We start from the raw sequence: 72,089 nt of genomic DNA on the forward strand, positions 1-72,089 counted from the left end.
TCAAACATTCCAAAAGCCATTAGCTATTACAAAAATGATTTCAAAATAGTTTAATATCAGAATATCCCAGGAACCATAAGTCCAATACACGAGGATGTGTACGATCACGCATTCGCCTTGCCGAAACATCTGGAGCACCGGAAACAATAAACTAAAACCGTAAGCACACAGCTTAGTGAGTTCCCCCAAGATACCGATACATAACAACAGTACACATAATAATAGCATGTAATGGGTCTACAGCTCTACAGTCTGGATTACCCCCTGGGCTCAAAGTGTGAGTCTGGCTTGCCTTCTGGGCCCACAGCTCACATCTGGCTTGCCTCCGAGCCCACAGCATAAGTCTGGTTTGCTCTCGAGCCCACAGCTTATGACTGGCTTGCCCCCTGCTGTCCTAAGACTGAAATATAACTGATCAGCCCTCAGTGCGAGTCTGGCATGCTCCCCTGGCCCTCAGCTCGCAACTGGAATGCTCTAATACCCTTAAGCCCTCAGTACGAGTCTGGTATACCACTCGGTCCTCAGCTCGTATCTGGTATGCTAATGAGTCCTTAGTATGAGTGTGGTATGCCTTCCCAGCCCTTAGCTCATATCTGGCATACTCCAGGGTTTCTTGTTCACCGCACGAAGCAGTGCAACCTCAACCCTACCCACACAACATGTCTACATATACAGCTAATGGCACATACAGATAATCAAGCAGTAACACTGGTAGTCCTACAGATCTACCTAACTGGCATAGCAAACTAGCATGCATAATCATCTCATATTCAACACATAATCAACTACTGGGATATCAAATCCAATGGGTCGGCCTTGGTGCCTTAGACCCCTTAGTATTGTGAGGATAACTCACCTGGCACTGCTGAAGTCCCGCAGATAACACTCCAGCTGCTGGTTGACAGATTCCCGAACTGTCAACACCAAACAACACCCAATTAATAATTGGGTTCCAAGTCCAAGGTCCAACTCACACTCCAAAGGCCCAAAAGTCAAGTAATGGGCCAAAGCCCAACATATGGCCCAATTTTCCAAATTGGGCCCATACCTCTACATGGTCTATCCTTAAGGCCCTTCCAATTATTCTAGTCCAAACTCTTGGCATTCCCATGGCCCAATATCACATAATCATAAAGGCCCAATTATGGCCCATCTATGGCCCAATTTTCCAAATTTGGCCCAATTCTCTCACATGGGCCTTATCCTAAAGCCCATCCAATTATTTTAGTCCATTTACTTGTTCTTGGAAAGCCCATCAATAGTCCAATCACCAAAGCCTAATAGAAAGGCAAAACTCAAGGCCCAAGTGAAATTAGGGTTTCCACATGAAATGACGATTAGGGTTAAGTCTTCCTACTTAACCCATTAAGGACTTAATCCATTAAGTCCAATATTGACTTAGGTTAATTTGCAAATGATTATTAATTAATCTTTTTAAGTTTATTAAATAATTCCAGTGCGGGTCCCGATCATTCCCCAAATTTAGGGTTTCATGACATTAAGGTTTTCCAAACCCTAATTAGAGTTTCCAACCCAATACTCACCCATTAGTCACATGGTTGGGCTTTTAGGTCCATTAGGGCTTCATTGGGCCCATTAGGGTTTTGCTAGTCGGGCACCACCCACTACCACCTTGGGTAGTGGTGGTCAACGGCGGCTCACGGCGGCGGCCACCACTTAACGGTGGTGGTGACAGATTTTCTTTACTATTCCGATTGATTACAATGTTACAACACGATATTCAAATAAAAACACACACACACAAGGACACATACACACACACCCAGCCAGCCTTGTGGCGGTAGGCGGTGGTTGGAGGTGGCAGCCACCATGGCTAGAGGCCATGGTGGTCCCTTTACATTTCCATCCAACAATAACGAGCCTAAAAAGGATTAGCAACAGCAACACTCGACGGAATACGTCAAACGAACGTAGCCACTCACCTAGTGGCGTGCAATGGTCTGAGGTCATCAGCCAAGGCGAAGTAGCCGCATGGCAGCAGCGGCGGCAGTCGAGGAGTCCCAACAGTAGCGATGAAGAAAATGAACGGAGGGTTGTGTCATCGGTGGAGAGGGGCTAACGGTTGTTAGACGTGTTCGACTAGTCTCCCCACGACCACAAGGTTGGACTCGAACACTGGCTTCGCCGACGATGAGAACAACGGCGGCACTAAGACGACTTCAATGTAACAGTGAAAGGATCCAGCCGTTCACGGCCCACACGTCGGTGTCCGGCTTCCACTTGGTCTTCGACGTTCTCGGCTTCTCCTGCGGCAGGAGCTACAGCAGCGACAGCATGAATGACGACGCCCCGCCTTAGACGACGCCCTAATGGTGGTGTTCGCCCTTAGCCACAGCAGGAACGACGAAGGCTGATACAACCCGGTGGTCCTCGTCGACAACTTCGTTCTTAACGGCAATGGCACGGAGTCGGTTTGCGACTCGACGGAATGGGGGTTAGCGGCACCGGAGGTCGGAGGAATAAGGGGTGGTGGCGGCCGGAGGGAGGTGAGGTGAAGTCGGCGACTGAAACCGAATAGGGTTAGGGTTTAGAGGTTCGATGGCTTATATATCCCGCTCCATTCGGTAAAATATTGGATCAAAAAGGATTTTAAGGAGCCAGGGGCTAAATGGTATTTTTAGGACTTAATATGAAGGGAAAAGGAGAAGGAGGGACCGGTTTTGTCATTATGGGCCAAATTTTGAATGGAGCGGGATATATAAGCCATCGACCCTCTAAACCCTAACCCTAATCGGTTTCAGTCGCCAACTTCACCTCACCTCCCACCAGCCGCCACCACCCCTTATTCCTCTGACCGCCGATGCCGCTAACCCCCCTTCCGTTGAGTCGCAAACCAACGCCATGCCACCCCTTCATATTAAGTCCTAATTTTACCAAACACCCCTTGACTACTAAAAATCTTTACAAAATAAGTCTCAAAATTACACTTTAACCCCCGAAACTCGAAATCATGTCATTTGGCTTCCCGAAACCAACACCCTGTTAATTATTGAATTTTTGGCTATAATAATAAAAATTACTTCTCAGGGTTACGAGTTTATTATTTAATTATTTTATTTTAAACGGGATGTTACATAGTGATAGTACACTAATAAATTTGGATGAACCTAACAGCTACAAGGAAGCCATGGCAGGCTCGGAGTCTGCAAAATGGAAAGAGGCTATGGATAGTGAGATTCAGTCCATGTATGACAACCAAGTTTGGAATTTGGTTGACAATGTGCCAGGTCGTAAGACGGACGGGTGCATATGGATCTTCAAGAAGAAGACCGACATGGATGGGAAGGTACACACTTATAATGCGTGATTGGTTGCGAAGGGATTTACTCAAACTCCTGGAGTTGACTATGATGAGACCTTCTCACCAGTTGTGAAGAAAAAGTCTATTAGGGTAATGCTAGCCATTGCTGCATTTCATGACTATGAAATATGGCAAATGGATGTCAAAACCGCTTTCCTTAATGGGAAGTTGGCTGAGGATGTTTACATGAGTCAGCCAGAGGGTTTTGTCGATGCAGAGCATCCTAATAGAGCGTGTAAGCTTGAGAAATCCATTTATGGATTGAAACAAGCATCTCGCAGATGGAATCTTTGTTTCGATGAGAAAGTCAAAGAGTTTGGCTTCCTGCGAAGTGAGGATGAGTCATGTGTATATGTCAAAGCCAGTGGGAGTATAGTTAGATTCCTCGTATTGTATGTCGATAACATACTGCTCATAGGAAACAACATCCCAACCCTGCAGGAGGTTAAGTCCTGGCTTGGGAAGTGTTTCGCTATGAAGGACCTCAGAGAGGTTGCCTATATTCTGGGAATAAGGATAGTGAGAAACAGGAGTAAAAGGCTAATAGGACTTAGTCAAAATACTTACTTGGAAAAAGTACTAAAACGTTTGAGTATGGAGAATTCCAAGAAGGGGGAGTTGCCGATCCAAAGCAATACCAAGTTGAGTAAGACTCAAAGTCCGAGGACTGAAGCCGAGATAGCAGAGATGAGTCGAGTACCTTATGCTTCTGCAGTTGGCTCGATCATGTATGCTATGACTTGTACTCGCCCTGAAGTGGCCTTCACTTTGAGCATGGTCAGCAAATATCAAGGGAACCCTGGTAGAGCGCATTGGACCGCAGTCAAGAATATTCTTAAGTACCTTCGAAGGACCAAGGAATGGTTTCTCATCCTCGGTGGGAGTGATGACTTAAGGGTGCGAGGGTATAGTGATGCCAGTTTTCAGACCGACTGAGACAACTTCCGATCTCAGTCAGGCTGGGTCTTTACCCTGAATGGAGGAGCAGTGACTTGGAAAAGTTCCAAGCAAGAGAACGTGGCTGATTCAACATGCGAATTAGAGTACATAGCAATGAGCGAAGCGTCGAAGGAGGAAATATGATTGAAGAACTTCATCGGAGACCTTGGAGTTGTACCATCCATAAAGGAGCCAATGGAAATTTTCTGTGATAACGAAGGCGCGGTTGCCTTAACCAAGGAACCGAGGGATCATGGCAGATCCAGGCATATCGACAGGAAATATCACTTTATTAGACATCGGGTAGAAGAGGGACTCCTCGTAGTAAAGAGGGTATCGTCAGGAGAAAACCCAGCAGATCTCCTTACGAAGGGACTGAGTAGGGTTAAGCACTTGCAGCACGCTGGGAGCATTGGGCTGAAGGACAATATAAGTTTTAGTGATTAGATAGTTTTGAAACGTGTAATAGATAAATTGTAATTAACATTTGATGATTAAACAAAAGGAGTATTACTTATAAGTAAAGTTACTGTCTTGTGTTGATTATTTACCTATTGTTTCACTTTGCATGTTTTGACTTCCTGAATAATAAGATTATTCGAACAGTCCACATTCGTTCATTTGTTCAAAGTAGATATGAAAGAAGACTGTCGTGAATTGGTTTGTAGACTGTCTAAAGTGTATTAGACATAGCAAAATTTTGTTGCAACATTCATGAGTGCTTATGAATAAGATTTGAGCATTGGATTAAACCCACGTTTACTTGTATCACTTCATGGAATTTATCACGAGTGATCGTAAGATGATAATATCATATAACATTTAAACCTATATATATGGTTTATTGTTTACGAGTTGGTTGTGCATTGATAATGCGTAAACGCATCAGTAACTTGATGTTATAAAACGCATTGTTGTGCATAATTTGATGAGTGAATAGTAAATGCATATAAGTCGAAGTTTATCTGTTCCTTTTATCCTAAGAGGGTAAAAACGATATCTGGGCCCCTCAATGATTTGGTTTGACTTATGTGTTGGGCACGCTCAGGACTGAATTGATGTGTTTAATTAAGTTCTATTTCAGACAAATCAGAGATCGAGAAACAAACTGCTGGACAATAAGTATGACTACGTTCCATGTGATTGTCCACACGATATCTTGAGAACGGAGGATTATACGATCCCTTATCTAAAGGACGAGTCAGAGTTCGACAACGGCTTTTGAGAGCTACGATTGCTAATCGGATTTTGAAGTCATACTTGCATCTACAGTTATTAGACTTATCCAATTGGGAGACTGTTGGATTAGTGTCTAAGTCCATAACTATATTTGGTATGTACTTGACCTGGTTGTAGCATGGTCCTTTTGGGTTGCCTTCACCGGAGCAACTTGACTGGATGATTAGTGGAGAAAGAGGATATTATGGTTTATTAATATATTATATGAATAATATATTAAAAGAGAAATCATATTGATTAATTAATATTGGTCAAGAATTAATTAGGAAATTAATTTTGTGATAAAAAAGATATTAATTAAACTTAGGGGACTAGAAATGTAATTATAAGATAATTGGATTTTGGGTTGTGGATCATATGGATAAAGGGGCGGATGAAATTAGGGTGGAAGCCCACCTTGAAATCGTCCAAGGCCTTATTCCAGAAGGTTCTAATTGGACTGCTTAAGGCCTAAGCTATCCAATTAGGGTTTTGACTGAAACCCTAGCAGCTCCACTATATAACGACCCCTAAGGCTTCAGAAATCGGCACCCAGAAACCCTAAGAAGTCTTAGAGTCGATTTTGAGCCTCTCATCCCGTCTCTCCAAGATCATCCAACTTGCTTTCGTATTTGTGATCCATTAGAGGCATCACATTTGAGGTGCTAGGTTCTCATAAGCTAAAGATCTTCAAGTAACAATCAAGATAACATTCTTATTGGTTATTTATGTTAATTTTAAGTTTTGTTGTATGCTAGATTAGGGTTTGTAAGCTTTGGATAATTTGCATGTACAATAGAGAAACCTAGATCCAAGGCTTTAGGGTTTTGCATGTGCACCATAGGATTGCTGATTTGCTCAAAACCCATCAGGATTGGTACGGTACCAATAATTGTTTCACTAAATCATGTATCGTACCAATTATAGTTGATATAAAATTTTTGCTACGACTGTCGTACCAAGTATAGTTGGTACCAACTTGTTTGACTACCAATACGTTTCGTTGGTACATGTTGGTAATACCAACATGTATGGGGGGTTTTGTGAATGACGATTCCGAGTTCTTGAACATTGTGAAACGAGAATGAAGGTTTTCTAAATTAGAGGTTTGTAATGGTTGAGATTGAAAACTTGATCCAAAAATATTTTATTAATTTATACCATGAGTTTATAAGTTAAAATAGTAGATGAAAATTGGACACGTCAACATGAGTTTAAAACTTTATACTTTATTAATACGATAAATGCTAATATAAAAGCTCTTAAATCTTAAACACCAAACATACATAAATTTTAAATATACAATATATATATATATATATATATATATATATATATATATATATATATATATATATATATAATGAGATGATTAAAATGATAACACCAAATAAAATGAGAATGCGAGAACAAAATTAAGTCATTTTACTTTGCTAATCTAATTAAAAAAATGTTTAATTAGCTACTCAAATAAATGGTAAAAGTGAATTACATAAACAAGAAAAGTGATATTTTAGTATATTGTAGAATGTTTAATTTATATTTTTAGAAAGTTTAAAATTTTAAAAATACGGATTTTATTTTAAGCTTTCTAAAATAAAATTTTTACAAACATTGTGTAGATTCATGGTAAAATGTTTAAAACATCGTGTCTTTTTTCAAAGAATTTATGCGAATATCCAAAATATTATATTTATTTGAAGTATAATTTAAGAATATTGTGTGATTAGTCATGAAAATTCATCTTAGAGTAATATCATTTACAAATTTATCTTAAGAGCGTATCCATAATAAAATAGGAAAATTTACAGTAAAGTTTCAATATTTTGGGAAACTTTTAAAATAGCCCTAATTTTTTTATTTTATTTTTGAATAGAAAAGCCCAGAAAACCGGATAATTCCTTCATCAATTTAGTCCGTTTTAATCTGTTATGTAGGTCAGTGTTGCTCTTGAAGATGAAAAAATCAATTGTTTTGAGGAAAAGTAGAATATGAGATTCGAACCTACAACCTCCCAAACACAAACCAAACAAATTTCCACAAAACTCAAAGACACTTTATGCATTTACTCCTCAAAGTTTGGTATATAATGTTTTAAAAGCATAAACATTAAATACTTTTATTACTATTATTATTATTATTATTATTATTATTATTATTAAAAATGTAAATTATTTTAATATTTCGTAAAAAAATATATTAAATATATAAACTTATTTTTTTACGTATTTATATGTATTTTTACGTATTATATATATATATATATATATATATATATATATATATATATATATATATATATATTTTACGTATTTATGTATTTTTTAAGTGTTTTTATATATTGTGTTACATATTTTATGTATTTTAAATGTATAAATATATTTTGTACGTAAATATATGTATTTGTCTATATTTTTGTATATTTTTTTTACGTATGTATGTATTTTTAAGTATTATTAAATATCATTTTATGTATTTTTATATATTTTAAATGTATAACCATATTTTTTACGTATTTATATATGATGTTTACATATTTTTATATATTTTAAATGTATAAACATAATTTTTTATGAATTATTTTTATATTTTTACGTATTTTAAAAGTATAAACATATTTTTATATGTATTTATATATATTTTGTATGTATTTATGTATTTATGTATATTATTAATCATGTTTACATTTTTTACATAAACATATCTATAAACACATAACTATGCATTTTTTTACATAAACATATTTTAAAAATAATATTTAAAAATACTCAAAAATACATAAATATGTAAAAAAATATATAAAATTATATAAAAATACATATAACTACATACAAAACATATCTATACATTGAAAATACATAAAATATGTAAAACAATATATAAGAATACTTAAAAAAATACATAAATATGTAAAACAATATAGAAAAAAGTGTAAAAATACATATAAATACGTAAAAAATAAGTTTATGTATTTAATATATTTTTTACGAAATTCTAAAGTTATTTAAATTTTTAAATATAATAATAATAATAATAGAAATAATAATAATAATAATAATAATAATAATAATAAAAGAAGAAGAAGAAGAACAATAATAATAATAATAACAATAATAATAATAATAAATGTATTTAAGGCTTATGCTTTTAAAACATTATATACCAACTTTGAGGAGTAAATGAATGAAGTGTCTTCGAGCCTAGTAAAATAGTGTCTGGTTTGTGTTTAGGAGGTTGTCGGTTCGAATCCCACTTCCTCCTTTTCCTCAACAAATCCAATTTTTTTCATCTTTAAGAGCAACTCGCTGACGTGGCATGCGACGTTGGCACCCTACATCAACACCAGGCCAGTTGACATGACATGTGGCATAGGTGACCTGTTGAAAATGTTAAAAATGACTAAATTGAAGGAATTGTCCAGTTGACATGACATGTGGCATAGGTGACCTGTTGAAAATGTTAAAAATGACTAAATTGAAGGAATTATCAGGTTTTCTGGGCTTTTTCTATTTTAAAATATTTTTTTGGGACTTTTTTAAAACTTTTCACAAAATAATGAGACTTTACTGTAGATTTCCCTAAAAAAAATATTCACATACATTTTTTATGACAATTAGTACATCAATATTCATGATAGAATATAAACACATAATTTAGATAGCGACTCTTTATTTAAGAATTCACATACACAAAAAGATCAATTTATAGAAAAATGTATGCATACAAGAAAATAAATTTACATAAGTTCTGCCGATTCAAATAATTTTATGTTGTTCTTTTGTTCTCTTGAGGATGATGTATATATTGTTGTTGACTATATTTTTTACGTTGAGTTCTTAGATATATATAAACAAAAAATAACATATAAATAGTAGGATGTATGTAAAATTTCATAGCAAAATTACAATAAACAAATATTATATATATATAGAAATTCATAACAAAATACTAACATAAACCAATAAGATGTATAAAAATAAAAATGTTCATATTAAAATATCCAAATATGAATATGTAATACTCGTTTTTCATAACATGTATTATTTCGAGTGGTATAACTTGTTTACGAGAGAAGTAAGAGAAATAAAGCATGAAGTTTTCATTAAGTTATCTATAGAAAGTGTATGGGTGTTAAGTTGTGAAGTAGAGGGAGAAAGTTATAAATTATAAAGTAGATTGCTATTATTGGAAAAGCGCGACGCATTTATATACTTGTGCGGCGTGTAAGTCAAAGTCGAGTCAACTATATTCAACGGTCATTGTCGCGACACGAATATTATGGATGCAACACAATGAGTTTCCGGTGTTGGACAGGTGTTGTGAGATCGAGACACGTGGGAAGAAGTTGTTACATGTGGTAACGAATGAGAACTGTGTCATTGGTCGCGACATGGTTTCCATAAATTTTTGATGTATATAAAAGTTTTATTATGTTCATTTTGAGGGTTTTTGACACAATTAAATTAGACAGATACAGAGGGAGAGATCCATATAGAGATGGTTCTCTGGATTATGATCAGAGAGTCGATACTAGAATGTGAGGGTATGAGTTATCGACCGAGATGAGCTGTTGGTAAATTGGCAAGCAGAGAAGCAGCGGAAGCCATAGACTGAAGTAGAAGTTAGCCTTACTAATTAGTTGGGTGAGTAACTCTACTCTAACACCTTATGTTGTTTATGTGTGTTGTTACACAATGTTTGGATTAAATATATTGTGATTGTAACAACCGGAAAATCGTAACCTTGTTAGCAAGAAATCAAATTTAAAGTGAAAAGGTGTTAACAGAAAACTAATGGAGGGAAGTTGTAGAGATTCTAGAGACGATCGCGTGTATATAAAGACTCGAAAATGGAGTTCGTATGAAGAAGTTACGACCATTTTAAAATAGGGATGGCAATTGATGACACGACATGACAAAAATACATGACACACAATGAAATTGGGACGAAACTGAAATTCGAATCCGTGTTCATGTCAAGTGTATAAAACACATGCCGTGTTGTGTTGTGTACGTGTTCAAAATTCGACACGAAATTGACACGATTTAACATTTATTTGTCATGTTTTCTTTTTTGTCGTGTTTTTCGTGTGGTGTATGATTAAATATTAATTAAATAAACTAATTGTTATTTTTATGTTATCATTTTTGTGTCGTGTCGTGTTTGTCGTTTTTTAATTGGTTCGTTTTTGTGTAAGTTAAAAAAAACATGACATTGTGTCGTGTCGTGTCGTGTCGTGTTCGTGGTACATAAAACCTTCTCATGTCATGTCGTGTCAGACAAAAACTCAAAACGATGGCCCGATTTGCCACCCTTATTTTAAAGTACATTGTTAATCTAGAAAATTTGACAGAAAATTCAAAAGGTGTGGGCGCCACTTTTAAAAGCGCGACACGCCTATGTTGAGTCACGAAAACACACGTCGATCGGAAATTACACACGGCACGAGAGACATGTGTCCGCCCTAGAACAGACACCTGGCTAGGGTGCGACGTGCCTCCATGCCTATATATAGATTATTCTGTCACTTGTTATACATGTTGCCGATGAGAGGTCTGAGCGTTTACGTAGCGACGTGTAGTTTACAGAAGTGCGTACTAACGTCAATGTATAGGAATCAACACTATATCATTTTGGTCTGTCATTGTAAAAGTATTGCATTTTGGTCCTTGAGCTAGTACGCGAGGTGTAGAGGGTGGTACACTTAGTGTACTAGCCCGGATTTGGATCGCGACCTTGGACCACGTACATTGGGTGTACGTGGAGTACGCACGGCGTACGCATGGATTAATGAAACCCTAATTTTAGGGTGTTGCACCCTATTAAACATTGTGATAGCCTCACTAGGTTATGTTTAGACAGACCCCCCTCCCTCTTGTCCAGAAAATCGAACCCGAAGTGAGATCTTGAGAGTTTGAGCCTTAAAGTGTGATTTTTGGGTGCTTGTGAAGGAGAAGAAGAAGTGCACCATTTGGAGTTGTGCTTGGAGCTTGTAGATTTGCGATTTATTCTTCATTTTCTTTCCTTATGAGGTAAAAAGCTTCCACCTTTCTAATCCATGATTCTAGATCTAGTTTGGTGCCATTTGTGTGCTTTTTGAGTCCATGGTTTGGTTGTTGAGCCTCTTGATTCACTCCAGAAGTGATTAATGGTAGATATAGGGTCCTTTAGGTCCCTTTACCCATAAAAATGCAAGCTTTATGGTATTTGTGGTCTCATGCATGTGTTAAGTCATCTATTAAGCTATTTTCAGCTCTAGAGCCCCATTAAGCCATGCATGCACGTAAAGTTGGCAACTATACGTGATAAACCACCTTAAGGAAGTCTGATCTAAGTGTTAGAGTAAAGTCTTAACCATTTAAGAGCTGAATGAGAAAGATGGCTAAGTTGGTGGAGTACGTTGGGCGTACAAGCAGGTACGCTTAGCGTACAAGCCCCAAAAGCGAGTACGTTGCGCGTACGAGTTAAGTACGTCCCGCGTACTCAGCAGATGGGCTTTGGAGTGTGGGATCCTCGGTGTTGGGCCATATTTGGACACTAGATAATTAGGTCCTTGTTGGGCCATCATAATATTATTTTAGGCTAAGGATATTTTATTGGATCTTTGATTAAAGGCCCATGAGGGGGTTTGGGCCCAATTTGGAAAATTGGGCCATATTTGGGCCTTGGATGATTATTTTGGAATTTGGGTTTTTTGGACATTTGGATTGGGCCTTGGCCTTGGGCCAAGTTAGGGAAAGGGTAAAAAGGTCTTGTATGTAGGCCGAGCTTACCCTAGTTTGGACTCTTAGTGTGAGTCGGGATCCAATTATTAATTGGAGGTTATTTTATGATATCGCAGGGATTTTAGCGGGCCAGCAGCCAGAGATCTTTCTGTGAGATACACTGTAAATAATCAAATCGAATTTTTAGAATGTTAAAATATTCTAATATTCTACTAAAATTGATAAATATGTTAAAATATTCTAATATTCTACTTGAATTCTTAGATTTATTAGAATATTTTAATATTCTATTAGAATTTTTTGAATATTTATAGTTTAATATTTTAGTAGAATATTCTAACATTCTAAAAATTCGAATTGAATATTTATAGTATAATATTCTATTAGAATATTTCACGTATATTTTGAAAAAAAACGGTAATTTTTTTATTTTTGTAATTTAAAAAAAAAGTTGGATAAAATAAATGACGAAAATAATATTTTTTAAAAAAATTCAAAAATTTTCATTTATTTTGCAATTTAAGAATAATTTTTTTATCTCTAAAATGAATGGCTAGGATTGCGTCCCCATATCTCACAAATTATGATAGTCTCACATGAACTTAACCATATATATATATATATATATATATATATATATATATATATATATATATATATATATATATATAGAGAGAGAGAGAGAGAGAGAGAGAGAAAGAAAGAAAGAGAGAGAGAGAGAGAGAGAGAGAGGAAGGATCATTTGAGAACTCATATATATTCCCGAGAACCTGAGAACCAAACGATGATCGTTAGATCAAAATAAACGATGGTTAGGATGCTTTGTGGCATTTTTCTAAATACATGGAAAAGAAAAGGCACGGGGTCATGTTTTTTTAAAAAGAATCAGGGCATTTTAGGAATGGAAAAAAGAATAACATAATTCATACCCACTAATCGGATTGAATCACGTCAGCCTATACCCTATCTCTCTCTCTCACTCTCTTCATCCCGCCTCCCTTTGATCTTCATTCCACCTCCTGCAATGAACACTTCAGCCCACATCATCCCCTCTCCGTCGGCCGCCTCCCTCCGCCCTCCAACAACCAACCTACCTCTGTCAACAACCACCGCCTTCGACGGCTTACCAGTACTTCCTTCATCGACCACCACTACGACAACCTAATATCTCCGCTGTCTCTATCTCTCAATCATTGATTTCCTCCCTAATTACCACCGCCTAACACCGCCACCAAAGATCCATTTCGTCGATCCATTGTATCAGAAACCGATCTTCATTGGAGCTCCCCGATGATTGATAGATTGAATAGTGTGGTGTCTGCGTCCTTCTTCCCGCTCGGATTTCTGTGCCCTAATAAATCAATCGTAGCTCTGAACGACGAATCCTGCGATTGGATCGATTTTGTAATCGTTTGAAAAATGGATGTTGCTTTTCAGTTTAGCTCTTTTGTGACTTGAATTATTTGCTTGCATTGACAGACAGAATGGGCTATCAAGCTCCGACATTAGTTCAAGCGCAAGCTATTACAGTTATTCTCTCAGGAAGACATGTGTAATTTCCTTCCCAATCTGTGTCTGTCTAAATCTCTCATTTCTTCGTTTTTTTGTCCATCTCTTTAATCCGTTGATTGTTTCGCTTCTTAATGAACAATTATAGGCTCGTTAATGCTGCTACAGGCACATGCAAAACTGTTAAATACCTTGCTCCTGTCATTCATCAGTTGCAAAAGTGTGATCCTAGGATTCAACGATCTGATGGTACTTTTGGTATGTGCTCTTGGTCTCCATATGAATTATTGTTACATCCATTCATTTCCTTATCCTTTTAGTTGTTAGGATGAGAATATATAGTTCTAATATGATCCATCATTATCTTCCTAAACAGAAACATTGAAATTCATGTTTCAATAGGTGCTAACTTAAATTAAACTCTGATAACAGCATTGGTGTAACGCCCGTGTTTCTAGGCTTGGCATTAATGATGATATAATAGTCTAGGCCAACCTTTGTAATTTGTTTTGAAATAATAAGATGTATTATTTGAGTATTATGTGATTATTGCTTAATTATTATGATTTAATGAATTAAGAATAAAAATAAGCGTCGAAAATAAATTTTAGATAAACCCGATATCTATGAAGAAAGTGGTAGTGGTTGAAATAAGGATTTCGGAGATATAAAAAATACCAAAATCCGAGTTATAACGAAGAAGTTATGACATGTCGAAGTTTCACGACAGAACCGACACGACGCTATGTGACGTAAAAAGTGAATTTACGATAAAGTGCTTTTTAGCCTTAGCAATCTAAATGAAAGTCGTAGTGTTCATTAAACTGAGAATGTGCATAAAAAGAACGCCCAAATCTGACTTCGTATGAGGAAGTTATGATTTTTTTAATTTCGGCTTAGCAGTATGCAGCCCGAAACTCGAATTTTAGATCGAGTGATTTTTAGCCGAAACAGCCTAAACGAGAATCGAAGATCTTGTTGATAGTAGTTCAACGGTAAAAGACAAACGAAAACGGACGTCAGATGAAGAAGTTATGAATTTTTCACGGACTTTTCCTGTCCCGGCCTGTTAAAAATATAACTTTAAAAATAAATTCAAAATTAGCCGACGGATCCTAAACGAAAGTTGTAGGGCATGGTCTCACCTACGCATGGATATAAAGAACATCGAAAACGGAGCTCGTATGCGAAAGTTACGAGTTTTTGAAGTTTGAAAATTCGGAGTACGCCCAGCGTACTCGTGCTCACGGTCCGAGCTTGGCCACGTAGCCCTACTTCTTCGCATGAGAGACACGTATCATAGCCTTGACGCGTCTGATATGATCTCTTCGTACGCCCAGCGTACGCTATGTACGCCCAACGTACTGGCTGAAGAAGGCGTACGCCCAACATACTCTAAAGTTACGCCCAACGTAACTCGAGTATTCAGCCCCTATAAATAGTGAACGATGCCATCCGATTTTAGGTTACAATTTTCATCCTCTCACCCCTATACTTTATTCTATACTGCAAAAATTACCCCCAAGCCTATTATATCATCCTAGCATCATAAGCAAGTCCCAGAGAGCTCGAAGATCCCGAGAAAAAGAGTTTTCGAGCCGAAACTCTGTCCGCGTAAAGTCCGGTTTTTGGGAAAACATCCCGGCTTTTATCGGAAATGATCGTTTTAAGAAACGAAGTGTTGCCCGATTATCGTTAAATAAGGTGAGTGTATAGTCACTTTCATCTTACACATAGATATGAAGTATTTTCTATAAAATACGTGATATGTGTTATTATATTGTTTGTTTATTTGAAATGAGTGTTGAATAGATGTTTTATACAAGTTTTAAACTGTATATGTATTTTTATCTACAAATATGTTGGGTAAAACATGGGTAGATGAAATAGTTGATGTGTGTTAAAATGATGAGAGGTCTCGATGTTGTTGTTGTTGTTGTTGTTGTTGTTGTTGTTGTAGTCATCTAGCGGAGTATAGATGAGGATCACGGACCTTTCTAGACAGTCCAGTGGAACGCTAGCAGGATCGCAACCTGTAGGTGTTGGTGAACTATATGTTCGCTGGTGTACTCCGTCCCCCTCATGGTTGCTTTTTTGACATGAATTGCTGAGGAATCCCTAAATCAGTGTTGTCACCCCGATGAAAATCCTTAGACTAGGTCCCTTATGATAGGTGTTTAGGGACGTAAAGTGAGGATAACGGGAATAGGTAATCAGGGTTATTGTTGGTTGATGAAATTAATAAATTTATTTTTGGTTGATAAATTTAATAAATTTATTATTAATTGTGGGTTGAAAACCCTATATGCTCACCAGGCTCCCAAGCCTGACCCACTCAGCTTTTTATAGTATAGGTAGTGGACCCAGAGCATAGTTTGGATGATGACGAGGGATTTTTGGATTATAAGCCAATAGTTGTAAATAACTGTTGTAAGACTTATGATGTACTGTTTAATGCTAAGTGATGATTGTGAGATGAGTGTCTACCATATTTTAGACACGAGCACTAGTATATTTTAGGAAAGATGCCTAACATACTTTTATGTGCTAAATGTTATATGTTTGCCATATAAGCCATTACTTGTTCGGATCTATGGTCTGTTGCCGACCGGATCTGGAAACCTTATGTGTTTAGGATTCTAAGTGTACGACTACGATATTAGAACTAGCATGTAACGTTTCGGAGTGATAAGGAGAATTTAAATATCTATCGTGAATGAAGAACTAAATTCGCCTTATTTGGTGTATAGATTATAATGGCAAGAACTCGAAGTGGAGCTGGAAATGCAAACAGAAATCAGCAACCTCAACCCCAAGTGATGGAACATGTGCCTATAGCAGGAGCTGAACCAGAACCCATCACCATGGCTGGAGTACAAGCCATGATTCAGACAATGATGGTTGAACAAAGGGAGGAAATAAGGCAAATATTGCTGAACAACAGGAGTGAACCTTCAATTCCTATTGAACAACCGGAATTAAATGACGATCAATATGAGGAAGGAAATTATAGTAGATCTGTTGGTCAAACTGAACCACTTGTGGTTAGGAGAAATAACCACGAAGATGGAGTGGAGAGAAATGGATGCAAGTATAAAGACTTTATGACTTGCAAGCCATCAACTTTTACTGGAAAAGAAGATCCCGTCGGAGTAATGGATTGGATCTCGGAAATGGAATTGGCCTTCATGACATGTGGTTGTCAAGGCAAGTTATAAACCATATTTGCAATGCGTCAGTTCAGAGGTGGTGATGTTCGCTGGTGGAACACTTTGGGGAAGACTCTAAGCCCTAATGAGCCACTGCAACTGACTTGGGCAGAGTTCTTGGTGCAATTCAAGCGCAAGTACTGCTCGGCCCAAAATGTACTTGAGCTAGAAAACCAATTTCTGGAACTGAAGAAGGGAAGTATGACCATTGATGAATATACCAATAACTTCACAGACAAAATGGAGTTTGCTTTGCGTATTGTCCCAGATGAGCTCACGAAAATAGACAGGTACGCAAAGGGACTTCCATGGGAGTATGCAGTGCTAGTGCGTCAGGCACTTACTTTGGAGGTAGCTATCCAGGCTGCCAAGTCTGTTGAAGATTTTATTAAAGGGAGAGCCGCCAATAAGGTTGAAGTTGGCGAAAAGAGAAAATTTGAAGGAACTTCAGGTTCCAACAAGAGGAACAAATTCTCGAAGTCGGGTTCGAGGAAATTCAAAGGAGGAGCCGAAGCGAAGTGGTGTGACAAGTGTAAGATGAAACATGTTGGGAAATGTAGCGAGGAAGTCACTTGTTACAAATGTGGAAAGCATGGGCATTATGCCAATGAATGCACATTCAATAAGAAAGTATGCTATGGGTGCAACGAAGAAGGGGCACATTTTGAAGGATTGCCCGAAGAAGAAGGATGCAGCAAAGCCCAATCTCCCACCAAAGCCAAAAGCCAGAGCTTTCCAGAGGACACTGGAAGCTGCAAAGGATGCAGTGGATGTCGCTTCAGGTACTTTTCTTGTAAATAGATTGTCTGCCAATTTATTGTTTGATTCCGGAGCGAATTACTCCTTTATATCACATAAATTTGGTGAAAGACTAGCATTGCCTATAAAAAAAACTTGATGATGCCCTAATTGTAGAAGTTGCTAGTGGCAAATTCATACTTGTTAGCGATTGTATTAGGACTATCGTCATCGACCTGAACGGAAACGAATTCTGTGAGAAGCTGTTACCCATTGAGTTGAATGGTTTCGACATCATTCTAGGAATGGATTGGCTTAGCGTCAATGATGCCGAAATACTGTGCAAGAAAAAGATAGTAAGGGTAAACCCGCCTGGAAAAGAGTCGTTTATGGTATACGGAGATAAGCGCAGAGTAAATTCTGGAATCATTTCCCTAATGAAAGCCAGAAAATGTTTATCTAAAGGATGCACCTCATACTTGGCATTCGTGATCGATGCTAAGAAGGAGAAAAAGGATATGCAAAGTACACCAGTGGTGTGTGACTATCCGGAAGTTTTTCCCGAAAATCTTCCTGGATTGCCCTCTGATAGAGAAGTGGAGTTTAGAATAGACTTGTTACCAGGAACAACACCGATAGCAAAGGCCTCATATCGATTAGCACCGAAAGAGATGAAGGAGCTTATGACGGAACTTCAGGAGTTGTTGGACAACGGTTTCATTAAACCTAGTTCATCACCCTGGGGAGCTCCGGTGTTATTCGTGAAGAAGAAAGATGGGAGCATGAGAATGTGCATAGATTACAGAGAGCTGAACAAGGCAACAATAAAGAATAAGTACCCGTTGCCAAGGATTGATGACCTGTTCGATCAGTTGCAAGGTTAGAGCTATTTCTCGAAGATCGATCTTAGGTCAGGATATCATCAGCTAAAGGTAAGAGAGCAGGATATTGAGAAGACTGCATTCAAAACAAGATATGGACACTATGAGTTTTTGGTTATGTCGTTTGGACTAACCAATGCTCCAGCAGCATTCATGGATTTGATGAATAGGGTTTGTAAACCATTTCTCGATAAATTTGTGATAGTGTTCATAGATGATATTTTGATTTATTCAAAAAGCAAGCAGGAGCATGACAAGCATCTGCATGAAGTGCTAGAAGTTTTGAAAAAGGAGAAGTTGTATGCAAAGTTCTCCAAATGTGATTTTTGGATTCAAGAAGTCCAATTTTTGGGTCATGTGATTAACCAAGAAGGGATTATGGTTGACCCAGCTAAGATTGAAGCTATAACAAAGTGGGAACAACCAAAGAGTCCTACGGAGATCCGAAGCTTTCTAGGATTAGTTGGATATTATCGAAGATTTATCCATGGCTTTTCTTCGATAGCTGCTCCATTGACAGCTTTGACCCACAAGGGAGCTACTTATGCTTGGAGTGAGAAGCATAAGGAAGCATTCGAGAAGCTAAAGAACAAATTATGTGAAGCACCGATTCTTTCTCTACCCGATGAAGTTGAAGACTTTGCAGTGTATAGCGATGCGTCGGGAGTCGGGTTGGGATGTGTTCTAACTCAAAGAGAAAAGGTGATAGCATATGCATCTCGACAATTTAAAGAACATGAAAAGAACTATCCCACTCATGATTTAGAGTTGGCAGCGGTAGTATTCGCCCTAAAGATATGGAGGCATTATCTTTATGGCACAAAATGCAAACATTTCACTGATCATAAGAGTCTTCAATATCTCTTTAATCAGAAGGAATTGAACATGAGGCAACGACGCTGGCTAGAGTTACTCAAGGACTACGACTGTGAGATACTTTACCACCCTGGTAAAGCAAATGTAGTCGCCGATGCTCTCAGTCGGAAGGTAAACCTTGAAAAGAAAAGGGCAAGAGCGTTGAGAATTGAAGTTGTCTCGACAATTGTGGAAAGTATAAAGAAAGCTCAGGAGGAAGCTTCAGAGAAAAATGACCGAAAGGAAGAACGTTTGGGCAAAACGTTAGTGTTTGGTACAAAAAACCAAGGGTTGAAGGTATTCAAGACAGGATTTGGGTACCTAAGACGGGAGGATTAAGAGATCTTCTGATGGAAGAAGCTCACAAGACCATGTACTCGATTCATCCCGGCAGCACGAAAATGTATAGGGATCTGAAACCATACTATTAGTGGCTGACGATGAAGCTCAATGTTGCAAAGTATGTGGCCGAGTGTGTGACATGTGCGAGGGTTAAGGCACAACATCAGAAACCGTATGGGAGTTTAGAACCTTTACCTGTACCCATGGGTAAATAGGAAGACATCACTATGGATTTCGTAACTAAACTGCCCAGAACAAAAAGCGGTCACGACATGATTTGGGTGGTCGTTGATCGATTCACAAAAAGTGCACATTTCATAGCAACCAATGAGAAGTGGTCTATGGAAAAGCTTGCAAAGGTTTACGTGAAAGAGATAGTGAAAGCACATAGTGCTCCCCTTACGACTGTGTCAGATCGCGATAGTCGTTTCACATCGAGGTTTTGGAAAAGTCTACAAGAGGAATTGGGTACAAAGTTGTGTCTAAGTACAGCTTACCATCCGCAAACCGATGGTCAGAGCAAACGACCAATTCAAACATTGGAGGATATGCTGAGAGCATGTACCCTAGAATTTCAAGGTAACTGGGATGAGCATTTACCTTTAGTAGAATTTTCCTATAATAATAGTTTCCACTCAAGCATCAAGATGTCACCTTACCAAGCTTTGTATGGAGAAAAGTGTCGAACGCCGTCGTGTTGGCTGGAAGGTGGGGAAAAGCAGTTTATGGGACCTGAAATAGTCCATCAGACTGCTGAAAAGTTGAAAGTGATTAGGGAAAGGATGTTAGCAGCTCAAGATCGTCAAAAGAGATATGCTGACAAGAAAAGACAACCGATAATATTCGAAGTTGGAGATTCGGTTTTACTTAAAGTCTCGCCGTGGAAGGGACTTATAAGATTTGGTAAAAGGGGAAAGTTGAGTCCAAGGTTTATTGGACCAATTAAAGTTCTTCAGAGGATTGGGAACCAAGCTTACAAGCTAAAATTACAAGAAGAACTAGATGGTATTCATAACACTTTCCATGTGTGTTATTTGAGGAAGTTCACGGGAGATGTTTCCGATATAATTCCAATTTCTGAATTAACGTTTGATGAAAGCAATAGGTTAATTGAAGAACCGGAGGCAATCGTTGACCGTAAGACTAAGAAGTTATGATGCAAGATGGTCGATTTAGTACTTGTGCGATGGAAACATACGAATGGGCCAAATCTCACCTGGGAAACGGAGAGTGACATGATGAGTAACTATCCGCATTTATTTGCTGATGTGTGATTCCGGGGACGAAATCATCCTAAGGGGGAGAGAATTGTAACGCCCGTGTTTCTAGCCTAGGCATTAATGACGATGTAATAGTCTAGGCCAACATTTGTAATTTGTTTTGAAATAATAAGATGTATTATTTGAGTATTATGTGCTTATTGCTTAATTATTATGATTTAATGAATTAAGAATAAAAATAAGCGTCGAAAATAAATTTTAGATAAACCCGATATATATGAAGAAAGTGGTAGTGGTTGAAATAAGGATTCCGGAGATATAAAGAATACCGAAATCCGAGTTATAACGAAGAAGCTATGACATGTCGAAGTTTCACGACAGAACCGACACGACGTTGTGTGACGTAAAAAGTGAATTTATGATAAAGTGCTTTTTAGCCTTAGCAATCTAAACGAAAGTCGTAGTATTCGATAAACCGAGAATGTGCATAAAAAGAATGCCCAAATCTGACTTCGAATGAGGAAGTTATGATTTTTCTAAGTTTCGGCTTAGTAGTATGTAGCCCAAAACTCGAATTTTAGATCGAGTGATTTTTAGCCGAAACAACCTAAACGAGAATAGAAGATCTTGTTGATAGTAGTTCAACGGTAAAAAGAAAAACGAAAACGGACGTCGGATGAAGAAGTTATGAATTTTTAACGGACTTTTCCTGTCCCGGCCTGTTAAAAATATAACTTTAAAAATAAAGTCAAAATTAGCCGACGGAGCCTAAACGAAAGTCGTAGGGCATGGTCTCACCTACGCGTGGATATAAAGAAACTCGAAAACGGAGCTCGTATGCTGAAAGTTACCAATTTTTGAAGTTTGAAAATTCGGAGTACGCCCAGCGTACTCGTGTTCACGGTCCGAGCTTGGCCACGTAGCCCTACTTCTTCACAAGAGAGACACGTGTCATAGCCTTGACGCGTCTGATATGATCTCTTCGTACGCCCATCATACGCTATGTACGCCCAGCGTACACTATGTACGCCCAACGTACTCTAAAGTTACGCCGATCGTAACTCGAGTATTCAGGCCCTATAAATAGTGAACGATGCCATCCAATTTTAGGTTACAACTTCCATCCTCTCACCCCTATACTTTATTCTATACTGAAAAAATTACCCCCAAGCCTATTATATCATCCTAGCATCATAAGCAAGTCCTGGAGAGCCCGAAGATCCCAAGAAAAAGAGTTTTCGAGCCGAAACTTTATCCGCGTAAAGCCCAGTTTTTGGGAAAACATCCCGGTTTTTATTGGAAACGGTCGTTTTAAGAAACGAAGTGCTTTCAATTATCGTTAAATAAGGTGAGTGTATAGTCACGTTCATCTTACACATAGATATGAAGTATTTTCTATAAAATACGTGCTATGTGTAATTATATTGTTTGTTTATTTGAAATGAGTGTTGAATAGGTGTTTTATACAAGTTTTAAACTGTATATGTATTTTTATCTACAAATATGTTGGGTAAAACATGGGTAGATGAAATAGTTGATGTGTGTTAAAATGATGAGAGACCTCGATGTTGTTGTTGTTGTTGTACTTGTAAATAATTGTTGGAAGACTTATGATGTACTGTTTATGCTTTTGGTCTGTATCGGAACTTGACATCCCGAGGTTTTGTTATATGATGAAAATACATATTTCTTTAAGAAATGTTTTGATAAATTTTTATCATGTTTTGTTTTGGGGACAAATTCTGCAACATCTTTTAAAAGATTACTCTAATTTTATTTTAAAAGCATTAATTAAATCGGTCTTTTCTGGCCGAGAAATTTGGGGATGTCACAATTTGTGATTGTACCAACACACGAGCTATGCATGTAGGTGTATGAAAATCTACAGAAGTTATTGCACCGATTCCATTGGATTGTTCCAGGTTATATAATGGGTGGTGAAAACAGGTCAAAAGAGAAAGCCAGGTTGCGTAAAGGTAACAAGTTTTTCACTACCTATTTCATCAAGATTTTAATAAAATCAAAGTATTTCCCTTTCAATTTTTACTGTAAATAACAATTATAACATACATGTGACCATTTATGTACAGGAATATCTATTCTTGTTGCTGTTGGATTAGTGTCTAAGTCCATAACTATAATTGGTATGTACTTGACCCGATTGGCATGGTCAATTTGGGTTGCATGGCATCAGAACAATTTGGATAGACTTTTGTGAGAAAAGGATATATATGATTTGTTAATATATTATAAGTTTTAATATATTAATATGAAATCATATTATTTAATTAGTATTGATCAAGAATTAATTCGGAATTAATTTTGTGATCAAAAGGAGACTAATTAAATATATGGGGATTGATTGTGTAAAATCATTCATTCTTATATATGTGGGCTTATGATCCATAGTTCTTCATGTTGGGCTAAACCCATGGAGTAACCCATGGATACTCCATGGAGGTTTTAACCCATGGAGCATGAAGAATATGGAAAGACATGAGTTACATGGTGTAACTGTAATAGCCACCATATATAAGGACCACATGGCTCAAGAAATTGGCACTAGTGTGTGTACACATGAGGGCTAGCCGATTTGAGCATAGGAACCTTTTCTCTCAAGTTATTCCAAGATGTTGGTGATGTTGTGTGAACCATTTGAGGTGTCACACTTGAGGCACTAGGCTCTTAAGCTCCATGGAATCAAGCTACAACAAAGAGGTATGTAATTCTACTAGAATTTATATTATATGTACTTCATATTAAGCTAGTTAGAACAATACCTTGGAAAATTGATATTTGCATGTATAATAGAGAAACATAGATCCAAGGTATTTGGGGTTGCATGTACACCTTAGGAGTGTTAGAATGCTCAAAACCCATCAGTGGTATCAGAGCCTAGGCTTGTTTTCAAGTTATAGTTTCTGAAACATCTTAAAAATCGAAAATTTTGGCTTCCTGGGCACTGGACTCGCCGAGTCCACTGATGGACTCACCGAGTCCATGAAGAAATTCATCCTACTCGTCGAGTAGGTTCATACACTCGACGAGTAGAAGCCCCTCACAACATATTTTCGACTTTTAAGGCTGGAATTGGAGTAGGAACATTACCCTAAGCTGTTTTTGAACTTATAAACCTGTTTTTGATGTGGTAATGTTCATGCTAATCCAATTTCAAAGATAATTGTCATAATTTCAAGATTTGTATTAGTTTTATGTTCATGCTAATTTCTTGAAGATTGATGATTTGAATTATCTTGTTCTTATGAGTTATCTTAGATTAATAGAAAAGTTATGAGATAATGTGTTTTCAATCCATATTGATCTAAAAGTTATTCATAAAATGTGTTTTTGTAACTTGTCCTCAAGTTATATGAAAAGTCACATTTATGATTTTTAAACACTCATAAGATTTCCATAAGTTATGAAAGTGAAGAGTCTCATTTTTAAATGCTTTAAAGTCTTCCATAACTTGTCCTCAAGTTATGGAACTTGAAGAGTTTTTTCATTAAAACTACTTTAAACACATAAGTTATGGAATTGAAAAGTTTTGTAGTGTTCAAAACTTGCCCTCAAGTTTTGGAATTTGTAAAGTTTACCCATAAATACTTTAATTCCAAGTTAAGCCCTTAGAGTTTTAAAAGTTAAAATTCAACCCTTATACTATTATAATATTAATAGTTAATAGTTATACATATGTATAAGAACAGAGTCAGTCTTACCGTTAGTAGGCCTCATTCACGAAGCTAGTCTATAAGGGGGGTATAAGGTTACTGCCTATAAAATGGAAATTTAATGGATGTCCACTCTCACCCACCGCTTCCTTGATTGGTGGAGGGTCGTTAGCCGAACGGGTAGGAAAAGGACTATAATTCTCCCTTCATTAAAAGTATTAATGATAAATACTAAGTAACTAAACCTTTTATAAATTTCCAATCTTAGTTACTTAGGAAAATGTGAATTTGGTGCTAACCCATGAAATTACACTTTGCACTTTGCTTAAGTCGTTAGTGGAGCGCGTGTGGTTAACCGGCACACTAACCTGGATTTAACAAGGTAGGCAAAGGGTAACTTAATGTTTATCATATTATTGGTGGAGCACGTGTGGTTAACCGGCACATTGATTGAGTGGTAAATATTAAGGGTACCAAGTATATTTGCATGGTTATTCACACCTTGTTTTGTGATCCTCGACATCCAAGTCACAAAACTTGAGAGGGCACAGTCGAGATTGAAACATGCCATTGAAAAGTTCAATGAATCTCAAAAGATCTAGGAGTTTCAAATCCAATTAAAATCTAATAAATTATTTCGTTTTCCATGGTGGAAATTGGTGAATCGTTATTCGCCTACCTTCAAATATTCTATAGCTTGGATTACGGCATCCCTCTTCCAAGTTATAAAATATTGTGTTGGGTCCTAGCCTTAATATTTCATATTGGGTGTTATATTAAGGACTTTAAACAAACTATCTTGAATATCTCCCAAAAGATGTTTGGTTCAGACAATTATGATCTTCCCAAAACTATTGGAACAAGCTTTCCTAATGAAGATGATGTCCTGGAAATCATACTTCTCTTCGTCCACCTCCTCCAATTATTCTCCCTAACCCACAAGTTCTTGAATAGTTCAAGGTCACTCAAGCCCTATTGGCAAGTAAAGTCTATGTGTGCTCACATCTTGGAGATAAAGTCACATATTGACAAGCCGGGAGAGTTGGGTGTAAAAGTCTTGAGGAAGTTGGATGTTCAATCACTTCCTAAGTCACATAGTGAGTTCTTTAAGGACTACTAGGTAACATACTATGACATGACCCTTAATGATCTTATCTATTTGCTAGGTGCTACTGAATCAGCAATGATTTGGAGCACTGGTAAAGCAAATTTGATTAGAAGATCAACTTCCCAAACTTCCATGGACATTGACAATGGTAACATTGAAAATCCAGAAAAGCTTTCTCTTCCCAACGGAAAGGGATCGACCATAGTCAACTCGGTTGACCAAATGGTAAAGAGAAAGGCTAAGTCTGAGAGAGTCCCGTGTACCATTCCCAAAGGGTCCATATGTTTCTATTGTCAAAGGAAGGGGCATTGGTTGCGAAGCTGCCCTAACTACCTGAAAGATCTGAGAGAAGGTCAAGTCAAAAAGTTTGACTCTGCTTCAGGTAAGTCCACTATCTAACTCTCTTAAGTTCCTATTTGAATATTCTTAATACATTTTGATGTATGGTAGGATCAAGCAAAGGGAAGGAAACTTAAAGGAAGAGTAAGCTGAATCTGATCGCGAAGATGGATTTCGATCACATGGTTCGGTGATCAGAATTTTTGAGCTGCTGCTTCAGAGTTGTGATAGATTGCTTAGGAATAGATAACAACATTGTTTTCATATGCATTTGCATTGTAAGGATAAGTTTTTCCGCAAGTTTTAAAATAAAAGAAATTTTTTGATTATTTTAAGTATCCTTACAATGACATTTGTGAAAAATTGTTGTTTATATGATTCCATTGATAGCAACATTGGAAAATGGATTTGATTCTGTCGTTTGTGGTAGTGTCATAATTTACCAAACAAGGAAGGATTCTCATCAACCAAGTTTCAGTTAGATAGAAACTTAGAATCATGCAAGTTGTATGATGAATGAGAATTTTCATCTTTGGAAAATTTAGACTAGTTCCTTGTTCACATGGATATGTGAGTCAAGTGAAGGACTAAGGGATCTAGTACACATTCTTGTGCACTGGTCAAGTCCACCACAAAAGATCAATAAGACTATTCTTCATGATTTACTAAAGTTTAGTAAATATGGTTATACTTACAAGTTTAAGTATAATTCTGAAACATTGGAAAAGTTTCGATGTATGGCAGAACGAATAAGAAGAATCAAATTAGGCAGAAAGATAAAAGTTTCTCAAATCTAAAAAGATGGGAGATTACTTTAGTATCATGTTTTGTGATCATCTTAATGATTAAGAAACCATATCACAATTGGTCCTCTAAGGACATCTTAGTGCATTTTTTGTGGCTAAGAAGAGGAGTCATGAATTGTTGAAGTGGTTAAATCAAGAAGATGAGTCATACTTTGCTCCAAAACAAGTCTTAGAGTCGTACTCCAAGATTGTAACTTGAGTGACACATCTTAAAGAAGGTTAATTAACACTTGTCAAATGTAAGAGTAAAATGTGTTCTGCTCTTGTACATTTGAAATTTGTAAGTTGTGATGTTTTGGATAAAAGGAAGACCAACTAAGGCCAATTGTGTGAAGTGTTTGTCTTGATAAAGAATCCGCACTATCTCTTGAATAATTGTCCAGAGAGTCTTATATGTCAAGAGGACAGTGGGAGTCTAAAAGATCTTGAAAAAGTCTAATCAATAATAAAAAGTTGTAGTTTATCACTAGCACACGACTTGAGGTTTATAACCTATCGTGTTGACATATTCCATTTTTGTGCCCATTCCAGTTAAAGTTGGCTTTGCGTATGAGTTCTGAGTGTTCTCAGTTGGTTGCATAACAACTTGGAAGCAATGGCAGGCCCTTGTGCTGCCAAGCGACAAGAAGTTAAGATTGCACAAGTTCAATCCATATGAGTTTGGATTTGTGACAAACCTTGTCTTGTGATTATGGTTTTGACAAATTCACATGGATAGGAAACACATACACCATAAAATCTAATTGTCATAAGGTTTTCTCTCCGATTCATGAAAATGATGGTGAGGAAACACTTTCACTAAGTAGATTTTAAATAGATAGAAATTGTGATATTTGCATTCTTAAAGTCGTTAGTGGAGCGTGTGTGGTTAACCGGCACACTAACATGGACTTGTGAGGAACGACAAAGGTCTAAACAATTGAGACTATGATTACGACATCCCTTTTCATAGTTCTGAAATTTTTTAGACACACATGTGTGCTATCTAAGGAAAGGTGTATGATTTTGATAAAGTCTTATCAAAGCATCTCGTATCAGAATTCTGAACTTTGGTAAGAAAGTCAATAAAGTATTGAGTTCTAGAAGTCCAGCTGATTTCTGAGCACATGTCAAAGCTAGTGGGAGCATAAGTGTTATGCTAATAATCATCATGTTAGTGGGAGCATGATAATTATAATCAGTGTTGCAAGTTAATTATAGAAAACAAAAGTTTCAATTGGGAAAAGTTGTTTTGCTATAATTAAGGGAGAGGAAATTATACTTCATTTCAAATCTAAAAGCTTAGATCGTGAGATTTTAATCAAATTTAGTCAAGTATATATATGAATGTTATGTTGGAATGGTTCAACATAAGGAAATTCTATATATGGGAACATTATTTGCGTTATAAAGTTCGATTATGATTACGGTATCCCTTTCATAATCTGAATTGTGAGAACATGGCAAATAGAAATAGAAATATAATAGCAAAACACTGGTCTAGTATCATGTCTTTATGTGAGACATCATGAATCGTGTCCCATATGCTTCGGATATAGGATCGATTGCATGTGCTATAATATTCATCTGTTCTAAATTTTTCCAAATGCCTATGGCATTAAGAAGGAAAAAGTACTAGAACTGGATGTGACTAAAGTGATTAAGCAATTGTCGAGGACAATCTAAGGTTTACCAAAGATTGGTTGCTCAGGTACAGTTGGAAGTATGGTGTAAATCTTTGGAAGGACCATATTGACATATTCTGAAAAGAGGCAACTCTTGTTCAGAAGTGATAGTCAAAATGGGAATATGGATATGTCTCCATAAGTGGAAGTTATTCATTAAATCTGTGTAAGATTAGGTAACTTAATGCAAGAAGGATGTTCAAAGCAATGTACTTTGAATTTAAGACTTCGGTTCCATGGAACTGATCTCCATTGGAATACTCTATAATGTCTGTTGACAAGTCTCTGTGACTTTGTGCATAATCATTACAAAAGGATCAGTGCATATAAGTTTAAAATCTAACAAGATTTCGGTAAAAGGCAGGAATTTGGAATTCTTGCATTTGCGGTAAGGAGTTGGGATTGTGAAATGAGAATCATTGGAATTATGTTCAGTCGATCTATTTCACAAAGTAAAAGATCATAGACAAACTTAGTGTGCATACTTGGTGTATGGCATGACTAGTGTTTAGAAAACATAGTGTATATGCTTGGAGCATGGGACAACTATTGTTTTAATTCAAGTATAAAGTTGATAATCTGAAACAATATGCAATAAATAATGTGTGATCAATATGGTGATAAATAAAAGGTGTTCTATTTATATTCATAAGTTCTGAGACCATATTGGATTCGATTATTCTTGTGTTTCACTTTGCATGTTTTGACTTCTAGAATAACTAGGTCGTTCTTCCTGAATGATAAAGTTATTCAAACCATCCACAGTCGGTCATATGTTGGAAGTAGATATGAATCAAGATTGTCATGAAGCTGGTTTCTAGATGTCCAAGGTAGTGGACATAGCAAGAGTTGCTACAACATTCATGAGTGCTCATAAGTTCTGAGTATTGGGTTAAAGCCACGCTCATTTGACTCACTTCATGGATTCTATCACGAGTGATCATGAGACGATAATATCTTATATTCTTCAAACCTAGAGATACGAGTTGTTGCCTATGAGTTGCTTATACATTGATTGTACGAAAACGCATTGGTAACTCGATGTTATAAAACGTGCCTTTGTATATGATTCAACAAGTAGTAGAACAAGCATATGAGTCGAAGTTTATCCATTCCTTTTACCTTTAAAGGGATAAAAGCGATATCTGTGGGCCCCTCGATGATTTAGTGATGACACCCAGAAGTGCTTGGCCAAGCCCGGACTGATTTGATTTGTTCAATTAGTCGGTCGTCATAAATCGAAAATCGGGAAACAACTAATGGACAGAGAGAATGATTATAATCCATGTCTCAGTCCATATGATATCTAGAATGGAGGAATATATGATCCCTTATCTAATGGACATGCCATTGATTTGTTCAGAGTTCGACAACAGCTTTTAAGAGCTACGATTGCTAGTCGGGTTTTGGAGTCATACGCAATAATAGTTTTAGACTTATCCAAGTGGGAGACTGTTGGATTAATGTCTAAGTCCATAAATATAATTGTTATCTACTTGACCCGATTTGGCATGGTCTATTTGGGTTGCATGGCATCGGAACAATTTGGATAGACTTTTATGAGAAAAGGATACTTATGATTTGTTAATATATTATAAGTTCTAATATATTAATATGAAATCATATTATTTAATTAGTATTGATCAAGAATTAATTTGGAATTAATTTTGTGGTCAAAAGGAGACTAATTAAATATATGGGGATTGATTGTGTAAATTATTCATTCTTATATATGTGGGCTTATGATCCATAGTTCTTCATGATTGGGCTAAACCCATGGAGTAACCCATGGATCCTCCATGGAGGTTTTAACCCATGGAGCATGAATGAACTGACTCTGGTGTAATTCCTTCATATTGATGTATTAGTATCTCTTCATATTGATGTATTAGTATAGACTCATGAATGAACTGACTCTGGTGTAATTCCTTGTAGTAGGAATAATGTTTTGTATCCCCTAAACTATACCTATAATAGTTTACTGGAATGTAAGTTGAGTGCCCAAGTAGGTTTATACACCCTTGCTACCCAAGAGTGTTGGAACTGAATGAAGAATGAAAGCTCTCATATCAATACATATGTACATGAAACATAAGGGTATAGATATGGTTTTAACAATAAGTTGAAGGAGGTTTTGTAAAACATTTAAGAGTTTTGAACAATAATAATGATGACTTGATGTCATTTTATAAAACATTTCAAAAGTAATTCATTTGATAACAAAGTATAACAGGACTGAAAACCATTGTGTTTATCACATTTTGAAGTATGTGAAATCAGTCGGTTGAAAACACAGTTATAAATCACATGTGATTGATTCTATAACATGCTGTTTTCTACTTGTATTCCCCCCCCCCCATTAAAGCATTTAAAATCATTTAAAAGATTGATTAAGGGGTATGAACTCACCTGTAGTGGGTGGTTGTGGATGAACTGAATGAAGTAGGATCCTAAGTGTCAAGTGAAGACTTGTACACACACAATGATCCTAGTTAACATATAATCACATATATGTATCCAATTAGTCATAAAACAACTAATTATCCAAGTTTAAGACATCCTAAGACATGTAAAACACTCGATTTAAGTGTTATAAGTCATAAGGATTGCATCTAAGGGTGGTAGGACATTGCTATTGAGTTTGGGGTTCAAGGGTAAACTTCCTTGGACTTTACGGTTTTGTGACCATAACTCCTTGAGTTTATGGTCATAAACCCATGAGTTTACGGCCGTAAACTCATGTTTCTTTGACCATTTTTTGTTTTGAAGCTCTACAAGTCCTTAGAAGCATTTCCACTTGAAGTATAAGCCTATGGAAGTGATTAGGGCACCATTTCAATCCTAAATGGAGTTTACGGTCCTTGGACCATTTCCCTTTGGGTTTACGGCCGTAAACCCAAATGGTTTGTGGTCTTTTGATGTTTTCAAGACCTAAACACATTAAGGAAGGGATCTAGGCTAGTTTCCAAGGCTTAGAAGGGACTAGGGCACACTTTGGCACCCTTTTTAGGGTTTACGGTCCAAGAACACCTTGGACCGTAAACACCTTGATATTGTGTTTCCTTGGTAATTTCTTGATATTTAGAAATGTAACAAGCCTTATACTACTCTAGGATAGAAGTACTTACTAGTTAGAAGCTTGAAAAGGTGCTAAAAGTCCAAGAACACTAGTGTGTGTTCTTGGTGTTCTTGGTGAAACTTGAAGATCTACACTTTCGGAATGATTTCACGGATGGAATCATGTTAGATCACTAGATTAAGGTAGATATCAACTTATTAGGGCTAGAAACACTTACAAGTTGAAGATCTAGAAGGAAAACTCGGATGCTACTTGAGAGGATTTGAGTTTTGTTCTTGAAAAGTGAAAAAGTGAATAAAATGGCTAAGTGCCATATATATACTCTTGGGGTTTACGGCCGTAAACACCAAGTTTAGGCCGTAAACTCCAAACTTTTGAAGTTTTGGGACTTTATTGTTGCACAATAAACCCTAATGCATCCTCTCTCCTATTATCTTCTAAAGTACTAATCTATAAACCCTCAAACTTATTCCTAAAAACTTGAAAGTTAGCAGAAACAGTTTTGACTTCTATTGAAGTGAATGGTTGTACAGAATAGAAATTTCGGGTTGTCACATCATCCTCCCGTTAGAAGGAATTTCGTCCCGAAATTAGAGTTTAAGCAAATAAGTAGTTACAAATAACTAAGTAAAAAGAAGAGGATATTTCAGTTTCATCTGATTTGAATTCAGGTCCTCGCTTGGCGTTCCAGCGAACCTTCACTATCGGGATACGGCTTTGTTTCGTTAGCTTGAACTCCCGGTCCATGATCTCTACTGGTTCTTCCACGAAGTTGAGGCTCTCGTTGATCTCGATCTCGTCGAGTGGGATTACAAGAGTCTCGTCGGACAGACACTTTTTCAAGTTCGAGACGTGGAAAGTAGAATGTACGTTACTGAGTTTGTGCGGTAGATTGAGTTTGTAAGCTATAGGGCCGATTTTGGAAAGAATCTCGAAAGGCCCAATGTACCTTGGATTTAGCTTTCCACGCTTTCCGAAGCGTATCAAGCCCTTCCAGGGTGAGACCTTCAGTAGAACGCGGTCGCCCACCTGGAATTCCAACGGTTTCCTTCGTTTATCAACGTAGCTTTTCTGTCGGTCTCTAGAGGCTTTCAACCGTTCACGAATCTGAACGATCTTCTCTGTCGTTTCCTGAATGATCTTCGGACCTGTGAGAGTGCTTTCAGGAACTCGTCCTTTAGCTAACTGGGTATCACCCACTTCAGCCCAGCACAGAGGGGATCTGCACTTTCGGCCATAGAGGGCTTCGAATGGAGCAGCCTTTATGCTCGTGTGATAACTATTGTTGTAGGAAAATTCGACAAGGGGTAAATGAGTATCCCAAGCTTTCCCAAAGTCAATCACACAGGCTCGTAACATATCTTCCAAGGTTTGGATAGTTCTCTCACTTTGTCCGTCAGTCTGTGGATGGTAGGCTGTACTCATGTCCAGCCTTGTTCCTAGGGAACTTTGTAACGACTGCCAGAACCTCGCAACTATCATCTGACTTTAAGTCAAATGACTCCAAGACTCCAGCCTTCTGGAGTTGGCCTATGCGCTTCTTGTTGATATGCCTAAGACGACAATGCCACAAGGATGCCTTATCCAAACTAGTGGAAGAATCAATATGCAATACATTATTTCCTAAGTTATCTACAACATTCACAGCTTCATATACACCATTGCAAGGTAATGCTTTAAAATAAAACACATCATTATAAAAAACATTAATAGCACCACATTCATTATCAAATGAAAAACTATAACCTTGTTTGTACAAGCCATGAAAATAAATAATATTTCTTGCCATTTTAGATGAGTAACAACATTTACTCAAATCTAATGTTAACCCACTACTTAGCAATAAAGAGTAAACTCCAATCTTTGTGATAGGTGATGCTTTCCTATTCCCCATGATTAAGTTTATCTTCCTATGCTCCACTTCCTCACTTATTCTTAGTCCCTGCAAATCAGAACAAATGTGAATTCCACACCCTGTATCAAGGACCCAAGAATTAGTATGTGGTGAGTTATTAGACAATATAGTGTAAATACCTGCAAAGGAGGGCTTGATCTTCCCATCCTTTATATCCTGCAAGTACTTGGGGCAGCTTCGCTTCCAGTTCCCCTTTTCCTGACAATAGAAGCATTGTGCTTCTTTTGGGTTGGAAGTGGGAGTAGCAGAACCACCTTTGGTTCCACTTGAAGAGGAGCCTTCAAGAGACTTTCCCTTAGTACCCTTCGAAGGGGTCTTCCTATTTTCCCGTTTCCATGCTCGATTGCCAGAACAGGGGAATTGGTAGGACTAGAAATAACATTTTTCCCTTTGAGCTTGCTTTCAACAGTCATCAAAAGTCCCTAAAGCTTGCTCAAGATGACCTCCTCCTTCTTCATGTGATAGGTCATGCGAAACTGATCATAACAGGGAGGTAAGGAGTGCAGTATGATGTCAATAGCCGACTCCTCATCAAAGTTCACATTCAATTTGAGCAGATGGTGTTGGATTAATGTCTAAGTCCATAACTATAATTGGTATGTACTTGACCCGATTTGGCATGGTCCATTTGGGTTGCATGGCATCGGAACAATTTGGATAGACTTTTGTGAGAAAAGGATACTTATGATTTGTTAATATATTATAAGTTCTAATATATTAATATGAAATCATATTATTTAATTAGTATTGATCAAGAATTAATTTGGAATTAATTTTGTGGTCAAAAGGAGACTAATTAAATATATGGGGATTGATTGTGTAAATTATTCATTCTTATATATGTGGGCTTATGATCCATAGTTCTTCATGATTGGGCTAAACCCATGGAGTAACCCATGGATACTCCATGGAGGTTTTAACCCATGGAGCATGGAGAATATGGAAAGACATGAGTTACATGGTGTAACCCTAATAGCCACAATATATAAGGACCCCATGGCTCAAGAAATTGGCACTAGTGTGTTTACACATGAGGGCTAGCCGATTTGAGCATAAGAACCTTTTCTCTCAAGTTATTCCAAGATGTTGGTGATGTTGTGTGAACCATTTGATGTGTCACATTTGAGGCACTAGGCTCTTAAGCTCCATGGAATCAAGCTACAACAAAGAGGTATGTAATTCTACTAGAATTTATATTATATGTACTTCATATTATGCTAGTTAGAACAATACCTTGGAAAATTGATATTCGCATGTATAATAGAGAAAACATAGATCCAAGGTATTTAGGGTTGCATGTACACCATAGGAGTGTTAGAGTGCTCAAAACCCATCAGTGGTATCAGAGCCTAGGCTTGTTTTCAATTATACTTGATGCAAATTGCTGAAAAAAAGCTGAAAAAATCGATTTTCTGGCTGTATGGGCAATGGACTCGCCGAGTCCACTGATGGACTTGCCGAGTCCATGAAGAAATTCATCCTACTCGTCGAGTAGGTTCATACACTCGACGAGTAGAAGCCCCTGATAGCATATTTTCGACTTTTAAGGCTGGAATTGGACTAGGAACATTACCCTAAGCTGTTTTTGAACTTATAAACCTGTTTTTGATGTGGTAATGTTCATGCTAATCCAATTTCAAAGATAATTGTCATAATTTCAAGATTTGTATTAGTTTTATGTTCATGCTAATTTCTTGAAGATTGATGATTTGAATTATCTTGTTCTTATGAGTTAGCTTAGATTAATAGAAAAGTTATGAGATAATGTGTTTTCAATCCATATTGATCTAAAAGTTATTCATAAAATGTGTTTTTGTAACTTGTCCTCAAGTTATATGAAAAGTCACATTTATGATTTTTAAACACTCATAAGATTTCCATATGTTATGAAAGTGAAGAGTCTCATTTTTAAATGCTTTAAAGTCTTCCATAACTTGTCCTCAAGTTATGGAACTTGAATAGTTTTTTCATTAAAACTACTTTAAACACATAAGTTATGGAATTGAAAAGTTTTGTAGTGTTCAAAACTTGCCCTCAAGTTTTGGAATTTGTAAAGTTTCCCCATGAATACTTTAATTCCAAGTTAAGCCCTTAGAGTTTTAAAAGTTAAAATTCAACCCTTATACTATTAAAATATTAATAGTTAATAGTTATATATATGTATAAGAACAAAGTCAGTCTTACCGTTAGTAGGCCTCATTCACGAAGTCGGTCTATAAGGGGGTATAAGGTTGTTTCCTATAAAATGGCAACTTAATGGGTGTCCACTCTCACCCACCGCTTCCTTGACTGGTGGAGGGTCGTTAGCCGAACGGGTAGGACAAGGACTGTAATTCTCCCTTCATTAAAAGTATTAATGATAAATACTAAGTAACTAAACCTTTTATAAATTCCCAATCTTAGTTACTTAGGAAAATGTGAATTTGGTGCTAACCCATGAAATTACACTTTGCACTTTGCTTAAAGTCGTTAGTTGAGCGTGTGTGGTTAACCGGCACACTAACCTGGATTTAACAAGGTAGGCAAATGGTAACTTAATGTTTATCATAGTATCGATGGAGCGCGTGTGGTTAACCGGCACATCGATTGAGTGGTAAATATTAAGGGTACCAAGTATATTTGCATGGTTATTCACACCTTGTTTTGTGATCCTCGGCATCCCAGTCACAAAATTTGAGAGGGCAGAATCCAGATTGAAACATGCAATTGAAAAGTTCAATGAATCTCAAATGATCTAGGAGTTTCAAATCCAATTAAAACCTAATAAATTATTTCGTTTTTCATGGTGGAAATTGGTGAATCGTCATTCGCCTACCTTCAAATATTCTATAGCTTGGATTACGGCATCCCTCTTCCAAGTTATAAAATATTGTGTTGGGTCCTAGCCTTAATATTTCATATGAGGTGTTATATTAAGGACTTTAAATCAACTATCTTGAATATCTCCCAAAAGATGTCTGGTTCAGACAATTATGATCTTCCCAAAACTCTTGGAACAAGATTTCCTAATGAAGATGATGTCCCGAAAATGATTCTTCACTCCCTCCACCTCCTCCAATTATTCTCCCTAACCCACAAGTTCTTGAATAGTTCAAGGTCACTCAAGCCCTATTGGCAAGCAAGGTATATGTGTGTTCACATCTTGGAGATGAAGCCACATATTGACAAGCCGGGAGAGTTGGGTGTCAAAGTCTTGAGAAATTTGGTTGTTCAATCACTTCCTAAGTCACATAGTGAGTTCTTTAAGGACTACTAGGTAACATACTATGACATGACCCTTAATGATCTTATCTATTTGCTAGGTGCTACTGAATCAGCAATGATTTGGAGCACTGGTAAGGCAAATTTGATTAGAAGATCAACTTCCCAAACTTCCATGGACATTGACAATGGTAACATTGAAAATCCAGAAAAGCTTTCTCTTCCCAATGGAAAGGGATCGGCCATGGTCAACTCGGTTGAGCAAATGGTAAAGAGAAAGGCTAAGTCTGAGAGAGTCTCGTGTACCATTCCCAAAGGGTCCATATGTTTCTATTGTCAAAGGAAGGGGCATTGGTTGTGAAGCTGCCCTAACTACCTAAAAGATCTGAGAGAAGGTCAAGTCAGAAAGTTTGACTCTACTTCAGGTAAGTCCACTATCTAACTCTCTTAAGTTCCTATTTGAAGATTCTTAATACATTTTGATGTATGGTAGGATCAAGAAAATGGAAGGAAACTTAAAAGAGGAGTAACCTGAATCTGATCGCGAAGATGGATTTCGATCGCATGGTTCGGTGATCAGAATTTTTGAGCTGCTGCTTAAGAGTTGTGATAGATTGCTTAGGAATAGATAACAACATTGTTTTCATATGCATTTGCATTGTAAGGATAAGTTTTTCCGCAAGTTTTAAAATAAAAGAAAATTTTTTGATTTTTTTTATTCTAAGTATCCTTACAATGGCATTTGTGAAAAATTGTTGTTTATATGATTCCATTGATAGCAACATTGGAAAATGGATTTGATTATGTCGTTTGCGGTAGTGTCATAATTTACAAAAAAATGAAGGATTCTCATCAACCAAGTTTCAGTTGGATAGAAACTTAGAATCATGCAAGTTGTATGATGAATGAGAATTTCATCTTTGGAAAATTAAGACTAGTTCCTTGTTCACATGGATATGTGATTCAAGTGAACGACTAAGGGATCGAGTACACATTCTTGTTCACTGGTCAAGTCCACAACAAAAGATCAATAAGACTATTCGTCATGATTTACTAAAGTTTAGTAAATATGGTTATACTTACAAGTTTAAGTATAATTCTTAAACATTGGAAAAGTTTCGATATATGGCAGAACGAATGAGAAGAATCAAATTAGGCAGAAAGATAAAAGTTTCTCAAATCTGAAAAGATGGGAGAGTACTTTAGTATCATGTTTTATGATCATCTTAATGATTGTGAGACCATATCACAATTCATCCCCTAAAGGACATCTTAGTGCATTCTTATGGCTAAGAAGAGGAGTCATGAATTGTTGGAATGGTTAAATCAAGAAGATGAGTCATACTTAGTTCCAAAACAATTCTTAGAGTCATACTCCAAGATTGTAACTTGAGTGACATATCTTAAAGAAGGTTTATAACACTTGTCAAATGTAAGAGTAAAATGTGTTCTACTCCTGTACATTTGAAATTGGGAAAGTTGTGATGTTTTGGATAAAACAGAGACCAACTAAGGCCAATTGTGTGAAGTGTTTGTCTTGATAAAAATCTGCACTATCTCTTGAATATTTGTTTGACAAGGCATGGTACTTGGCAAGAGAGTCTTATATGTCAAGAGGACAGTGGGAGTCTAAAAGATCTTGAAAGAGTCTAATCAAGAATAAAACATGTAGTTTATCACTAGCACACGACTTGAGGTTTATAACCTATCGTGTTGACATATTCCTATTTCTATGCCCATTCCAGTTAAAGTTGGCTTTGCATATGAGTTCTGATAGTTCTCAATTGGTTGCATAACAACTTGGAAACAATGGCAGGCCCTTGTGCTGCCAGGTGGCAAGAATTTAAGATTGCACAAGTTCAATCCATATGAGTTTGGATTTGTCACTAACCTTGTCTTGTGATAATGGTTTTGACAAATTCACATGGATAGGAACACATACACCATAAAATCTAAGTGTCATAAGGTTTCTCTCCGATTCATGAAAATGACGGTGAGGAAACGCTTTCACTAAGTAGATTTTAAGTAGATAGCAATTGTGATATTTGCATTCTCAAAGTCGTTAGTGGAGCGTGTGTGGTTAACCGGCACACTAACATGGACTTGTGAGGAATGACAAAGGTATAAACAATTGAGACTATGATTACGGTATCCCTTTTCATAGTTTTGAAATTGTTTAGACACACAGGTGTGCTATCTAAGGAAAGGTGTATGATTTTGATAAAGTTTTATCAAAGCATCTCGTATCAGAAGTCTGAACTTTGGTAAGAAAGTCAATAAAGTATTGATTTCTAGAAGTCCAACTGATTTCTGAGTACATGTCAAAGCTAGTGGGAGCATAAGTGTTATGCTGATATTTCTCATGTTAGTGGGAGCATGATAATTATGATAAGTGTTGCAAGTTAGCAATATTAATTATAGAAAACAAACGTTTCAATTGGGACAAGTTGTTTTGCTATAATTAAGGGAGAGGAAAATATACTTCATTTCAAATCTAAAAGCTTAGATCGTGAGATTTTAATCTAATTTAGTCAAGTATATATATGAATGTTATGTTGGAATGGTTCAACATAAGGAAATTCTATATATGGGAACATTATTTGTGTTCTAAAATTCGAATCCGTAATCATAATCTGAATTACGAGAACTTGGCAAATAGAAATAGAAATATTATAGCAAAAGACTGATCTATTATCATGTCTTTATGTGAGACATCATGAATCGTGTCCCATATGCTTCAAATATAGGATCGATTGCATGTGCTATAATATTCATTTGTTCTACATTTTTCCAAATGCCTAGAGCATTAAGAGGGAAAAAGTACTAGAACTGGATATGACTAATTTGATTAAGCAATTGTCAAGAACAATCTAAGGTTTACCAAAGATTGGTTGCTCAAGGACAGTTGGAAGTATAGGGTTAATTTAGGAAGGACCATGTTGACATATTCTGAAAAGAGGCAACTCTTGTTCAGGAGTGATAGTCAAAATGGGAATATGGAAATGTTCCCATAGGTGGAAGTTATTCAATCTGTGTAAGATTAGAAAACTTAATGCAAGAAGGATGTTCAAAGCAATGTACTTTGAATTTGAGACTTCGGTTCCATAGAATGATTTCCATTGGAATAATCTGTAATGACTGTTGACAAGTCTTTGTGATTTTGTAAATAATCATTACATGAGGATCAGTGCATATACGTTTAAAATCTAACAAAATTTCGGTAAATGGCAGGAATTTGGAATTCTTGCATTTGCGGTAAGGATTTGGGATTGTGAAATGAGAATTTTTGGAATTATGTTCAATCGATCTATTTCACAAAGTAAAGATCATAGACAAACTTAGTGTGCATACTTGGTGTATGGCATAACTAATGTTTGGAAAAACATAGTGTACATATTTGGTGTATGGCATGACTATTGTTTGGATAAACATAGTGTGCATGCTTGGAGCATGGCATGACTATTGTTTTGATTCAAGTATAAAGTTGATAATTTGAAACAATATGCAATGAATAATGTGTAATCAATATGGTGATAAATAAAAGGTGTTCTATTTATATTCATAAATTCTGAGACCATATTCGATTCGATTTTTCTTGTGTTTCACTTTGCATGTTTTGACTTCCAGAATAACTAGGTCGTTCTTCCCAAATGACTAAGTTATTAAAACCATCCACAGTCGATAATATGTTGGAAGTAGGTATTAAGGCAAGACTGTCATGAAGCTGGTTTGTAGATGTCCAAGGTAGTGGACATAGCAAGAGTTGCTACAACATTCATGAGTGCTCATAAGTTCTGAATATTGGATTAAACCCACGCTCATTTGACTCGCCTCATGGATTTTATCACGAGTGATCATGAGACGATAATATCTTATATTCTTTAAACCTAGATATATGAGTTGTTGCCTATGAGTTGGTTATACATTGATTGTACGAAAACACATTGGTAACTCGATGTTATAAAACGTGCCTTTGTGTATGATTCAACAAGTAGTAGAACAAGCATATGAGTTGAAGTTTATCCATTCCTTTTACTCTTAAAGGGATAAAAGCGATATTTATGGGCCCCTCGATGATTTAGTGATGACATCCCGAAGTGCTTGGCCAAGCCTGGACTGATTTGATTTGTTCAATTAGTCGGTCGTCATAAATCGGAAATCGGGAAACAACTAATGGACAGAGAGAATGATTATAATCCATGTCTCAGTCCATATGATATCTAGAATGGAAGAATATATATGATCCCTTATCTAATGGACGCGTCATTGATTTGTTCAGAGTTCGACAGCAGCTTTTAAGAGCTACGATTGCTAGTCGGGTTTTGAAGTCATACGCAATAATAGTTGTAGACTTATCCAAGTATGAGACTGTTGGATTAGTGTCTAATTCTATAACTATAATTGCTATGTACTTGACCCGATTGGCATGGTCCATTTGGGTTGCATGGCATCAAAACAATTTGGATAGACTTTTGTGAGAAAAGGATATTTATGATTTGTTAATATATTATAAGTTCTAATATGTTAATATGAAATCATATTATTTAATTAGTATTGATCAAGAATTAATTTGGAATTAATTTCGTGATCAGAAGGAGACTAATTAAATATATGGGGATTGATTATGTAAATCATTCATTCTTATATATGTGGGCTTATTATCCATAGTTCTTCATGTTGGGCTAAACCCATGGAGTAACCCATGGATACTCCATGGAGGTTTTAACCCATGGAGCATGAAGAATATGGAAAGACATGAGTTACATGGTGTAACCCTAATAGCCACCATATATAAGGACCCCATGGCTCAAGAAATTGGCACTAGTGTGTGTACACGTGAGGGCTAGCCGATTTGAGCATAGGAACCTTTTCTCTCTAGTTATTCCAAGATGTTGGTGATGTTGTGTGAACCATTTGAGGTGTCACACTTGAGGCACTAGGTTCTTAAGCTCCATGGAATCAAGCTACAACAAAGAGGTATGTAATTCTACTCGAATTTATATTATATGTACTTCATATTAAGCTAGTTAGAACAATACCTTGGAAAATTGATATTTGCATGTATAATAGAGAAAACATAGATCCAAGGTATTTAGGGTTGCATGTACACTTTAGGAGTGTTAGAATGCTCAAAACCCATCAGTTGCAACTCCAGGACGTTTACTAGATCATTTAAAGCACACAACATCATTTGTTCATAAGAATTTGCGTTGGATAATATTCGATGAGGCAGACATGTTTGATTTCTTAAATCCCATTTAGGAAATTGTATTTCATTTCTACATGTTTGATCTTTTACACAAGACATACATGATTCTTGAACTAGGATTTGGTAAAGAGATAGAAGAGATACTTGATATTTTGGGTTCAAAAGGCAATGATACTGAAGTTGTGAGACAAAATTTGCTCTTGTCAGCCACCTTAAATGAAAAAGTCAACCATCTTGCAAACATCAGTTTGAAAGATCCAGTTATGATTGGTCTTGATGAAAAAAAGATTCAACCATCTAGTAAGCAAGCTACATCATTGATTTCTGATGCGATTGAAAGATTAGAGAATTCTGGGAAAGTATTAGTTGCTTCAAATGAGGAATATAATCTTCTAGCTCAACTGAATCAGAGATATGTCAAAGGTAATTCAATAGAAAAAAAGAAAGAAATACATTCATAGTTTCATAAGCTTCAATTGCATTGTTCTTATAGTTTTCTCATACTCCGGTACCTTGTGGCTCTCGTCTTGTGGTGCTTCTTTCCATTATAAAGAATTTATTCACTGGAGAACCTTCTCAAAAGGTAAAGCCATCCTTAAAAAGGTAATGATGTTTGTCTGGATTAAGTGTTGTATACATAAAGACTCTTTCTTTTGTGATTTCAGATTGTGGTATTCTTCTCAACATGTGATGCAGTCGATTTCCATTATGCACTTTTAAGTCAATTTCACGGACTATCAAATTCAGAAATAGAAACAGAAAAGAAAGATCTATTTATGCAATGTAACATTTTAAGATTACATGGAAACATGAAGCATGAAGATCGAGTCAAAACATTCAATTCTTTCAAAACAGAAAAATCGGCTCTTTTATTATCAACAAATGTTTCAGCAAGAGGTCTAGATTTTCTAAAAGTCTGTTGCATTATTCAGTATGATTCCACTGGTGAAGCAACTGAATATGTTCATAGAGTTGGAAGAATTGCTTGACTATGTGAAAAAGGAGATTCCTTGTTGTTTCTTCAACCAATTGAAGTTGATTATCTACAAGAGCTTTACAAACATGGTGTAATGTTAACAGAATATCCTCTTCCCAAACTTTTAGAAGGTTTTCCTTTACATGGTTTAAATTTAAAACATCATCACCATGTGAAAAAGTTTGTCTCAATCGAGATGCATCCATGGATGGTTTCTGTACAGAGGTCTCTTGAATCCTTCATCTTTAAGGAGGTATGATTTCATTTCAACAATCTTGTTTTAATTCTTTGTTTAATTACATTTTTGATCCTTGAGTGTAATTTTTTTTTGGGGTAATTAATGCAGGCAAAGATGAAGAAATTAGGGCAGAATGCATTTTGTTCATGGGTTTCATTTTGTGCTGTGTTATTGCATCTCTCACTCTGAATCTGTTCACCTTCTACGAATTGACTAAGTTCTGTAGTTACTGGTCATGAAAATTAATTTGGAAGCTAATAACTATGCGTTTTCAGGCATTCTGTTTGCTGATGGACAAACAAGTAGTGGAAAAACGTTTACAATCAATGGGTTTGAGAATGATCCGGGAATTATTCACAGAGTCGTCAAAGATATTTTTGCCAAGATTGATATGGTATATGACTATATTCTTATAATTTCACTAGTATATATTTTTTTTTGGAAATTACAATATGATTTTGTTGATTTTGGTTTAGATATATTTTCAATTGTTAAAAATAGATGATGTCACATGTGAATTAATGTGGATGTGATTCACATGTAAATCACATGTGATTCACATGTAAATCACATGTGATTCACATATTAATCACATGTAAATCATATATGAATAATATATGAATAATATGTTATTCACATTTAAATCACAAGTGAATTACATATGAATTACGTATATATGTACACATTCATATGTTAATCACATGAAAATCACATGTAATTCACATATTAATCACATTTGATTCACATGTAAATCACATCTGATTTACATGTAAATCACATGTGATTCACATGTGAATCACATGTCATTCACATGTGAATCACATATGATTCATATGTGAATCGCATGTGATTTACATATGATGTCATATGTAAATGTGATTCATATGTGAATTTGTCACACCCCCGAACCAGACGGCGGAAACATCCGAGGGCTCGCGTGACTTAAATTGAAATATCATCACAATGAATATACATGAAACATAACACATTCATCACCAAACATTACATAGTACAACTGGAATTGTTTACATCAAGTACATGGTTTACATTACATGATCCTAAAATATAAAGTGTTTGGTGATTAGCAACTACAAAAGAAACTTTCAACACATTGGATGCTTCCTCGTTCTAACGATTACCTGAGAATACAAGTTATTTTGAAAACGGTCAACATATATAATGTTGGTGAGTTCATAAGTATGTTTGATGTAAAATAGTTTATGTCGTTCGTAAAACCCAGAAAATCTGATATTTTCTGTAATAAGACTTTTCATGAAAATGTTGTGATGATCCTGTAAGTATATGCGTGAATGATTTCAAAACGTGTATAAATGAGAAGTTTTGCATTATAGTTTTTGAAAGTACAAGTGAGTAAGATTGGTTTCCTCGGAAAACCCAATGTTTTCCGATAAAATATTATGATTGATTTGTATTATTGTATCGTCACATCGAATGAATATGATTTCCCCTTATTACTTAGATGGTATTGGATCTCTATGTGAGTCGTTATAACCATGCATGATAATGACTAGTTCGTCTGTCTTGGCATTCTAATGAACACCGGAATTGATCTTAAGATTTTGTCACCCTAGACTGTCCGAGTCTAACTGTAGCGAACAGCTTAGGTGTGGGGGAGTCACCCCCGTATAGATCTATACACAAACTCTCGCTCTCCCTCCAGGAGACTTTGATTACAACTACAGACTACGACTGACACTTATTGGTGTCGCCCGTTATTACTCACTTAATCCAAATGAATTTGATTAACCTTGATTAATGACCTGATTTTAGTTTCCTTGAAGAGAAGGTAAGCCTAACAGACGATGAGAAGAGGACTACTAGGCCCTACTAATTACGTATGTTATTTAAGGCTGTCGAGTATACGAAATGCGCGTTGGCCCATTTCGCATAAGATTTATTTGGACCTTACTAGCAATGCTAATGGGCACTGAGGCCCAATAGCATGTAAAAGCCATTGAGGGTCCCTTAAGCATGTAATTGGGTCACAGGAGGCCCAATAACATGTATTATTTATGTTGGGCCCAAAAGTCATGTTAATGGGTCACGAAGGCCCAATAAGCATGATTAGAATCTTTCAAGCCCAACAATTAGAATGTTTACTTGTTTTGTATAGTATTAGTGTTGCGAAGTTGTTTAATCGATATGTCATAATCATCACCAATTTGTTTTATAACAATTCATAGATTTATAAAAATAGTTATTTTTTCTATTTAAAACTCATAAGTTATAAAGTTTTGTATATTTTGACCCAATTATTTTATTATTAACATAATTGACTAAAAATATTAGTTTGACCAATTCAGCCCCTTATTTTGGTAAAGTTGGCAATTTTTAGCCCTTTTTATGAAAAATGACATATTAGGTCCTTGAACTATTTTTCTTGACATTTTTGACCTAAACACTTAATTAAATGATGTTTTAAGCCCAAAATTTTATTTAGGACAGTTTCAGCCCCTTAATTGCATTTAAATCCACACTTTTCGCAATTTTTACAATTTTTACCCAAAATCCAAAATCTTTGCATTTTTAGTCCCTTTTGATAAATAAGGCCATTTTAACCCCTAAAAAATGTTTATATACGTTTATAGCCCCTGTTTTGAGAAAACTTTCCATTTCAGCCCCTTAAATTTGATATTTCGCATTTTTGGGCCTAAATAGCCGAAAAGCCCAAATTTTAGCCCATTAGGCTAAAATTTACATTTTTAGTCCTTTAAAAATCCTATTATTTATAAAAACTCTTATTTTAGCTGTTTTGACCTTTTGATCCTTGTAGAAACCGTGAATGACATCTTTTTCCCCATCTGTTGTTTATTTATCAAAAATGGTCCAAGAACAAATTTTATGTTGTAGTGTGTTTATTTTAAAGCTTGTATAGTAGTTTTTCTTGACATGTTAAGTGAAATATGACCTAGATCACATATTTTCCTTCTTGAACTATAGATCTCTAAATATCTTTCATTTTTAGCACATATTTACCACAAAAACACAAGAAATCACACATAACATACAAATACACATAGATCTTCACATTTTACTTGTATTCTCCCCCATAAATCATATGAAAACCGAAAATAGAGGGGTATGAACTCACCGTAGGTTTGTGGGTTCGGTATTGAAGAAAGAAATTGAAGAGTTTGGTCCTAGCAACTTCTTTGTGTAAAAGAATGATCTAACAAGAGAGTGAAGTTATGAAGCTTGGATGTGTAAAGACTTACCAAAGATTGACAACACTTGATGAATACTCTTGAATCCAAGCCAAATTTTCAAGAATTCCTTGAAGGAAGGAAGGAGATGGCCTTAGAGAGAAATGGAGAGAATTTTTGGGTAGTGTGTGTGTGTTGTGTGTCTTCGGCCGAAACAAGAAGAGGGGAGAGGGGAGAGAGTGAGATGAGTTGAAATGCATGGAAACATGAGAATGGTGCATGGATACCCTATGTATATTTATGAGGTGGCACTACAATTGTCAACCCTCATTTATCCATTCTTTTTTATTTTTTTTTTGTTTTACTTGGGCTGAAATGGGCTAAGGAAGGAGGAAGGAATCACTTTGGCCCATTCTTGCCTTGGCTCGAGTTCATGAGGCCCATAAGGAAAACTTACGACCCTTTGGGCCCTTAGGGTAGCTCACGACCCAATTTTTGTATAAGAGAATGGATTTGAGTCCATTAAAGCTAATTGGATTAGTTATGGCCCAATAAGGCCCATTAAAGATAAGCTAGTCCATTTTAGGCTTATAAGGCCCAAAAAGGTTAAGTCTTATGAGAGTGGGTCCAATAAGAGCTCATTTAAGAGTTCTAAGCCCAAAATAGTCAAATTGGAAGCTTATTGGCCCATTAGACCCAATAAGCAAACCCTAGTCCATATAGGACTTAAACCGGGATTTCTAGGGTTTTCAACTTTACTTGATGAATCTAGGTTTGAATGTGTTTCCATAGGTTGAACTTCAAGCATAACATGAATTTGGGTTACGAGTTTACAGTAGATAATGTTTACAAGAGTACAGAATTTCCTAGCTAGAATGCTAGTTGTGACATCATCCCCCCGTTAGCGGGAATTTCGTCCCGAAATTATTTTTGAAGCTAGATTTGAGAATGCGAGAATAGGTGAGGGTACTTTTGCTTCATCTGGTCTTCGCGTTCCCATGTGAATTATGGTCCACGTTTTGCGTTCCACTAAAACTTCACTATTGGAATGCGACTTTGCTTAGTACGCTTCACCTCCCTGTCCATGATCTCGACGGGTTCTTCTACGAACAGGAGATTCTCGTTGATTTCGATTTCTTCCAACGGGATGACGAGAGTCTTGTCGGATAAGCACTTTTTCAAATTTGAAACATGGAACACGGGGTGTACACTGCTAAGTTCGGTAGGTAGCTGCAGTCTATAAGCCATTGGACCGATTCGGGCAAGAATCTCGAATGGTCCAATGTATCGTGGGTTTAGTTTTCCCCATTTCCCAAAACGAATCACCCCTTTCCAGGGAGAGACTTTTAACAACACCCGATCCCCGACTCGGAATTCCAAGGGCTTTCGCCGTTTATCAGCGTAACTCTTCTGTCGGTCTCGTGATGCTTGAAGTCGAGCTTTGATTTGAACTATCTTCTTTGTCGTTTCGCGTATGATTTCTGGTCCTGTTAATGCATTGCTTGGTGTCTGTTCTCTTGCTAGCTGAGTGTCACCTACCTCAGCCCAACACAACAGTGATCTACATTTACGTCCATATAAGGCTTCAAAAGGAGCAACTTTGATGCTTGAGTGATAACTGTTGTTGTACGAAAACTCAATTAAAGGCAAGTGGGTATCCCACGACCTTCCAAAGTCTATCACGCATGCGCGAAGCATATCTTCAAGCGTTTGAATGGTTTGCTCACTTTGACCATCGGTTTGTAGGTGGTAGGTAGTGCTCATGTCGAGTTGTGTTCCCATAGCTTTCTGAAGCGATTGCCAAAAGCGTGAAGTAAATCTACTATCTCGATCTGAGATGATAGATATTGGTACTCCATGGAGTCTCACAATTTCCTTGATGTAGATTCTCGTCAATCGTTCCATCTTGTATGACTCTTTTATTGGCAGGAAATGAGCGGATTTTGTCAACCTGTAGAGTATTACCCATATGGTATCCAATCCATCTGTTGTCTTGGGTAATTTGGTCACAAAGTCCATAGTAATCCTTTCCCATTTCCACTCGGGTATTACTTGTTGTTGTAATAGTCCCGAGGGCTTCTGATATTTTACCTTCACCTTAGCACAGGTGAGGCACTTGCTAACGTAATTGGCAATTTCTTCCTTCATGTTAGGCCACCAATACTGCTGCTTGATATCCAAGTACATTTTATCTGAACCCGGATGGATGGAGTATCGTGTCTTATGGGCTTCATTCATGACTACTTCTCTGAATCCCCCAAGTTTAGGGATCCAAATTCGGTTCATGAAGTAATATGCTCCGTCCTTCTTGACTTCAAAGTTCTTTTCCATTCCACGTAACGCTTCGCTTGTTCTGTTTTCTATCTTCATGGCATCGAACTGGGCTGCTTTGATTTGCGAGGACAGATGGGATTGAACGGTTATCAAAAGGGTCTTCACACGATGATTTGAGTATTCTTTCCGACTTAAGGCATCAGCTACCACGTTAGCCTTGCCTGGGTGGTACTTGATTTCGCACTCATAATCGTTTAGCAGCTCAACCCATCTTCGCTGCCTCATGTTTAACTCCTTTTAATTTAAAATGTGCTGGAGACTCTTGTGGTCGGTGAAAATGGTGCACTTGGTACCATAGAGGTAGTGCCTCCAAATTTTCAAGGCGAAGACCACATCTCCCAATTCGAGATCATGGGTGGTATAATTCACCTCATGTGTCTTTAGTTGTCGGGATGCATAAGCTATCACCTTTCCACGCTGCATGAGTACACAGCCTAAACCCTGATTCGAAGCATCGCAGTAAACTACGAAGTCCTCTGTTCCCTCTGGTAGTGATAGTATTGGTGCACTACAGAGAGCTCGCTTCAGAGTTCGGAAGGCAACCTCCTGCTTTTCTGTCCATTCAAATGGCACGCCCTTTTGTGTAAGCATGGTAAGTGGCTTGGCTGTTTTGGAGAAGTTCAGAATGAATCTCCTGTAATAGCCTGCGAGACCTAAAAATTGACGAATTTATGTGGGTGTCGTTGGGACCGCCCATCCTTCTATGGATTTGACCTTAGAAGGGTCTACATGTATCCCTTCTTGACTGACAACATGACCCAAAAAGTTCACTACGGAGCCAGAACTCACACTTAGAGAGTTTTGCGTATAACTTTTCAGTTCGTAGGGTTTCCAAGATTTGCCGGAGATGTCGGCCATGCTCCTCTTCGCTTCGAGAATAGACTAGGATATCGTCGATGAAAACAATGACAAAATTGTCGAGGAATGGTCGGCAGATTCGATTCATCAGGTCCATGAATGCGGCGGGGGAATTCGTTAGACCGAAGGGCATTACAACAAATTCGTAATGTCCATAGCGAGTTCGGAAAGCGGTTTTGGGGATATCCTCTTTCCGGACTTTGAGTTGGTGGAATCCGGATCGCAGATCTATCTTAGAGAAGTAACTTGCTCCTTGGAGCTGGTCGAATAGATCGTCGATTCGCGGAAGTGGGTAGCGATTTTTGATAGTGAGCTTGTTTAGTTCTCTATAATCAATACACATTCTAAAGGATTCGTCCTTTTTCTTAACAAAGAGGACCGGAGCTCCCCAGGGTGAGAAGCTAGGTCGGATGAATCCTTTGCTCAAGAGTTCGCCAAGTTGGCTTGACAGTTCTTGCATCTCCGCAGGAGCCAACCTATAGGGTGATTTGGCAATGGGTGTGGCTCCCGGTACTAGGTCAATTCGGAACTCGACTTGTCTTTTTGGGGGTATCACCGGAAGATCTTCAGGAAAGACATCCGGGAAGTCGCAAGCCACTAGGATGTCTCGAATATTGACCTCTTCCTTGGACTTATCCACTATGTGAGCCAGAAACGCCAAGTCCTTCTTTTGTAGATACTTCTGTGCCTTAATGCACAAGATAAGACGAAGGTTCGTACTGGGTTTGTCCCCATATATAATTAGGGTTTCGTGGTTAGGAAGATGAAGGTGAACGACCTTCTCGCAACACATAATTTCGGCATGATGGGGCTCAACCAGTCCATGCCGACAATCACATCAAAACTCCTAATAGTTACAGGCATCAAGTTTATTTGAAAGGCATGTTGATTTAAGGTTAGGGTACATCCTACATAGATTTCCCTAGTTGATTTTGTTTTCCCATTAGCCATTTCCACCATATAGGTTTCATTAAGCTTTTGGGGTTGTTGTTTTAGCAAGTGTTTGAATTTATTACTCACAAAGCTTCGCTCTGCTCCGATATCAAACAGGATGCATGTATATGAGTGGTTAAGGAGAAACGTATCGGTGACAACAGCGGGATCCTGAACCGCTTCTCCTTGACCCATAGTGAGCACTCTTCCTGCTGCTCCTGTCGCCTGGTTGTTTGCATTGGGACAATTCCGCCTGAAATGTCCGGTCTTCCCGCACCCATTACAGGTATAACTGGCTCCATCCTTTGTGTTGTTGTTGTTGTTGTTGTTGTTGTTGGGCATCTGGTTTTGTGGAAGCTGGGTCCTACAATACTTTGCTGTATGGCCCTTCCGGTTGCATCTTGTGCACATCATCTCTCTGCATTCCCCGTGGTGATGGTAGTTACATTTGTTACACTTGGGAAGATTCCATGTGTACTGTTTTGGAGCATTCGGCGTGGATGAGGCTGGAGCATGTGGTGCTGTGGTAGCTTGGGTTGCTGCATGGACAGTCACTGTCTGTTGCTTCTTAGATGATTCTGAGTTCTGTTTACCTCTTCTCTTGTTGTTCTTTCCTTTCTTATTCTCTTCTTCCTTCTTAAGATCCGCTTCCACAATCTTAACACTCTTCTTGCTACCATGGTCATACAGTTTCTTGGCTAATCTTTTGGCGCTATCAAACGTCTCAGGGTTTGCCGCAATGACATTCCCTTGGATAGGTGCAGCAAAGGTACTGTGACATCCCCTAATTTCTCGGCCAGAAAAGACCGATTTAATTTATGCTTTTTAAAATCAAATCAGAGAAATCTTTATAAAAGATGTTGCGGAATTGGTCCCCAAAACAAAATATGATAAACGTTGGTCAAAACCTTTCTTTAAGAAATATATGATTTCCTTTTATATCAAAACCTCGGGATGTCATGTTCCGATACAGATCAAAAGTATAAACAAGACATTATAAGCCTTACAATAGTTATTTATAACTACTGGCCTATAATCCAAAAATCACTCATCATCATCATCCGACTATGCTCGGGGTCCACTACCTGTAATATAGAAAGTTGAGTGGGTCAGGCTTGGAAGCCTGGTGAGCATATAGGGTTTTCAACCCACAATAAATAATAAACTCTTTAATTTTATCAATCAACAAATAAGTTATCAATTTCATCAACCAAAAACAACCCTAATTACCCATTCCCGTTATCCTCACCATACGTCCCTAAAACAACTATCACAAGGGACCTAGCCTAAGGATTTTCATTAGGGGTGACAACTTTGCTTCGGGGGTTCCTCATCAATTATGTCAAATAAGGCAACCTACATGGTGACAACACTACTTTCCTCAGCAATTTATGTCAAACAAGACAACCTAACACAAAACGACCAATAAGGTGACAACATTGCTTTCTTCAGCAATTTATGTCAAATAAGGTAAACACTGGGGTGACAACATTGCTTTTCCCTCAGCAATTTATGTCAAATAAAACAACCAATAATAGGTGACAACATTGCTTTCTTTAGCAATTTATGTCAAATAAGACCACCTGACATAAAACAATCAGTATGGTGACAACATTGCTTTCCCTCAACAATCTATGTCAAATAAAACAAACACGTGGATGACAACATTGTTTTCCCTCAACAATTAATGTCAAATAAAACAAACACTGGGGTGACAACATTGTTTTTCCCTCAACAATTTATGTCAAATAGGCACAAAGTCACATCGTCGCCAAGGTTTATACAACAGGCACTAAGTCCATAGATGCCAACATACTAAATCCGTAGCTACCAACGTACATCTATACTGTACTAAATTCAAAGCTACCAACGTACATCTATACTGTACTTCTATCCCTCATACTTTATCTACCCATGTTTTACCCAACATATTTGAAGATAAAATATATATACATTTTAAATCATTTTAAACATGTATAAAACATTCATTTAACACCCATCTCGAATAAACAAACAACATATATACACATAGCACGTATTTTATATAAAATACTTCATATCTATGTGTAAGATGAAAGTGACTACACACTCACCTGATTTAATGAAAATCGGGCAGCAATTCGTTTCCTAAAACGATCGTTTCTAATAAAACCGGGAGTTTTATTGAGAAACCGGGCTCTGCGAGGGTCGGGCTTCGAAACCGAAAAGATAAATTTTCCTGGCTTCTCGGGCACTTCGTGGCGTATTCCGGGGGTTATAATCGATACCGGGGCTTCGGGGGATGTTAATATGAAAAAAATATGAAATTTAGGGTGAAAGGTGGCAAATTTCCAAAGTTACCCGGGAAGACTCGCAACCTTCTATTTATAGGGTGAAGCTTCTGATCGGACGGCTGAGAAGCCTCCAGGTGGCGAAGATCCGAAGGCTCGCAGGGAGGGCTCGCACATGGGCTGCGCGTGCGAAGTGGCTGCTGGCAGCTTCTTACTGGACCGAGGTCTAGGGTCCGAAGTAGGGCATCCGTGGCTTCATGCGAGGGCTTGGTCACGTGCAAGAGAGTATGTGTCGCACCACTATTGGACCGCTTCGGATAAGGTCAGGAGCTCGGATGACTCAGCAGCTCGGACACGTTGCTCGCCTGACTCACCCATTTCGGACACGTGGCACGTTCTAAGCGAGGGTGACGTGGCAAAAACATGACTATGCGAATTTTCTCGACTTTTGTGCAAAAACTTCTAAAATCCATAACTTTCGCATACGAGCTCCGTTTTTGACGTTCTTTATATGCACGCGTAGGTAAAATTACGCTCTACAACTTCTGTTTAGACTTCGTCGGCTAATTTCGAATTTAATTTTTATATTATTATTTTTAACAGACCGGGACAGGAAATCCGTTAAAAATTCATAACTTCTTCATCCGATGTCCGTTTTCGTCAGACTTTTTACCGTTGTGCTACTATTTACGAGACCTTCGATTCTCGTTTAGGTTGTGTCGGCTAAAAATCACTCGATCTAAAATTCGAGTTTTTAGCTGTCTACTGCTAATCTGAAATTTCGAAAAATCATAACTTCCTCATACGAAGTCAGATTTGGGCGTTCTTTTTATCGAACTTCTCGGTTTAACGAATACTACGAGTTTCGTTTAGATCACTAAGGCCAAAAAGTAGTTTATCAAAAACTTACTTTTTACGACATTCGACACCGTGCCGGTTTATCGCGAAACTTCGACAGGTCATAACTTCTTCGTTATAACTCGGATTTCGGCATTCTTTATATATCCGTAATCCTTGTCACGCCCACTACAAGTTTCTTAATAGATATCGGGTTTTTCTAAAATTTAATTTTTGACGCTCATTTTTATTCTTAATTAATTAAATCCTAATAATTAAGCATAAAACACATAATTCACATAATTCCTTTTCATTTCTTCAAAATGAGTCAAAAAGGTTAACCTAGACTATTATGTCAACATTAATGCCTAGCCTAGAAACACGGGCATTACAATTCTCTCCCCCTTAGAATGATTCTGTCCCCGGAATCACACATCAGCAAACAAATACGGGTAGCGACTCACCATGTCACTCTCCGTTTCCCCAGGTGAGATTTGGCCCATTCGTATGTTTCCAATGCACAAGTACTAAATCGACCATCTGGCGTCACAACTTCTTAGTCTTACGGTCAACGATTGCCTCAGGTTCTTCAATTAACCTCTTGTTTTCATCCAACCTTAATTCAGAAATGGGAATTATGTCGGGCACATCTCCCGTGAACTTCCTCAAATAACACATATAAAAGGTGTTATGAATACCCTCCAGTTCTTCCGGTAATTCTAGCTTGTAAGCTTGATTCCCGATCCTCTGAAGAACTTTAAATGGTCCAATAAATCATGGACTCAACTTTCCCCTTCTACCAAATCTTATAAGTCCCTTCCATGGCGAGACTTTAAGTAAAACCGTATCTCCAACTTCGAATGATATCGGTTGTCTTTTCTTGTCAGCATAACTCTTTTGACGATCTTGAGCTGCTAACATCCTTTACTTCAATTCGACTTAAGTCAACTACTACATCGAACTTGGTTCTCTGAACCACGTAACAAACTCATCGTAGTCGGACTTAATTTGATATGACCTGTAGGGTCGGAATAACAATCATCTTCTTAGTCATTACCGAAACGAAGGTAATGAAGTACTCTAAAAATAACGAAATCAATTTCTAGCTTCTTGGTAACCTTGTGACTTTCCTTGATCCAAGTATGAGTCCTGTGCTTCCGGTAATATAGGCCTCTACTACCATTCACACCTACTCCTACTCATCCCAAGTATTGTCTCGCAGTTCTCCAAGTCACCATACAAGAATTTCACATAGTCATTCAATTCATCAGATGACAAAACCAGGGTTTATATTATTTCTTAAAATAATTACACAGAGGTTCGAGTTTACCCTATACTACGCCTCTAATAGGCTACACCATAATTTACTAACTGCATTGCTACTTTATATCTTGGCTTTGAGAATATAAGGTCCTTACTCCTGATCCTTTGTATTTTCATCTGCTTCATTAAGGATCATTTGGAATGCCTTTGGTTTTGGTTTTGGTGGAACATTGGGGATTGCTGCCTCTTTCTTCTTTGGGCAGTCTTTCGAAATGTGCCCTTCCTCGTTACATCGATAGCACATCCTCTTGTTCGACGGACACTCGTTGGCATAATGCCCAGTCTTTCCACACTTGTAGCAGGTCACCTCTTCGCTACATTTCCCGAAGTGCTTCTTTTTGCACTTCTCGCACCATTTTGCTTCGCCTTCTCCTCCTCCAGCCTTCGAGAACTTTCTTTTCTTGTTGGACCCTGAAGTCTTTTCAAACTTTCTTTTCTCGCCAACTTCAACCTTGCTGGCGGCTCTCCCCTTAATCATATCTTCAACAGACTTGGCAGCCCAGATAGCTGCCTCCAAAGTAAGTGTCTGGCGTACTGGCACCGCATACTCCCATGGAAGTCCCTTTGCGTACCTGTCAATTTTCGCCAGCTCATCTGGGACAATACGCAAAGCAAACTCCATTTTGTCTGTGAAGTTATTCGTATATTCATCAACGGTCATACTCCCCTTCTTCAACGTTAGAAATTGGTTTTCTAACTCAAGCACGTTTTGGGCCGAGCAGTACTTGCGCTTAAAGTGCACCAAGAACTCTGTCCAAGTCATTTGCAGTGGCTCATTAGGGCTTAGGGTTTTCCCCAATGTATTCCACCAACGAGTAGCACTACCCCTGAACTGACGTACTGCAAAGGTAGTTTGTAACTTGCCTTGGCAATCACAAGTCATGAAAGCCAACTCCATTTCCGAGATCCAGTCCATTACTCCGACAGGATCTTCTTTTCCAGTGAAGGTCGATGGCTTGCAAGTCATAAAGTCCTTATACTTGCACCCATTTCTCTCTACTCTACCCTCGTGGTTATTCCTCCCAACCACAAACGGTTCACTATGACCAACCGATCTGCTGTTGCTCCCTTCTTCAGATCGATCGTCATTTAGTTCACGTTGTTCAACAGGAACTGAAGGTTCATCCCTGTTGTTCAGCAACATTTGCCTCAACTCCTCCCTCTGTTCATCCATCATGGTCAGAATCACAGGTCGTACTCCATCCATGGTGATGGGTTTGGGTGCAGCTCCTGCTATAGGCACATGTTCCACCACTTGGGGTTGAGGTTGCTGATTTCTATTTACATTTCCAGCTCCACTTCGGGTTCTTGCCATTATAATCTATATACCGAATAAGGCGAATTTAGGTCTTTATCCGTGTTAGACATGTCAATTCCCTATTCACTCCGAAACGTTTACATGTTAGTTCTAATCTCGTAATCATACGCTTAGAATCCTACACACATAAGGTTTCTAGATCCGGTCGGCAACAGACCATAGATCCGAACAAATAATGGCATATATGGCAAACATATAACATTTAGCACATAAGGGCATTTTAGGCATCTTTCCTAAAATAAACTAGTACTCGTGTCTAAAATATGGTAGACACTCATCTCACAATCATCACTTAGCATTCTAAGTTTAAGTCTAGAAATCCTACAATTTCTTAGTTCGCTTAAACTAATGCTCTGATACCAACTATGACATCCCCTAATTTCTCGGCCAGAAAAGACCGATTTAATTTATGCTTTTTAAAATCAAATCAGAGAAATCTTTATAAAAGATGTTGCGGAATTGGTCCCCAAAACAAAATATGATAAAAGTTGGTCAAAACCTTTCTTTAAGCAATATATGATTTCCTTTTATATCAAAACCTCGGGATGTCATGTTCCAATACAGATCAAAAGTATAAACAAGACATTATAAGCCTTACAATAGTTATTTATAACTACTGGCCTATAATCCAAAAATCACTCATCATCATCATCCGACTATGCTCGGGGTCCACTACCTGTAATATAAAAAGCTGAGTGGGTCAGGCTTGGAAGCATGGTGAGCATATAGGGTTTTCAACCCACAATAAATAATAAACTCTTTAAGTTTATCAATCAACAAATAAGTTATCAATTTCATCAACCAAAAACAACCCTAATTACCCATTCCCGTTATCCTCACCTTACGTCCCTAAAACAACTATCACAATGGACCTAGCCTAAGGATTTTCATTAGGGGTGACAACTTTGCTTCGGGGGTTCCTCAACAATTATGTCAAATAAGGCAACCTACATGGTGACAACACTACTTTCCTTAGCAATTTATGTCAAACAAGACAACCTAACACAAAACGACCAATAAGGTGACAACATTGCTTTCTTCAGCAATTTATGTCAAATAAGGTAAACACTGGGGTGACAACATTGCTTTTCCCTCAGCAATTTATGTCAAATAAAACAACCAATAATATGTGACAACATTGCTTTCTTTAGCAATTTATGTCAAATAAGACCACCTGACATAAAACAATCAGTATGGTGACAACATTGCTTTCCCTCAACAATCTATGTCAAATAAAACAAACACGTGGATGACAACATTGTTTTCCCTCAACAATTAATGTCAAATAAAACAAACACCGGGGTGACAACATTGTTTTTCCCTCAACAATTTATGTCAAATAGGCACAAAGTCACATCGTCGCCAAGGTTTATACAACAGGCACTAAGTCCATAGATGCCAACATACTAAATCCGTAGCTACCAACGTACATCTATACTGTACTAAATTCATAGCTACCAACGTACATCTATACTGTACTTCTATCCCTCATACTTTATCTACCCATGTTTTACCCAACATATTTGAAGATAAAATATATATACATTTTAAATCATTTTAAACATGTATAAAACATTCATTTAACACCCATCTCGAATAAACAAACAACATATATACACATAGCACGTATTTTATATAAAATACTTCATATCTATGTGTAAGATGAAAGTGACTACACACTCACCTGATTTAATGAAAATCGGGCAGCAATTCGTTTCCTAAAACGATCGTTTCTAATAAAACCGGGAGTTTTATTGAGAAACCGGGCTCTGCGAGGGTCGGGCTTCGAAACCGAAAAGATAAATTTTCCGGGCTTCTCAGGCACTTCATGGCGTATTCCGGGGGTTATAATCGATACCGGAGCTTCGGGGGATGTTAATATGAAAGAAATATGAAATTTAGGGTGAAAGGTGGCAAATTTCCAAAGTTACCCGGGAAGGCTCGCAACCTTCTATTTATAGGGTGGAGCTTCTGATCGGACGGCTGAGAAGCCTCCAGGTGGCGAAGATCCGAAGGCTCGCAGGGAGGGCTCGCACATGGGCTGCGCGTGCGAAGTGGCTGCTGGCAGCTTCTTACCGGACCGGGGTCTAGGGTCCGAAGTAGGGCATCCGTGGCTTCATGCGAGGGCTTGGTCACGTGCAAGAGAGTATGTGTCGCACCGCTATTGGACCGCTTCGGATAAGGTCAGGAGCTCGGATGACTCAGCAGCTCGGACACGTTGCTCGCCTGACTCACCCATTTCGGACACGTGGCACGTTCTAAGCGAGGGTGACGTGGCAAAAACGTGACTATGCGAATTTTCTCGATTTTTGTGCAAAAACTTCTAAAATCCATAACTTTCGCATACGAGCTCCGTTTTTGACGTTCTTTATATGCACGCGTAGGTAAAATTACGCTCTACAACTTCTGTTTAGACTTCATCGGCTAATTTCAACTTTAATTTTTATATTATTATTTTTAACAGACCGGGACAAGAAATCCGTTAAAAATTCATAACTTCTTCATCCGACGTCCATTTTCGTCAGACTTTTTACCGTTGGGCTACTATTTATGAGACCTTCGATTCTCGTTTAGGTTGTGTCGGCTAAAAATCACTCGATCTAAAATTCGAGTTTTTAGCTGTCTACTGCTAAGCTGAAATTTCGAAAAATCATAACTTCCTCATACGAAGTCAGATTTGGGCGTTCTTTTTATCGAACTTCTCGGTTTAACGAATACTACGAGTTTCGTTTAGATCACTAAGGCCAAAAAGTAGTTTATCGAAAACTTACTTTTTACGACATTCGACACCGTGCCGGTTTCTCGCGAAACTTCGACAGGTCATAACTTCTTCGTTATAACTCGGATTTCGGCATTCTTTATATATCTGTAATCCTTGTAACGCCCACTACAAGTTTCTTAATAGATATCGGCTTTATCTAAAATTTAATTTTTGACGCTCATTTTTATTCTTAATTAATTAAACCCTAATAATTAAGCATAAAACACATAATTCACATAATATTCACATAATTCCTTTTCATTTCTTCAAAATGAGTCACAAAAGTTAACCTAGACTATTATGTCAACATTAATGCCTAGCCTAGAAACACGGGCATTACAGGTACATGCTGCGAACTTGACCTTGCACCCATCTGGACATCCGCAAATTTCAAAGACGGATTCAATTTTCTCAATCCACCTCTTTAGGGCTATGACACCTCCCGTTCCATTAAAGGTTCGTGGCTTGGCGTTGGTAAAATCTTTGTAAGAGCATGTCTTGGTAGGTCTTTGATTTATTCCGTTGTTTAAACTTCCAGCCCCCTGCCCGTTTCCTCCGCCATGGTTCCCTTGGTGGATTTGCGTCATGGCTGTTGTGACTGCAGCAGATACAACTGCTTGAAACACAGCTGAGTCGACTTCCGGTGGTGTCGGTGGTTGATTATATCCGCGGTTTGGTCTCTGCGGCATCTTGCTGTTACGGAACAGAAAGATGTTGAGTATGTATTGTTTTTAAGTTGGGAATTTCGTGAATCGATTTGCGCATCTAAGTGTTTCCATAATTTACGCTATGCAATAAGAATGTATAACACATAACAGATAACAACATCACAAATAAACACATAATATTTTCCACTAATATTATCCGCACTTTGATACATGAAAATTTGCTCGAAAGAGCATACATAGTGGTACAAATTTCGACAGCATAACGACTCTATGAGTAGTGTAATCACTTAAACATGGAGTCGGTAGTACATAGTATAGTGCGTACAAAAGAAACCTAACACTAGTAGAGGGGTCTACTGGTCCGAAGTGTTCTGGGATGCGTCGGGTGGTGGGGCTGATGATGTGGATGCGCCCTGAAGACGTGCCACCTGCTGTTCTGTGGCTCGTAGTCGATCCTCCCAAATTGCTTAACGTACCTGAAAGTTATGGATTACTTCTTGAGTTTCTCGTTCCGCTCGTGCCACTACGGCGCACATCTGATTCAGTTTCTCGGCCGTGTCCTGGACTAGGTCGCTCGTGTTCCGTAACCGCCTCACCAAGACAGGAAGTGCCCGGTCGGCTGGCCCTCCGTCTCTCAGATCATAAAATTCCCTAGCCATCCCGTATGGGGGTCGCTGCCCCTGCTGCCTGCTCCATCTCCAAATATCCACGCCCCATGGAGGCGTGGGGCCATTTGGGCCCATCCGATGAGCGGGCACCCTAATCGGGTAAGGTGGGTTGATGACTTCGGACTCCGCGTCCGAATCGCCATCGCCGTCATCACCGGGTTCTTCCTCGGACTCCCCTTCGGGGTCCTCTTCGGCCTCTTCTTCCTCCAAGTCTACCACTGGCTCAACAGGTCCGCCCTCGATTTCCGCTTCGGGTTCCTCTTTAGACTCCTCCTCGGGGTCTTCTTCAGGTTCCTCTTCCAGCCATCCGTTATTTCCCTGGTTAGGGAAATACGGATCCCCAGGATGATGGAAGCCGGCCATACTGTCTGCGAGAGGGTATATGAATAAGCTATTATTACTCCTAAGATTTATTATTTATATATATAAAAAGTTAGGTTGATGCGCTCTTCTTATTTAACAAAAGGGTATGCCTTAGGTTTACTGACCATCACGATCGTCCCAGGGAATGTGTTAGTTGTATTACGAAGAAATGTAGTTGATCAGGCTACATTCATTCCTAATACAACTGTGAACAGCCCTGGTTTAACCGGGATATCAGGTTCTCCCTAATCATCTTCTTTGATTTGTTATTATGTTCATTTTTCTAAGTCGCACAAATAAGAGTGTTTATTAGCACATTTTATTTGTTTTGTTCAGAGTTATTTAGTCCCTTGCTGGGTTTATAGTTGCATATCAATGTGTGATTAGATATGCCAGTTCACTATAAACAGAGCTCTGATACCAACCTATCACACCCCCGAACCAGACGGCGGAAACGTCCGAGGGCTCGCGTGACTTAAATTGAAATATCATCACAATGAATATACATGAAACATAACACATTCATCACCAAACATTACATAGTACAACTAGCATTGTTTACATCAAGTACATGGTTTACATTACATAATCCTAAAATATAAAGTGTTTGGTGATTAGCAACTACAAAAGAAACTTTCAACACACTGGATGCTTCCTCGTTCTAACGATTACCTGAGAATACAAGTTATTTTGAAAACGGTCAACATATATAATGTTGGTGAGTTCATAAGTATGTTTGATGTAAAATAGTTTATGTCGTTCGTAAAACCCAGAAAATCCGATATTTTCTGTAATAAGACTTTTCATGAAAATGTTGTGATGATCCTGTAAGTATATGCGTGAATGATTTCAAAACGTGTATAAATGAGAAGTTTTGCATTATAGTTTTTGAAAGTACAAGTGAGTAAGATTGGTTTCCCCGGAAAACCCGATGTCTTCCGATCAAATATTATGATTGTTTTGTATTATTGTATCGTCACAGCGAATGAATATAATTTCCCTTGATTACTTAGATGGTATTGGATCTCTATGTGAGTCGTTATAACCATGCATGATAATGACTAGTTCGTCTATCTTGGCATTCTAATGAACACCAGAATTGATCTTAAGATTTTGTCACCCTAGACTGGCCGAGTCTAACTGTAGCGAACAGCTTAGGTGTGGGGGAGTCACCCCCGTATAGATCTATACACAAACTCTCACTCTCCCTCCAGGAGACTTTGATTACAACTACAGACTACGACCGACACTTATTGGTGTCGCCCGTTATTACTCACTTAATCCAAATGAATTTGATTAACCTTGATTAATGACCTGATTTTAGTTTACTTGAAGAGAAGGTAAGCCTAACAGACGAGGAGAAGAGGACTACTAGGCCCTACTAATTACGTATGTTATTTAAGGCTGTCGAGTATACGAAAGGCGCGTTGGCCCATTTCGCATAAGATTTATTTGGACCTTACTAGCAATGCTAATGGGCCACTGAGGCCCAATAGCATGTAAAAGCCATTGAGGGTCCCTTAATCATGTAATTGGGTCACAGGAGGCCCAATAACATGTATTATTTATGTTGGGCCCAAAAGTCATGTTAATGGGTCACGAAGGCCCAATAAGCATGATTAGAATCTTTCAAGCCCAACAATTAGAATGTTTACTTGTTTTGTATAGTATTAGTGTTGCGAAGTTGTTTAATTGATATGTCGTAATAATCACCAATTTGTTTTATAACGATTCGTAGATTTATAAAAATAGTTATTTTTCTATTTAAAACCCATAAGTTATAAAGTTTTGTATATTTTGACCTAATTATTTTATTATTAACATAATTGACTAAAAATATTAGTTTGACCAATTCAGCACCTTATTTTGGTAAAGTTGGCAATTTTTAGCCCTTTTTATGAAAAATGACATATTAAGTCCTTGAACTATTTTTCTTGACATTTTTGACCTAAACACTTAATTAAATGATGTTTTAAGCCCAAAATTTTATTTAGGACAGTTTCAGCCCCTTAGTTAAAAGATTTGCATTTAAATCCTCACTTTTCGCAATTTTTACAATTTTTACCCAAAATCCAAAATCTTTGCATTTTTAGTCCCTTTTGATAAATAAGGCCATTTTAACCCCTAAAATAGGTTTATATACGTTTATAGCCCCTGTTTTGAGAAAACTTTCCATTTCAGCCCCTTAAATTTGATTTTTCGCATTTTTGGGCCTAAATAGCCGAAAAGCCCAAATTTTAGCCCATTAGGCTAAAATTTACATTTTTAGTCCTTTAAAAAACCTATTATTTATAAAAACTCTTATATTAGCTATTTTGACCTTTTGATCCTTGTACAAACCGTGAATGACATCTTTTTCCCCATCTTTTGTTTATTTATCAAAAATGGTCCAATAACAAATTTTATGTTGTAGTGTGTTTATTTTAAAGCTTGTATAGTAGTTTATCTTGACATGTTAAGTGAAATATGACCTAGATCACATATTTTTCCTTCTTGAACTATAGATCTCGAAATATCTTTCATTTTTAGCACATATTTACCACAAAAACACAAGAAATCACACATAACATACAAATACACATAGATCTTCACATTTTACTTGTATTCTCCCCCATAAATCATATGAAAACCAAAAATAGAGGGGTATGAACTCACCTTAGGTTTGTGGGTTCGGTTTTGAGGAAAGAAATGGAAGAGTTTGGTCCTAGCAACTTCCTTGAGTAGATCTCGAACTCAAGAAGATTTCTAAGAGTATAAACACCAAAAACTTTGTGTAAAGGAATGATCTAACAAGAGAGTGAAGTTATGAAGCTTGGATGTGTAAAGGCTTACCAAAGATTGACAACACTTGATGAAGACTCTTGAATCCAAGCCAAATTTTCGAGAATTCCTTGAAGGAAGGAAGGAGATGGCCTTAGAGAGAAATGGAGAGAATTTTTGTGTAGTGTGTGTGTTGTGTGTCTTCGGCCGAAACAAGAAGAGGGGAGAGGGGAGAGAGTGAGATGAGTTGACATGCATGGAAACATGAGAATGGTGCATGGATACCCTATGTATATTTATGAGGTGGCACTACAATTGTCAACCCTCATTTATCTATTCTTTTATATATTTTTTTGTTTTACTTGGGCCGAAATGGGCTAAGGAGGGAGGAAGGAATCACTTTGGCCCATTCTTGCCTTGGCTCGAGTTCATGAGGCCCATAAGGAAAACTTATGGCCCATTGGGCCCTTAGGGTAGCTCACGGCCCAATTTTTGTATAAGAGAATGAATTTGAGTCCATTAAATCTAAGTGGATTAGTTATGGCCCAATAAGGCCCATTAAAGATAAAGTAGTCCATTTTAGGCTTATAAGGCCCAAAAAGGTTAAGTCTTATGAGAGTGGGTCCAATGAGAGCCCATTTAAGAGTTCTAAGCCCAAAATAGTCAAATTGGAAGCTTATTGGCCCATTAGGCCCAATAAGGAAACCCTAGTCCATATAGGACTTAAACCGGGATTTCTAGGGTTTTCAACTTTACTTGATGAATCTAGGTTTGAATGTGTTTCCATAGGTTGAACTTCAAGCATAACATGAATTTGGGTTACGAGTTTACAGTAGATAATGTTTACAAGAGTACAGAATTTCCTAGCTAGAATGCTAGTTGTAACAGAATTGCATGTGATTCATATGTGAAGCGCATGTGATTCATATGTTAATCACATGAAAATCATATATGTATTTTTGTGAGTGTTTTTGCATCAATAATTTTTTTTTAATTTTCTTGTAGATTTGGAAGAAATTGTGGTGAATAGTGAAGAGGTGAAAAATGATAAATTGAAGAAAATAAAGAAATATTGACATGAATACATAAAAACGCTTTGTAATTTGTAGCATTTTTATTTTTTATCTTTTATTTTGTATCGAATAAAATACTTGTACTATTATGTTTATAGATTAATGAATAAAAATGAGATTTTTTATAATTTACTTACGAATATTATTGTATAAGAAATATGGATATATACATTTGAAAAAATATGCATATATGCACCTAAAACTTGATTTTTATTGTTAAAAAAATTAGAGTATTTTTTTTAAATATTCTATTTCTTTTTCTAAACTTATTGATTTTTAAAAATTTTATTTTTAAAAAAAAATGCAGCTTTTTTGAAAAATTGCAGTTTTTTTTAATGCAGTTTTTTTTTTTAAATTGCAGTTTTTTTTTTTTTGAAAAAAATTCAGTTTTCTTTAAAAAACTTGCAGTTTTTTTGAAAAAATTACATTTTTTTTATTTAAAAATATAGTTTTTTTAAAAGTTATAGTTTTTGTTTTTAAAAAAAAAATGCCGTTTTCTTTTAAAAAAATTCAGTATTTTGAAAAAATTGCAGTTACTTAAAATAATTTTTTTTTCAATTTTTTTTTTAAAAATTCACTTTTTCTATAAAAAATTAAAAAATCTGCATTTTTTTTAAAAAAAAATCGAAAAATACTATTTTTAAAAAAATCCAAAAATTTGATTTATTATGTAAATTTTTAGACATTTATATTAATATATTCAATAACACAAAAAATTAAACATTAAAAAATACTGGTAAGATTACGATCATGTCCTTAATGAATTCATTTTGATCCAACATTCCACTTTTAGTTCTCGGGTTCTCAAGAAAGCATGAGTTCTCAACCGATCTCACCTATATATATATATATATATATATATATATATATATATATATATATATATATATATATATATATATATATATATATATATATATATATATATTGAAAAATTATTGAGATGTTGATAAACAAACAAGTACATATAAAATAGGGGAAAAGCTAATACTAATCGAAATTTTCTATGATAAGAATTATCAGGACTTTCAAATATGGGTATGAAAATAGATAGGAAAAAAAAATCTTAAACTATTAATGTAGTTGATGATAAAGTTATCGAAAAACTCATATTCAAAAGGCTGTGACACAAAACCCACCTATTGTTCTTTAATTTTGAAATTATATAATCAACGAGAACCTATGCGATTCCTTAATGTACGTGAAGGTGGGTTTGAATAAATCTCCCTGCCACCTATAATTATTAGTAATAGTAAAATGGATTAGGAGAATCTCTCTCGTTAACCTAAACCTTGATCCATTCACCACTTTAAACGTTCTATCATATAAATCGGGTGTTACCCTATATTATTTAGTATATCCCTTTAACACAACTAGTAAGAAAAACAAACAGTAAATAATAATAATAATAATAATAATAATAATAATAATAATAATAATAATAATAATTGTTAGAAATTCAGGGTAATAAAGGCACTTGAATATTCTGAGAATTGTGATTTCACTATCAAATCAAAATATTCGGGTGGTACTCCCGAATCTTTGATTGGATAAGACTCAGAAGAGAAAAGAACGGATAATAAGATTTATTAATTTTGTGAATACCAGAAAACTGACCAAAATTGGTTAAAAACTTTCTTTGTCTGAAAACAGTTAAAACTGTCATAAAATAGTTTTTTTTTCAACAGTTAAAACTGTCATAAATCCGGGTTTTCTATATGGATTAATGCAAAGCCAAAAACGGGTCAAATATTCAAAATTTGGATTTTCGACCCAGTCAGGGGCCGCCGCCCCTTGGACCCCGCTCCCAGGGGCGCTGCCCCCGAACCCACAAGTGTCCACTCCGCACATTTCTTATTTGTTTAATATTCATCAAGATTGATTTTTGGTCAACAAGTCAAACCCATTACACTTCAATACAATTAGTGAAACAAACCAACAACAATAATAATAATAATAATAATAGTAATAATAATAATAATAAAGTCAAATAAATCAAATAAAACTATAAAGAAAATCAAAAGAAAATAAATTACAAAATAAAAAAAACTAAAAAGACAGAAGAATAAAACAAAAGATTAATTAGGAGTACAAGAAGTAATTAGGGTGCACATATAGATTTACCTTTTGATGCAACTATATATATATATATATATATATATATATATATATATATATATATATATATATATATATTGTACACTTATAAATGTCTATGTTTTTATATCATAAATCTTTAAAATATTTTTTTGATTCGCTGCATATTCTAAAAACCATTTTTGATGGCTACAAAGTGGAGCAAATAATAATAATCAAGCCAAATAATAAGAGGAGCAAATACCAAACAATTAGAGGTGGCAAAAATAGAAATACTACTGTATATGAAATCAAAATATTTAATTTTTATAATGGCTTAAAAATGAACGTGTGTAGGGGTGTTCGTTTGGATGGATCGGTTTGATCCGATCTAATCAAGTGAATCCAAATTGATTTCGGTTTTCAAAACACGAATCTGAATAGTCCAAACTAAATTCAAATCTGATCCGATCCGATCCAATTACAATTCAGTTGGATCAGTTTTTATAATTCGGTTTTTTTGGACTATTCGGTTCTTATTTTATAAACCAAAACCAATCCGAAATCCAAAATAATAATTCGGTTTTGTTGAAAGCCAATTCAAAAATCCGAATATCCGAACCAAATAGTCCAATCCAAATTGTCCAATTGGACAATTCGGTTTTATCCAAATAGTGAACAGCCCTAAACGTGTGAACTCTTTAATACCTTTATTCTTATTTTTCAAAATTTATAAATAACTATTAAATTTCACATAATTATAATTTCACGAACAAATAAATAATTAATTGTTTAATATAATAATTTAAAAGATTCCAAATATGTAAATACACTTCAAATAACTTTTAATGGCCGATACGTATTTCGTTTAAATATATATATATATATATATATATATATATATATATTAATTACATTACTAACTAAACATAATATATAACACAGAGAAATTAAATATCCTTCTATTCTTTGTTTCCACTATCTTTTAATCTATTTTAGATGATAACAATTGTATTTTAATTTAATTTAAATTTGAATGAGCTTTTAAATTTATACATTTGTCATCATTTTAAATAAATAGAAACAAAAGATTGAAGAATATTTAAATTCTGTACACCACAAAATTACATGAAATATTTGGTCAAATTTCTCAAATCTACAAAAAAAAAAAAAAAAAAAAAAAAAAAAAAAAAAAAAAAAGCATTAGGACAATGTCGCTTGCCTCTCTAACATCAGACCATCTCTTACTTTATTTTTATTTAAAAAATATATTTCTAGTATGTGTAATAGTATAAGTATATTTCTTTAGCTTAGAACAAAAATACACTTCAACTTATTAGTTTTTTTATATATAGATTATATTTTATATAAATTTGATATGTAAATATTAAATTTTGTATTTATGATTAATTAATAATACTTAAAGTATAGTCAGTTAATTGAAAATTGAAAATAAATAAATAAATAAAATGTACAAAAAGAAAAAAAAGTCACAAATTTATGCCCATCGTAAGTGCTGGTACGCCCCGCGTAACGAGAAAAAGTCCTGATTTCGGATTAAAGCCTCACCGAGGACGCCCCGCATACATGATCCGTATGCCCAACGTACCTCGTCGAAACAGGTTTAATCGTTCTTACCCTCATTTGTAACATCCCAAAAAAATACAGATAAAATTTTTGTTTTTAACTTCATTCAAATCATACGATACTAGTAACAAAATAGTCGAAAGTGTATCATAGTAACATGTTATCAGAGTACAAATTCCCAAAATCTCAAAATGCGGAAACCATAGGGTGATGCGATGCGATCAAGTCGGGCCCTTCCCCTTCGAATTGGAAGTACCTGAAACATAAAGTAAAAACTGTAAGCACAAAGATTAATGAGTTCCCCCAAAATACCACATACCATACAAACATACAGCGAAGCATATCTGGGTGCTTGCAATCCCCTTCGGTCTATTTCAACGGGATACTATCAAGCATATATGGGTGCTTGAAACCCCCTTCGGTCTATTTCAACCGGATACTATCAAGCATATATGGGTGCTTGCAATCCCCTTCGGTCTATTTCTATCGGATACCGGGTCTATTTTACCCCCTACCACTACCATATAATATCATCACAAAGAATCACAGAGTCATCAAGCAAATACAAGCATAACTGATAGTTGTCACGAAGACAATCATCATACTACATAATGAACTAGTGGTCCGACATTGGTGCCATCGACCCACCGATACAGTGAATGAAACTTACTTCTCAACAGACAATCAACTACTGATGCTCCCACGATCAGCTACACTGGTGGTATTCCACACCGAGATAATCATGCAAGGCAAACCTTAGATCTACCCTTCAAATCTAAGACTTGACCAAAACTCAACTATGATCAAAAGTCAACGCCTAGGGTCAAAGGTCAACTTTCTCCTTAGTTCACCCTCACGTCATGACCACTAAGTCTCACGTCGTGAGGATAGACTCGACCCGGACCCACTCAGTGATTCGACTCAATTTCACTCATGCAATAGGATCCTCAGATCGGGACAACCACCTTTCTCACGTTGTAAGGTTCCATTTCTCATGTCGTGAGATCGGTTCTGGCCAAATTTGAGCATTAAGCTCTTAATCCTTTAAGACATACTTTAGGACTTTACATAACACCTTCCTCGACCCCAAGGACCATAAAAATCGTAGCTTTTCAGCCATGCATGTCCAATGCATGATTTAGACACTAACTAGGTCAAAAGAAGCGTATAGAGATCAAGACTCAAGCTTGGAGTCCAAAACCCACACCAAAACTTATATCCAAGGACTCATATATAGAAGATGTCTCAATGGTCCATAAAGTTGCCAACTTTATAGATCTCATGCATGTTAAACAAACCAACCATGCAAAGAAAGGTTCCAAAGCTTGGATCTAGCATGCTTAGGGCAAAAAGATAAGAGCTTTATGACTTACAAATGCTCAAAAGCTCAGCAAATCCAAGAGGTAAAAGCTAGATTGCCAAAATGAAGCACCACAAGAGCCTTCTTCCACTTCAAAGATCCAAAAACCTCTATGTAAGCTCTTCAAAATAACCGACGATGGCCTAAAGTCTCAAGGAGGTCGAAGTTAGGGTTTTCAGGGGGCTAGAGAGTGAGAGAGACTCAGGATGGGCGATCCTAGCCCTCTTATTCTATTAAATACTCAAAAATTAGGGGTTTAGGTCATCAGGCATGACTCACGTCGTGAGACCTTATGCCTCACGTCGTGAGGTTCGAGAATACGGGTCAAATGGTCAATCGGCACTCTCACGTCGTGACCACTTGTAACGCCTGGTTCCTGGTATGCATTAATTATTAAATCACTCATATTTACAAAGCAACTCGACGAGTTGGTAGCCCCAAACTCGTCGAGTAGAGACTAGAAGGGATGTGGGTTTTAAGCAATCTACTCGACGAGTTGGGACCCTCAACTCGACGAGTAGGTCTGCCAGAATGAAACCCTAATTTCGGGGTTTTGCACCCTATATAAGCATATTAATCCCCACTTGCTGGCCTCATTTCCAGCCTCTAAGTCCCAAACCCTAATCCACGAAACCCTATAGCCTTTTGTGAGTTTATGAGCCATTTTTTAGTGAACTTTGTCCATTTGAAGCTTGTGAAGAAGAGAAGAAGCTTGGAGATTCAAAAGGAAGCTAGTAGATCCAGAAGCAACATCTTATCCTCTTCATTTTCTGGTAATCAAGTCTCAACCTTGCTTAGTAGCTTGTTAGATCTCTTCTTTATCACTTTATGGGTTTTTTTTGTCCAAGAAGCTTAGTGCTTGGGGAATGGACGTCCCAAGTGTTCTACCTTCCAGATCTGGGGTCTAGAAGGGGTTTCATGGCATAAAGGTGCAAACTTTATGACCATGGAAGCCCCATGCAAGCTTTAAGGTGTTATTATGGCCTTTTAAGCCCCAAAAGGCCATACATGGAAGGAAAGTTCGGAGCTTTACATGTTAAAATGATGTCTAAGGCCTAGATCTATGTTAGTATGCTTTGGTTTGGAGTATTATCAATTATGACTTTTGGACCATGATCTATGTCTTGAAGAGCTAGGGTTTGAGTTAAACTCATTGAGAAGGACTAATTATGGGTAAAGTTGGAAACTTTACCCTTAAAAGGGTATTTCCAGTATGTAGATGAAGTATGGAGCATGGATCTGAAGAGTAGGGGCTTAATCCCTTAAGATGGCCCAAACAGACTGAAGAACTCGTCGAGTCCATAGAGGAACTCGACGAATTGAATCGTGTTGTCCCGATTATGTACCAAATAGAACTCGACGAGTCAGGGGATGACTCGACGAGTTGGATCGTGATTCCAAGATTTTTGAGTTATAGAACTCGGCGAGTTGAGTCGGTCAGAATGTTGACTTTGACCAGAATGTTGACTTTGACCAGGGGTAAAATGGTCATTTTACCCTTAGAAGGATTATCAGTTTTTGACTAAGTGATTATTATGATAATGATAGTTGAGGAGTCGTTGGAGCAGCCATCAGAGATTCCTCACACGAGATTTCATCAGCCAGCTTGAGAGGTGAGTTTTCCTCTAGTAGGAACAAGTCTAAGGCACCAAGGCCGGCCCGTTTATGTTTGTTAGTATGTTTCGGATTAAGATCTGATGCCAGGCGGGGCCCGATGTAGGTTTATATGCTTTTCTGGATTTTGATCTGATGCCGGCACAGTACCCGAAGGTTTTATTATGCTTGATGTCTTTGTGATTCTTGCATGTACATGTATTTGTATGTTCCAGACTACGGTCCGATGTCAAGGTCGTTCCCAAGGAACGTTTTCATGTTTTCGGATTGCGGTCCGATGCCGGGCGGGGCCCGAGGAATGTCTATGTGTCTATAGTTAAGTGGTTATGCTTATGATTGTGTGTAATAGTAGTTATGCTCATATGTATGTCGAGCTTTGCTCGATGCCGGGCGGGGCCCGATGCCAGATGTGGTATGATGCCGTGCGTGGCCCGATGACGGACAAGCCGATGTCGGGCAGTGCCCGAGGTAGCAGGGCGGGGCCCAATGTATGCGATTATGTGATTATGTGTATGGTATGTGGTAGTTTGGGAGACTCACTAAGCTTCGTGCTTACAGTTCTCATTTTTGGTTTTAGGTACTTCCGCTAGTAAAGGGAAGAGCTCGGGATGACCGCATGGCACACACCACAATTTTTAGCCTGGGAGGATTCACTCTGATGTTTTGATATATGATTTTGATACATTGACAAATATTATGATATTTTCGAGATACATGATTTATGACTTTTATATTATGGATGATATTTATGGTTTTTATTAATGAATTAAAACGAAATTTTTGGGCTATAATTTTGGGATGTTTCAAGTTGGTATCAGAGCCTTGGTTTAAGGGATTCAGGTACACTCTCGGGTGTTTCTGAACTCAAACTGATGACTTGGTGTGAAAATTTTCAAATAATAATCATTTTATAAAAAGAACTTTGAGAAAAAGAAAAGAATTTTGAAAAGAGAAAAGA

At 37.0% G+C, this 72,089-nt stretch overlaps 1 pseudogene; it reads left to right on the forward strand.

The window, feature by feature from the left end:
• The first annotated feature begins 13,228 nt into the window (after positions 1-13,228).
• Positions 13,229-43,697, forward strand: LOC145164341 (DEAD-box ATP-dependent RNA helicase 17-like; annotated as a pseudogene).
• Positions 43,698-72,089: the final 28,392 nt, after the last annotated feature.

This window comes from Lactuca virosa, chromosome 3 (assembly GCF_052849685.1).
Source record: "Lactuca virosa cultivar CGN04683 chromosome 3, Lactuca_virosa_CGN04683_v6, whole genome shotgun sequence".
Classification (NCBI taxonomy): Eukaryota; Viridiplantae; Streptophyta; class Magnoliopsida; order Asterales; family Asteraceae; genus Lactuca; species Lactuca virosa.